The 70734-nt window shown below is 39.3% G+C and overlaps 5 non-coding genes across 5 annotated transcripts; 2 read left to right on the top strand and 3 right to left on the bottom strand.

Moving 5' to 3' along the window:
• Positions 1-13678: 13678 nt before the first annotated feature.
• Positions 13679-13782, bottom strand: LOC130952209 (small nucleolar RNA R71). The gene has a single exon (XR_009074390.1). It is a non-coding gene; the product is annotated as a small nucleolar RNA R71 (small nucleolar RNA).
• A 7225-nt stretch (positions 13783-21007) lies between these two features.
• Positions 21008-21114, top strand: LOC130953665 (small nucleolar RNA R71). The gene has a single exon (XR_009075826.1). It is a non-coding gene; the product is annotated as a small nucleolar RNA R71 (small nucleolar RNA).
• Positions 21115-27558: 6444 nt separating this feature from the next.
• On the bottom strand, positions 27559-27666 carry LOC130952590 (small nucleolar RNA R71). Its single transcript, XR_009074769.1, has one exon. It is a non-coding gene; the product is annotated as a small nucleolar RNA R71 (small nucleolar RNA).
• Positions 27667-36617: 8951 nt separating this feature from the next.
• Positions 36618-36721, top strand: LOC130952844 (small nucleolar RNA R71). The gene has a single exon (XR_009075019.1). It is a non-coding gene; the product is annotated as a small nucleolar RNA R71 (small nucleolar RNA).
• A 19178-nt stretch (positions 36722-55899) lies between these two features.
• On the bottom strand, positions 55900-56007 carry LOC130952027 (small nucleolar RNA R71). Its single transcript, XR_009074208.1, has one exon. It is a non-coding gene; the product is annotated as a small nucleolar RNA R71 (small nucleolar RNA).
• Positions 56008-70734: the final 14727 nt, after the last annotated feature.

Here is a 70734-nt window from a genome sequence, read left to right as displayed (position 1 = left end):
GCACTTCCCAGTCTCTAGGACTATGAAATCAGTAGGGATGTAATGGTTCAACCTTAACCAGAACATCTCTACAAGTCATAGGCTTGTTTTCTTGAGTTGTCTGCCATCTCTAGTGAGATTTTTGCAGCTTGCACCTCAAAGATCCCTAATTTCCATTACAGAGAGGGGCATGAGGTTCACACTTGACCCTAAGTCACACAAGGCCTTCTTGAAGGTCATGGTGCCTATGGTACAAGGTATAGAAAACTTCCCAGGATCCTGCCTCTTTTGAGGCAGTTTCTGCCTAGACAAGTTATCCAGTTCTTGGTGAGCAAGGGAGGTTCATCTTCCCAAGTCTCATTTCCAAATAACTTGTCATTTAGCTCCATGATTGCTCCAAGGTATTTAGCAACTTGCTCTTCAGTGACATACTCATCTTCAGAGGAAGAATACTCATCAGAGCTCATGAAAGGCAGTAGTAAGTCCAAGGGAATCTCTATGGTCTCAGTTTGAGCCTCAGATTCCCAAGGTTCCTCATTGGGGAACTCACTGGAGGCCAGTGCACGCCCATTGAGGTCTTCCTTAGTGGCGTTCATGCCTCTTCTTCCTCCCAGAATTCGGCCATATTGATGGCTTTGCACTCCTTTTGGATTTTCTTCAGTGTTACTTGGAGAGTGCTTGGAGGAAGTTCAGTAATTTTTCTTGCTCAGCTGACCCACTTGTCCTTCCAAGTTTCTAATGGAGGATCTTGTTTCATTCATGAAACTTTGAGTGGTCTTTATTAGATCAGAGACCATGGTTGCTAAGTCAGAATTATTCTGCTTAGAACTCTGTTGTTGCTGAGAAGATGATGGAAAAGGCTTGCTATTGCTAAGCCTGTTTCTTCCACCATTATTATTGAAACCTTGTTGAGGTCTCTCTTGATTCTTCCATGAGAGGTTTGGGTGATTTCTCCATGAAGAATTATAGGTATTACCATAGGGTTCTCCTAGGTAATTCACCTCTTCCATGGAAGGGTTCTCAGGATCATAGGCTTCTTCCTCAGATGAAGCATCCTTAGTACTGTTTGGTGCATTTTGCATTCCAGACAGACTTTGAGAAATCAAATTGACTTGTTGAGTCAATATTTTGTTCTGAGCCAATATGGCATTCAGAGCATCTCAAGAACTCCTTTCTTCTGACCAGCCCATTGTTCACAGGATTCTCTCAGAAGTGTACATGAATTGGTTATTTGCAACCATTTCAATCAGTTCTTGAGCTTCTGCAGGCGTCTTCTTCAATGAAGAGATCCTCTGCAGAGCTATCCAAAGACATCTTGGATAGTTCAGAGAGACCATCATAGAAAATACCTATGATGCTCCATTCAGAAAGCATGTCAGATGGACATCTTCTGATTAATTGTTTGTATCTTTCCCAAGCTTCATAGAGGGATTCTCCATTTGTCTGAAGGTTTGGACTTCCACTCTAAGCTTACTCCATCTTTGTGGAGGAAAGAACTTTGCCAAGAAGGCATGACTAGCTTTTCCCAAGAGTCCAGGCTTTCTTTAGGTTGAGAGTCCAACCATATTCTAGCTCTGTCTCTCACAGCAAAAGGAATAGCATCAGTCTATAGACCTCAAGGTTAACCCCATTAGTCTTGACTGTGTCACAGATTTGCAAGAACTCAGCTAAAAATGATGAGGATCTCCATTGGAAGTCCATGAAACTTGCAATTCTGTTACATTAGAGAAACTAATGAGGCTTAAGCTCAAAGTTGTTTGCTCCAATGGCAGGGATTGAGATGCTTCTCCCATAGAAATCAGGAGTAGGTGCAGTAAAGTCACCAAGCACCTTCCTTGCATTGTTGGCATTGTTGTTGTTTTCGGCTGCCATGTCTCCCTTGAAGAATTCGGTCAAGCCCTCTAAAGAGAGTTGTGCTTGGCTTCTCTTAGCTTTCTCTTCAAGGTCCTTTCAGGTTCAGGATCAGCTTCAACAAGAATGCCTTTGTCTCTGCTTTGCTCTCATAAGAAATAGAAAAAGAAGAAGAGAATGTGGAATCCTCTATGTCATAGTATAGAGATTCCTTGAAATGTCAGAGGAAAAGAGAAATAGTAAGAAGAAGGAGAAGGAGAATTCGAATTTTAATAGATAAAATTCGAATTGTGCATTTAGAAGGAGTAGTACTCCATAAATAGAAGGATGTGGGAAGGAGGGAAGAAATTTTCGAAAATTCAATTAAAAAATTTGAAACATTTTGAAAAATGTCAATGATTTTCGAAATCAAAGTGGAAAAGAGATAAAGTGATTTTTGAAAAAGATTTTGAAATTAGAAATTAAAAAGATTTGATTGAGAACTATTTTAAAAAAGATGTTAAAAAGATTTAATTGAAAAGTTATGGTTTAACAAAGATGTGATTGAGAAGATATGATTTGAAAACATTTTTAAAAAATATGATTTGAAAACAATTTGAAAAGATATGATTTTGAAAATTGATGACTTGCCTAACAAGAAAAGATATGATTGAACATTTAAACCTCTCTCAACAGAAAAGGCAACAATCTTGTGATGTTCAATCAAATCATTAATTGTTGGTAAGTATCTTTTTAAAAGGAAAGAAATTGAATTTGAAAACATTTGATTGAAAAGATTTGATTTGAAAAAGATTTGATTTGAAAAAGAAAAATTGATTTGAAAACAAAATCTTCCCCTGGCACCATCCTGGGTTAACGCCCAGAATGGTATACATTCTGGCGTTTAACGCCCAAAATGCACCCCTTTTGGGCGTTAAACGCCCCAACCAGGTGCCTGGTGGCGTTTTAAACGCCAGTCTGCCTTCTTCACTGGGCATTTTGAATGCTCAGCTTTTTCTGTATATTCCTCTGCAGTTGGTTTGAATCTTCAATTCCTTGTATCATTGACTTGAAAAGACTCAAATTAAAAATATTTTTTGGATTTTTCTATTAATCAAAATGCAACAAGAATCAAATAACAATGCATGCAAGACACCAAACTTAGCGTTTGTGCACTACTGACACTAACAATATGAGAATGCATATGAGACACAAAATACTTCAAGTCATAGAATTCAAAGATCAAAACAAGAAATATATGCATGAATTCGAAAATTATAACAAAAACATGCATTTGACACTAAACTTAAGATGAGACTCTAGACTCAAACAAGAAATATAAAATCTTTTTGGTCTTTTATGGTTTTATAAATTTTTTTGTGTTTTCGAAAATTAAGTGGAAAAAGGCATCAAATTCTTAATGAGAATTCCAGGAATCAGTGCAATGCTAGTCTAAGACTCCGGTCCAGGAATTAGACATGGCTTCACAGCCAGCCAAGCTTCCAAGGAAAGCTTCGGTCCAAAACACTAGACATGACCAAAGGTCAGCCAAATCTTAGCAAATCACTGCTCCAAGAGCAAGATTGATACGAAATCAACAAGCTCTTGTGGTGATAAGTTGAAACCTCGGTCCAATCAGATTAGACATGGCTTCTCAGCCAGCCAGATTTCAACAAATCATCATGAAACTCTAGAATTCACCTTCAAGAATTTCGAAAAAAAATACCTAATCTAAGCACAAGATGAACAGTCAGTTGTCCAGCCTAAACAATCCCGGGCAATAACACCAAGAACTTGATGTTGTTGCCGGATCTTGGCATCTGATGTTACCACAAGCTTGCTCAAAACATGAACAATCCCCGGCAACGGCGCCAAAAACTTGGTGTTGTTGCCGGATCAAAACTTGGCACTATTATTGCAGAGAACAAATGCGAAAACCGTAGTTAGGACATTTAATTCCCGGCAACGGCGCCAAAACTTGGTGCGCGAAATTGTGAAAATACTTTTTCACAACTCAAATAATCCCCGGTAATGGCTCCAAGAACTTGGTGCGCCTAATACCATGGCATTACCAAACTTCGCACAACTAACCAGCAAGTGTACTGGGGCGTCCAAGTAATAAACCTTACGTGAGTAAAGGTCGATCCACGGAGATTGTTAGTATTGAAGCAAGCTATGGTCATCTTGTAAATCTTAGTCAGGCAGACTCAAATGTATATGATGATGATGAACGAAAAATAACAGAAAGGTAAAGATAGATACTTATGTATATCATTGGTGTATGAGCTTCAGACAAGTGTATGAAGATGCCTTCCCTTCCGTCTCTCTGCTTTCCTACAGTCTTCATCCAATCCTTCTTACTCCTTTCCATGGCAAACTTGTGTAGGGTCTCACTGTTGTCAGCAGCTACCTCCCATCCGCACAGTGAAAGCTAATGCAGAGCACTCTGTCACAGTGCCGCCAATCACCGGTTTGGTTCCCTCCCCTACCGGAATAGAATCACTCTTTTGCGTCTGTCACTAACGCCCAGTAGGTTACAGGTTTGAAGCACGTCACAGTCATTCAGTCATTGAATCCTACTCAGAACACCACAGACAAGGTTAGACCTTCCGGATTCTCTTGAATGCCGCCATCAGTTCTTGCCTATACCACGAAGACTCCGATCTCATGGAATGGCTGGCTCGTTTGTCAACGAGCACTCGGTTGTCAGGCGATCAACCATGCATCATGCAACAGAAATCCAAGAGATATTCACTAAAGCCTTGAATGCTTGTAGAACAAGAATGGTTGTCAGTCATCTTGTTCATAGGTTGAAGAACAAGTGATATCTTAGATAAAGAACAAGCGGAGTTGAATGGAAGAAATAGTAATTGCATTAATACTCGAGGTACAGCAGAGCTCCACACCCTTAATCTATGGTGTGTAGAAACTCCACCGTTGAAAATACATAAGAACAAAGGTTAGGCATGGCCGATGGCCATCCTCCCAAAGGTCTAAGATAGCATAAACAAAGATAGCTACTCAGATGTCGTCTCTTCGACTCCCTCATACAATAGTAAAAGGTCCTACTTATAGAAAACTATTACATAGATGAGTAAATGACATAAAAATCCACTTCCGGGCCCACTTGGTGTGTGCTTGGGCTGAGCATCAAGGAAATTCGTGTAGAGACGTTTTTCTGGAGTTAAACGCCACTCCATGCCAGTTTGGGCGTTTAACTCCAACTTTTAATCCTGTTCCGGCGTTTAACGCTGGAATTTCTGAGGCCGGATTGCTTCGCGGGTTTGGCCATCAAATCTTGGATAAAGTATGGACTATTATATATTCTGGAAAGCCCTGGATGTCTACTTTCCAACGCGTGAGAGCGCGCCAATTGGGCTTCTGTAGCTCCAGAAAATCCACTTCGAGTGCAGGGAGGTCAGAATCCAACAGCATCTGCAGTCCTTTTTGGTCTCTGAATCAGATTTTTGCTCAAGTCCCTCAATTTCAGCCAGAAAATACCTGAAATCACAGAAAAACACACAAACTCATAGTAAAGTCCAGAAAAGTGAATTTTAAATAAAAACTAATAAAAATATACTAAAATCTAACTAAAAGATATCAAAAACATACTAAAAACAATGCCAAAAAGTATACAAATTATCCGCTCATCAACAGTAAGAAAAGTTAATCCAGAAAGAATACGCATCTCCGAAGCTGGTACACAAAATCGTGAGTTCACACTTTTCTCACAACTCCGCGCAGCTGACCAGCAAGCGCACTGGTTCGTCCAAGTAATACCTTATGTGAGTAAAGGTCGATTCCACAGAGATTGTAGGCTTGAAGCAAGCTATGGTCATCTTGTAAATCTCAGTCAGGCAGATTCAAATGGTTATAAAGTTTTGATAATTAAAAGAGAAATAAAACATAAAATAGGATAAAGATACTTATGCAATTCATTGGTGGGAATTTCAGGTAAGCGTATGGAGATGCTTTGTTCTCTCTGAGCCTCTGCTTTCCTATTGTCCTTATCTATCCAATCATGCGTACACCCTTCCATGGCAAGCTGTATGTTGGTGGATCACCGTTGTCAATGGCTACCATCCGTCTTCTCAGTGAAAACATATCCGCTACGGTTTCCCGCATGGCTAATCAGCTGTCAGTTATCGATCGTGTCGGAATAAGATCCATTGATTCTTTTGCACACTGTCACTGCGTCCAACAGTCATGAGTTTGAAGCTCATCACAATCATCCCATCCCAGATCCTACTCGAAATACCACAGACAAGGTTTAAACTTTTCGGATCTCAAGAATGCTGCCAATTGATTCTAGCTTATACCACGAAGACTCTGATCTCACGGAATGGAAGGCTCTGTTGTCAGGAGAGGCAACTATGCGTCGTGAACCAGGAGGCCAAGAGATACATACTCAAGCTCTTGCAGGTAGAACGGGGGTGGTTGTCAGGCACGCGTTCATAAGGGAGGATGATGATGAGTGTAACGGATCATCACATCCATCAGGTTGAAGTACGAGTGAATATCTTAGAACAAAAATAAGCGTGAATTGAATAGAAAAACCATAGTACATTGCATTAATTCATGAGGAACAGCAGAGCTCCACACCTTAATCTATGAGGTATAGAAACTCCACCGTTGAAAATACATAAGTGATGAAGGTCTAGGCATGGCCGAATGGCCAGCCCCCAAAACGTGATCAAGAGATCAAAAGTGATCCGAAGGTAGTCTCAAAAATGATCTAAAGATATGAATACAATAGTAAAAGGTGCTATTTATACTAAACTAGTAAACTGGGTTTACAGAAAATGAGTAACTAAGTGTAGATAGTGCAGAAATCCACTTCTGGGGCCCACTTGGTGTGTGTTTAGGCTGAGCATTCAAGCTTTCACGTGTATAGGCTCTTTTTGGAGTTTAAACGCCAGTTTTGGTGCCAGTTTGGGTGTTTAACTCTAGCTTTGGTGCCAGTTCTGGCATTTTACGCCAGAAAATGGTCTCTGGTGAGCATTTAGACGCCAATTTGGGCCATCAAATCTCAGGCAAAATATAGACTATTATCCATTGCTGGAAAGTCCAAGATGTATACTTTCCAACATAATTGAGAGCGTGCCAATTGAGCTTCTGTAGCTCCAGAAAATTCACTTCGAGTGCAGGGAGGTCAGAATCCAACAGCACCTTTAGTCCTTTCTCAGCCTCTGAATCAGATTTTTGCTCAGGTCCCTCAATTTCAGCCAGAAAATACCTGAAATCACAAAAAAACACACAAACTCATAGTAAAGTCCAGAAATGTGATTTTTGCATAAAGACTAATCAAAAGATACTAAAAAGTAACTAAAACATATTAAAAACTATGTAAAAATAATGCCAAAAAGCGTATAAATTATCCGCTCATCACAACACCAAACTTAAATTGTTGCTTGTCCCCAAGCAACTGAAAACAAAATAGGATAAAAAGAAGAGAATATACTATAATCCCAAAGTATCACAGAAGCTTAGTTCAAATTAGATGAGCAGGGCTGGTAGCTTTTTGCTTCTGAACAGTTTTGGCATCTCACTTTATCCTTTGAAGTTCAGAATGATTGGCATCTATAGAAACTCAGAATTCAGATAGTGTTATTGATTCTCCTAGTTCAGTATGTTGATTCTTGAACATAGCTACTTTATGAGTCTTGGACGTGACCCTAAGCATCTTGTTTTTTAGTATTACCGCCAGATACCTAAATGCCACAGACACATAACTGGGTGAACCTTTTCAGATTGTGACTCAACTTTGCTAGAATCCCCAGTTAGAGGTGTCTAGAGTTCTTAAGCACACTCTTTTGCTTTGGATCACGACTTTAACCACTCAGTCTCAAGCTTTTCACTTGGACTTTCATGACACAAGCACATGGTTAGGGACAGCTTGATTTAGCCGCTTAGGCTAGGATTTTATTCCTTTGGGCCCTCCTATCCGTTAATGCTCAAAGCCTTGGATCCTCTTTACCCTTGCCTTTTAGTTTAAAGGGCTATTGGCTTTTTCTGCTTGCTTTTTTTCTTTTTCTTTCTTTTAATTTTTGCCACTTTTTTTTCTTTTCGCAAGCTTTGTTATTCACTACTTTTTCTTGCTTCAAGAATCAATTTTATGATTTTTCATATCATCAATAACATTTCTCTTTTTTTTATTATTCTTTCAAGAGCCAATAATTTTAACATTCATAAACTTCACTATAAAAAATATGCATTGTTCAAGCATTCATTCAGAAAACAAAAAGTATTGCCACCACATCAAAATAATTAAACTAATTTCAAGATAAAAATTGAAATTCATGTACTTCTTGTTCTTTTGTAATTAGGAACATTTTTCATTTAAGAAAGGTGAAGGATTCATAGAATTATTCATAGCTTTAAGACATAGACACTAGACACTAATGATCATGTAATGAAGCTAAAACATAGTCAAATATAAAGCATAAAAATAAAAAAACAGAAAAATAAGAACAAGGAAATTAAAGAATGGGTCCACCTTAGTGATGGTGGCTAGTTTTTCCTCTTGAAGATCTTATGGAGTGCTTGAGTTCTTTAATGTCTCTTCCTTACCTTTGTTGCTCCTCCCTCATGGCTCTTTGGTCCTCTCTAATTTCATGGAGGATAATGGAATGCTCTTGGTGCTCCATCCTTAGTTGCTCCATGTTGGAACTCAAATCTCCTAAGGAGGTGTTGAGTTTCTCCCAATAGTTGTGTGGAGAAAAATGCATCCCTTGAGGTATCTCAGGAATTTCTTGATGAGGAACTTCTTCATGCGCTTGTTGAGGTCCATGAGTGGGCTCTCTTGTTTGCTCCATCCTCTTTTTGGTGATGGGCTTGTCCTCTTCAATGAGGGTATCTTCCTCTATGACAATTCCAGCTAAATTGCATAGGTGACAAATGAGATGAGGGAAGGCTAACCTTGCTAAAGTGGAAGGTTTGTCAGCAACCTTGTATAGTTCTAGAAGTATGATCTCATGAACTTCCACTTCTCTCCAATCATGATACTATGGATTATGATAGCCCGATCCACAGTTACTTCGGACCAATTGCTAGTAGGAATGATAGAGCATTGGATGAACTCCAACCATCCTCTAGCCACAGGTTTAAGGTCAAGCCTTCTTACTTGAACCGGCTTGCCTTTGGAGTCTCTCTTCTATTGAGCTCCTTCTACAGATATGTCCATGAGGACTTGGTCTAACCTTTGATCAAAGTTGACCCTTCTAGTGTAGGGGCGTGCATCTCCTTGCATCATTGGCAAGTTGAATACCAACCTTACATTTTTCGGACTGAAATCTAAGTATTTCCCCCAAACCATTGTGAGCCAATTCTTTGGGTTTGAGTTCATACTTTGATCATGGTTCTTGGTGATCCATGCATTAGCATAGAACTCTTGAACCATTAAGATTTCGAATTGTTGAATGGGATTGGTGAGAGCTTCCCATCCTCTTCTCCTAATCTCATGTCGGATCTCCAGATATTCACTCTTTTTGAGCTTGAAAGGGACCTCGGGGATCACCTTCTTCTTGGCCACAACTTCATAGAAGTGGTCTTGATGGACCTTTGAGATGAATCTTTCCATCTCCCATGACTCAGAGGTGGAAGCAATTGCCTTACCTTTCCTCTTCCTTGAGATTTCTCCAGCCTTAGGTGCCATTAATGGTTATGGAAAATTAAAAAGAAAGGCTTTTTCCACACCAAACTTAAGAGGTTTGCTCGTCCTCGAGCAAGAGAAGAAAGAAGAGAGTAGCAGACGAAGAAAAGTGGGAGATGGAGGATAGAGAGGTTTCGACCAAGGGGGTTTTAAGTGTATGTGATGTGTGAAAATGAAGGAGTAAGAAGGGGTATTTATAGGGAAGAGAGGGAGTTGGTTCGTGTGAGAAGGGGTGGGTCTGGGAGGGAAATGGTTTAAATTTGAGTGGGTGGGGGTAGGTGGGTTGTATGATGGGTTTATGGGAATTAGGGAATGGATGTGAGTGTTGAAGACAATATGGGGAAGAGGGTAAGATTTGATAAGTGAGTGGTGTTTTGGGTAGAGTGTTGTGGAAAGGTGTGAAGAGGAGAGAGAGTGTGAGGTGGGGTAGGTGGAGATCCTGTGGAGTCCATAGATCCTGAGGTGCCAAGGATTTTGTATCCCTGTACTCTGCTGGTGATGAGCGGATAATTTGTACGCTTTTTGGCATTGTTTTTAGTATGTTTTTAGTATCTTTTAGTTAGTTTTTATTATATTTTTATTAGTTTTTAGTTAAAATTCACTTTTCTGGACTTTGCTATGATTTTGTGTGTTTCTCTGTGATTTCAGGTATTTTCTGGCTGAAATTGAGGGATCTGAGCAAAAATCTGATCCAGAGACTCAAAAGGACTGCAGATGCTGTTGGATTCTGACCTCCCTGCACTCGAAGTGGATTTTCTGGAGCTACAGAAGCCTAATTGGCGCGCTCTCAACGGCGTTGGAAATTAGACATCCTGGGCTTTCCAGAAATATATGATAGTCCATACTTTGCCCAAGATTTGATGGCCCAAACCGGCGTTCAAAGTCACCTCAAGAAATTCCAGCGTTAAACGCCGGAACTGGCACCTAATTGGGAGTTAAACGCCCAAACTGGCATAAAAGCTGGCGTTTAACTCCAAAGAAGAGTCTCTACACGAAAATGCTTCATTGCTCAGCCCAAGCACACACCAAGTGGGCCCGGAAGTGGATTTTTATGTCATTTACTCATCTCTGTACACCTTAGGCTACTAGTTTTCTATATATAGGACCTTTTACTATTGTATTATCATCTTGGTTCTTCTGGTTCCCTCTCTGGGGCCGAAACCAATGATCACTCTTGTTCTTATGTTTTCAACGGTGGAGTTCTACACACCATAGATTAAGGTGTGGAGCTCTGCTGTACCTCGAGTATTAATGCAATTACTATTGTTCTTCTATTCAATTCCGCTTGTTCTTTGTCCAAGATATCACTTGTTCTTCAACTTGATGAATGTGATGATCCGTGACACTTATCATCATTCTCACTCATGAACAAGGTGACTGACAACCACTTCTGTTCTACAAGCAATCAAGGCTCTAGTGTTTATCTCTTGGATTCCTGATACACGATGCATGGTTGATCGCCTGACAACCGAGTGCTCGCCTGACAAACGAGCCAGCCATTCCGTGAGATCAGAGTCCTCGTGGTATAGGCGAGAACTGATGGCGGCATTCAAGAGAATCCGGAAGGTCTAACCTTGTCTGTGGTATTCTGAGTAGGATTCAATGATTGAATGACTGTGACGTGCTTCAAACTCCTAGCAGGCGGGGCGTTAGTGACAGACGCAAAAGAATCAATGGATTTTATTCTGGCCTGACCGAGAACCGACAGCTGATTAGCCATATGCTGTGACAAAGCATGGGAACATTTTCACTGAGAGGATGGGAGGTAGCCACTGACAACGGTGAAACCCTACATGAGCTTGCCATGGAAAGGAGTAAGAAGGATTGGATGAAGACAGTAGGAAAGCAGAGAGACGGAAGGGAAGGCATCTTCATTCGCTTATCTGAAGCTCTCACCAATGATATACATAAGTATCTCTATCTTTATCTTTATGCTTTATTCGTTTATGACTATACCCATTTGAGTCTGCCTGACTGAGATTTACAAGGTGACCATAGCTTGCTTCATACCAACAATCTCCGTGGGATCGACCCTTACTCACGTAAGGTATTACTTGGACGACCCAGTGCACTTGCTGGTTAGTTGTGCAAAGTTGTAGTGATCACAATTTCATGCACCAAGTTTTTGACGCCGTTGCCGGGGATTGTTTTGTGTATGGACAACTGACGGTTCATCTTGTTGCTTAGATTAGGTATTTTTCTTCAGAGTTCTTAAGAATGAATTCTAGTGTTTCAAGGTGATGTTCTTATCATCACCAAAGCTGATTGATCCTCATCAATTTAGCTCTTGAATGCAATGTCCCGCTGAAGCTTGGCTAGCTATGTCTAATTCCTTTAGACTAAAGCTTTAGACTAACATTGCATGATTCCTGGAATTCTCATTAAGAATTTTGATATCTTTATTTCTTTTCCACTTAATTTTCGAAAACTCCAAAAAAAAATTACAAAATCATAAAAACCAAAAATATTTTTTGTTTAAGTCTAGTGTCTCATTTTAAGTTTGGTGTCAATTGCATGTTTCTGTTCTTCTTGCATTTTTCGAATTTATGCATGTGTCTTCATTAATCTTCAAGTTGTTCTTCATGATTTCCTTGTTTTGATCTTTGAATTCTATTGACTTGAGTATTTTGTTGTTTCTCATATGCATTCTCATCTTGTTAGTGTCAATAGTATACAAACTGCTAAGTTTGGTGTCTTGCATGCATTGTTATTTGATTTTAGTTGCATTTTGATTATTCCTCATTATTAAAAATCCAAAAATATTTTTAATTTGTGTCTTTTCAAGTCAATAATACAGAGAATTAAAGATTCAGAACATACTGCAGAGGAATCACACAGAAAAAGCTGGGCATTCAAAAATGCCCAGTGAAGAAGACAGACTGGCGTTTAAACGCCAGCCAGGGTGCCTGGTTGGGCGTTTAACGCCCAAAAGGGTAGAGTTTTGGGCGTTAAACGCCAGAATGTGCACCATTCTGGGCGTTTAACGCCAGGATGGCACAAGGGGGAGGATTTTGTTTTCAAATCAATTTTTTTTCAAGTTTTCAAAGTTTTTCAAAATCAAATCTTTTTCAAATCATATCTTTTCAATCAAATGTTTTTAAAATCAATTTCTTTCTTTTTCCAAAGATACTTACTAACAATTAATGATTTGATTGAACATTTCAATTTTATTGCCTTTTCTGTTGAGAGAGGTTTAAATGTTTGAATCATATCTTTACTTGTTAGGCAAGTCATTAATTTTAAAATCAAATCTTTTTTTTTTAATTTGTTTTCAAATCATATCTTCTCAATCACATTTTTTTTAAAACTAATCACACCTTCTTAACCACATCTTTTTCAAAACAGTTTTCAATCAAATCTTGTTAATTTCTAATTTCAAAATCTTTTTCAAAAATCACTTGATTTCTTTTCCACTTTCATTTTCGAAAATCAATTAGTGTTTTTCAAAAATGTTTTCAAAATCTTTTACTTAATTTTCGAAAATTACTTCCCTTCTTCTCACATCCTTCTATTTATGGACTAACACTACTCCTTAATGCAAAATTCGAACTCCATCTTCTTTGATAAGTTTGAATTTTCTACTTCTGCCTTCTATTTTTTTTCCTCTGACACCTCAAGGAATCTCTATACTGTGACATAGAGGATTCCATATTTTCTTGTTCTCTTCTCTTTCATATGAGCAGGAACAAAGACAAAGGCATTCTTGTTGAAGCTGACCCTGAACCTGAAAGGACCTTGAAGCGAAAGCTAAGAGAAGCTAAGGCACAACTCTCTGTTGAGGACCTGACCGAATTCTTCAAAGAAGAAGAACCCATGGCAGCCGAAAACAACAACAATGCCAACAATGCAAGGAAGGTGCTGGGTGACTTTACTGCACCTACTCCCAACTTCTATGGGAGAAGCATCTCTATCCCTGCCATTGGAGCAAACAACTTTGAGCTTAAGCCTCAATTAGTTTCTTTAATGCAACAGAATTGCAAGTTCCATGGACTTCCATTGGAAGATCCTCATCAGTTCTTAGCTGAATTCTTGCAAATTTGTGACACTGTCAAGACTAATGGGGTTGACCCTGAGGTCTACAGACTTATGCTATTCCCTTTTGCTGTAAGAGACAGAGCTAGAACATGGTTGGACTCACAACCTAAAGAAAGCCTGGACTCATGGGAAAAGCTAGTCAATGCCTTCTTGGCAAAATTCTTTCCACCTCAAAAATTGAGTAAGCTTAGAGTGGAAGTCCAAACCTTCAGACAGAAGGATGGAGAATCCCTCTATGAAGCTTGGGAAAGATACAAACAATTAATCAGAAAATGTCCATCTGACATGCTTTCTGAATGGAGCATCATAGGTATTTTCTATGATGGTCTCTCTGAACTGTCCAAGATGTCTTTGGATAGCTCTGCTGGAGGATCTCTTCATCTGAAGAAGACGCCTACAGAAGCTCAAGAGCTCATTGAAATGGTTGCAAATAACCAATTCATGTACACTTCTGAAAGGAATCCTGTGAACAATGGGACAAGTCAGAAGAAATGAGTTCTTGAGATTGATGCTCTGAATGCCATACTGGCTCAGAACAAGATATTGACTCAACAAGTCAATTTGATTTCTCAAAGTCTGTCTGGAATGCAAAATGCACCAAGCAATACTAAGGATGCTTCATCTGAAGAAGAAGCTTATGATCCTGAGAACCCTTCAATGGAAGAGGTGAATTACCTAGGAGAACCCTATGGAAACACCTATAATTCTTCATGGAGAAATCACCCAAATTTCTCATGGAAGAATCAAGAGAGACCTCAACAAGGTTTCAATAACAATAATGGTGGAAGAAACAGGTTTAGCAATGGCAAGCCTTTTCCATCATCTTCTCAGCAACAGACAGAGAATTCTAAGCAGAACCCCTCTGACTTAGCAACCATGGTCTCTGATCTAATCAAAACCATTCAAAGTTTCATGACTGAAACAAGGTCTTCCATTAGGAATTTGGAAGCACAAGTGGGACAGCTGAGCAAGAAAGTTACTGAACTCCCTCCTAGTACTCTCCCAAGCAATACAGAAGAAAATCCAAAAGGAGAGTGCAAAGCCATAACCATGGCCGAATTTGGAGAGGAAGGAGAGGCAGTGAACGCCACTGAGGAAGGCCTCAATGGGCGTGCACTGACCTCCACAGAGTTCCCTAATGAGGAACCATGGGAATCTGAGGCTCAAAATGAGACCATAGAGATTCCATTGGACTTACTTCTGCCTTTCATGAGCTCTGATGAGTATTCCTCCTCTGAAGAGGATGAGTATGTCACTGAAGAGCAAGTTGCTAAATACCTTGGAGCAATCATGAAGCTAAATGACAAGTTATTTGGAAATGAGGCTTGGGAGAATGAACCTCCTTTGCTCACCAAAGAACTGGATAACTTGTCTAGGCAAAAATTACCTCAAAAGAAACAAGATCCTGGGAAGTTTTCAATACCTTGTACCATAGACACCATGACCTTCAAGAAGGCTCTGTGTGACTTAGGGTCAAGTGTAAACCTCATGCCTCTCTCTGTAATGGAGAAGCTAGGGATCTTTGAGGTACAAGCTGCAAGAATCTCATTAGAGATGGCAGACAACTCAAGAAAACAAGCTTATGGACTTGTAGAGGATGTCTTGGTGAAGATTGAAGACCATTACATCCCTACTGATTTCATAGTCCTAGAGACTGGGAAGTGCATGGATGAATCCATCATCCTTGGCAGACCTTTCCTAGCCACAGCAAAGGCTGTAATTGATGTTGATAGAGGTGAACTGATCATTCAAGTGAATGAAGAATCCTTTGTGTTTAAGGCTCAAGGATATCCCTCTGTCACCATGGAGAGGAAGCATGAAGAGCTTCTCTCAAATCAGAGTCAAACAGAGCCCCCACAGTCAAACTCTAAGTCTGGTGTTGGGAGGCCACAACCAAACTCTAAGTTTGGTGTTGAACCCCCACATTCAAACTCTAAGTTTGGTGTTGGGAGATTCCAACATTGCTCTGAGCATCTGTGAGGCTCCATGAGAGCCCTCTGTCAAGCTACTGACATTAAAGAAGCGCTTGTTGGGAGGCAACCCAATGATTATATTTTATCTATTTTCCTTTGTTATTTTATGTTTTTTTTTTGTAGGTTGATGATCATAAGAAGTCACAAAATCAATTGAAAAAGCAAAAACAGGAAGAAAAATAGCACACCCTGGAGGAAGAACCCACTGGCGTTTAAACGCCAGTGAGGCTAGCAATTGGGCGTTTAACGCCTAGTCTGGCACTATTCTGGGCGTTTAACGCCAGAAAGGGGCACCAGACTGGCGTTAAACGCCAGAAAAGGGCAAGAACCTGGCGTTAAACGCCAGGAATGGGCACCAGCCCGGCGTTTAACGCCAGAAATGGCTCAAAACGTGATTTTGAATGCCACTTGGTGCAGGGATGACTTTTCCTTGACACCTCAGGATCTGTGGACCCCACAGGATCCCCACCTACCCCACCACCCTCTCTCTTCTTCTTCACCCATTCACCAATCACTTCAAACCACTTCTTCCCCCCTTTTTGGCCGAACCATAAGCCACCTCCATCTCCTCCATTTCTTCTTCTTCTACTCTCTTCTTTCTTCTTTTGCTCGAGGACGAGCAAACCTTTTAAGTTTGGTGTGGTAAAAGCGTTGCTTTTTGTTTTTCCATAACCATTTATGGCATCCAAGGCCGGAGAAACCTCTAGAAAGAGGAAAGGGAAGGCAAAAGCTTCCACCTCCGAGTCATGGGAGATGGAGAGATTCATCTCAAGGGTGCATCAAGACCACTTCTATGAAGTTGTGGCCTTGAAGAAGGTGATCCATGAGGTCCCTTTCAAACTCAAAAAGGGTCAACTTTGATCAAAGGTTGGACCAAGTCTTCACAGACATTTGTGAAGAGGGCGCTCAATGGAAGAGAGATTCAAGAAGGGAAGCCGGTTCAACTGAGAAGGCATGACCTCAAGCCCATCACTAAGAAAAGGATGGAGCAAACAAGAGACCCCTCTCATCACAAAATCCCTGAGATACCTCAAGGGATGCACTTTCCTCCACAAGACTACTGGGAGCAAATTAACACCTCCCTAGGAGAATTGAGTTCCAACATGGGACAACTAAGGGTGGAGCACCAAGAACATTCCATCCTCCTCCATGAAATTAGAGAAGATCAAAGAATCATGAGAGAGGAGCAACAAAGACAAGGAAGAGACATTGAGGAGCTCAAGCACTCCATAAGACCTTCAAAAGGAAGAACAAGCCGCCATCACTAAGGTGGACCCGTTCTTTAATCTCCTTGTTCTTTAATTTTCTGTTTTTCGAATTTTAGTGCTTATGTTTATCTATGTTTGTGTCTTATGATCATTAGTGTCTTAGTGTCTATGCCTTAAAGTTATGAATGTCCTATGAATCTATCACCTTTCTTAAAAGAAAACTGTTTTTATCACAAAAGAACAAGAAGTACAGGATTTTAAATTCATCTTTAAAACTAGCTTAATTAGTTTGATGTGGTGACAATACTTTTTGTTTTCTGAATGTATGCCTGAACAGTGCATATGTCTTTTGAATTTGTTGTTCATGAATGTTAAAATTATTGGCTCTTGAAAGAATGATGAAAAAGGAGACATGTTACTGAGGATCTGAAAAATCATAAAAATGATTCTTGAAGCAAGAAAAAGCAGTGAATACAAAAAAAAAGAAAAAAAAGAGAGAACGAAAAAAAAAAAAGAGAAAGAGAAAAAGAAAGAAAAAGAAAGAAATAAAGTTGTGATCCAAGGCAAAAAGAGTGTGCTTAAGAACCCTGGACACCTCTAATTGGGGACTCTAGCAAAGCTGAATCACAATCTGAAAAGGTTCACCCAATTATGTGTCTGTGGCATGTATGTATCCGGTGGTAATACTGGAAGACAGAGTGCTTTGGGCCACGGCCAAGACTCATAAAGTAGCTGTGTTCAAGAATCATCATACTTAACTAGGAGAATCAATAACACTATCTGGATTCTGAGTTCCTAAAGAAGCCAATCATTCTGAATTTCAAAGGATAAAGTGAGATGCCAAAACTGTTTGGAGGCAAAAAGCTACTAGTCCCGCTCATCTAATTTGGAGCTAAGTTTCATTGATAATTTGGAGTCTATAGTATATTCTCTTCTTTTTATCTTATTTGATTTTCAGTTGCTTGGGACAAGCAACAATTTAAGTTTGGTGTTGTGATGAGCGGATAATTTGTACGCTTTTTGGCATTGTTTTTAGTATGTTTTTAGTATCTTTTAGTTAGTTTTTATTATATTTTTATTAGTTTTTAGTTAAAATTCACTTTTCTGGACTTTACTATGATTTTGTGTGTTTTTCTGTGATTTCAGGTATTTTCTGGCTGAAATTGAGGGATCTGAGCAAAAATCTGATCCAGAGACTCAAAAGGACTGCAGATGCTGTTGGATTCTGACCTCCCTGCACTCGAAGTGGATTTTCTGGAGCTACAGAAGCCCAATTGGCGCGCTCTCAACGGCGTTGGAAAGTAGACATCCTGGGCTTTCCAGCAATATATGATAGTCCATACTTTTCCCAAGATTTGATGGCCCAAACCGGCGTTCAAAGTCACCTCAAGAAATTCCAGCGTTAAACGCCGGAACTGGCACCTAATTGGGAGTTAAACGCCCAAACTGGCATAAAAGCTGGCGTTTAACTCCAAAGAAGAGTCTCTACACGAAAATGCTTCATTGCTCAGCCCAAGCACACACCAAGTGGGCCCGGAAGTGGATTTTTATGTCATTTACTCATCTCTGTACACCCTAGGCTACTAGTTTTCTATATATAGGACCTTTTGCTATTGTATTATCATCTTGGTTCTTCTGGTTCCCTCTCTGGGGCCGAAACCAATGATCACTCTTGTTCTTATGTATTTTCAACGGTGGAGTTTCTACACACCATAGATTAAGGTGTGGAGCTCTGCTGTACCTCGAGTATTAATGCAATTACTATTGTTCTTCTATTCAATTCCGCTTGTTCTTTGTCCAAGATATCACTTGTTCTTCAACTTGATGAATGTGATGATCCGTGACACTCATCATCATTCTCACTCATGAACAAGGTGACTGACAACCACTTCTGTTCTACAAGCAATCAAGGCTCTAGTGTTTATCTCTTGGATTCCTGATACACGATGCATGGTTGATCGCCTGACAACCGAGTGCTCGCCTGACAAACGAGCCAGCCATTCCGTGAGATCAGAGTCCTCGTGGTATAGGCGAGAACTGATGGCGGCATTCAAGAGAATCCGGAAGGTCTAACCTTGTCTGTGGTATTCTGAGTAGGATTCAATGATTGAATGACTGTGACGTGCTTCAAACTCCTAGCAGGCGGGGCGTTAGTGACAGACGCAAAAGAATCAATGGATTTTATTCCGGCCTGACCGAGAACCGACAGCTGATTAGCCATATGTTGTGACAGAGCATGGGAACATTTTCACTGAGAGGATGGGAGGTAGCCACTGACAACGGTGAAACCCTACATGAGCTTGCCATGGAAAGGAGTAAGAAGGATTGGATGAAGACAGTAGGAAAGCAGAGAGACGGAAGGGAAGGCATCTTCATTCGCTTATCTGAAGCTCTCACCAATGATATACATAAGTATCTCTATCTTTATCTTTATGCTTTATTCGTTTATGACTATACCCATTTGAGTCTGCCTGACTGAGATTTACAAGGTGACCATAGCTTGCTTCATACCAACAATCTCCGTGGGATCGACCCTTACTCACGTAAGGTATTACTTGGACGACCCAGTGCACTTGCTGGTTAGTTGTGCGAAGTTGTAGTGATCACAATTTCGTGCACCAGCTGGCATTAAACGCCCCTCTGTGTGCCTTTCTGGCGTTTAAACGCCGGGCTGATGCTCTTTTCTGGCATTTCAACGCCAGTTTACTGCTCTTTTCTAGCGTTTAAATGCCAATCTACTGCCCTTTTCTGGCGTTTAAACGCCCAAAAAGGTGCCAGACTGGGCGTTTAAACGCCCATTTTTATACCTTTACTGGCGTTTAAACGCCCAGAATGGTGCCAGGCTGGGCGTTAAACGCCTATTTTGGTATCCTTACTGGCGTTTAAACACCCATTTTTATACCTTTATTGGCGTTTAAACACCCAGAATGGTGCCAGGCTGGGTGTTAAACGCCCATTTTGGTATCCTTACTGGCGTTTAAACGCCAGTAATCTCGTTTTCCATGGTGTGCCATTTTTTATGCTTGTTTTTTATTTTTCTTCAATTTTTGCAGGTGTTTTTGTGACTCCACATGATCATAATCCTAAAGAAAACATAAAATAATAATGAAAAACAAAATAAAAGAGTAATTCATATATATAAATAAAATTGGGTTGCCTCCCAATGAGCGCTTCTTTAATGTCAATAGCTTGACAGGAAGCTCTTACAGAGCTTTACAGATGTTCAGAGCATGATTGTGGCCTCCCAATACCAAACTTCAAGTTTGAGTGTGGGGGCTTTGTTTGACTCTGTACTGAGAGAAGCTTTTCATGCTTCTTCTCCATGTTTACAGAAGAAGATCCTTGAGCCTTAAACACAAGGTAGTCCTCATTCACCTTCAGAGGAAGAATACTGATCAGAACTCATGAATGGTAATAGTAAGTTCAGTGGAATCTCTATGGTCTCTAGATGAGCCTCAGATTCCTGTGGTTCCTCAATAGGGGACTCCTTGTAGTCCAGTGGACATCCCATGAGGTCTTTCTTACTGTGAATCATGTCCTCCTCCTCTTCTATAGGTTCGGCCATTTTAGTTGTATTAATGGCTTTGCACTCTCTTTTTGGATTCTCTTCTGTATTGCTTGGGAGAGTGCTAGGAGGAGCTTCAATAACTCTTTTACTCAGCTGACCCACTTGTGCCTCCAAATTTCTTATGGAGGACCGTGCCTCAGTCATGAAACTGAGGGTGGTCTTAGATAGATCAGAGACTATGTTTGCTAAGCCAGAGAGGTTCTGCTCAGAATTCTCTGTCTGTTGCTGAGAAGATGATGGAAAAGGTTTGCTATTGCCAAACCTATTTCTCCCACAATTATTGTTATTGAAGCCTTGTTGAGGCTTCTATTGATCCTTCCATGAGAAATTTGGGTGATTCCTCCATGAAGGATTATAGGTGTTTTCATAGGATTCTCCCATGTAATTCACCTCTTCCATTGCAGGATTTTCAGGGTCATAAGCTTCTCCTTCAGAGGAGGCTTCTTTAACACTGCCGGATGCAGCTTGCAATCCAGTCAGATTCTGAGAAATCATACTGACTTGCTGAGTCAATATTTTGTTCTGAGATAATATGGCATTCAAAGTGTCAATCTCAAGAACTCCTTTCTTCTGAGTCACCCCATTATTCACAGGATTTCTCTCATAAGTGTACATGAACTGGTTATTTGCAACCATTTCAATGAGTTCCTGGGCTTCTACTGGCATTTTTAGATGAAAGGATCCACCAGCAGAGTGGTCCAATGACATCTTAGATAACTCAGACCGACCATCATAGAATATACATATGATGCTCCATTCTGGAAAGATATTAGAAGGACACCTTTTGGTTAATTGCTTGTATCTTTCTCAAGCTTCATAGAGGGATTCACCTTCCTTCTGTCTGAAGGTTTGGACATCCACTCTGAGCTTACTCATCTTTTGAGGTGGAAAGAATTTGGTCAAGAAAGCATTGACCAGCTTGTCCCAAGAGTTCAAGCTTTTTCTAGGTTGTGAGTCCAACCATGTCCTAGCTCTGTCTCTCACAGCAAAGGGGAAAAGCATAAGTCTGTAGACCTTGGGATCAACTCCATTGGTCTTAACAGTATCATAGATCTGCAAGAATTCATATAAGAACTGATGAGGATCTTCAGATGGAAGTCTATGAAACTTGCATTTCTACTGCATTAGAGAAACTAATTGAGGCTTAAGCTCAAAGTTGTTTGCTCCAATGGCAGAAATTGAGATGCTTCTTCCATAGAAGTTGGAAGTAGGTGCAGTATAATCACCAAGCATCTTTCTTGCATTGTTGTTATTATTTTTGGCTGCCATGTCTTCTTCTTTTTCAAAAATTTATGTCAGGTCCTCTCCAGAGAGTTGTGCTTTAGCTTCTCTTATCTTCCTCTTCAGAGTCCTTTCAGGTTCAGGATCGGCTTCAACAAGAATATCTTTATCCTTGTTCCTGCTCATGTGAAAAAGAAGAGAACAGAAAAGAAGAGGAATCATTTATGTCACAGTATAGAGATTCCTTTATGTGAGTAGAAAAAGAGAAGAAGAGAAGAATGAGGTAGGGAGAAAATAAAGAGAGTTCGAACACAAAGAGGGAGAGAGGGTTCGAATTTTAAGAAGGAGATAAGTGTTAGTAAATAAATAAATAAATAGAAAGAGATGAGAGAGAAGAGAAATTCGAAAATTAAATAAATAAAGAAATAAAATAAAATTAGAATTTAAAACAATTAGTTAATTAAAAAGATTTTTGAAAAAGTGGTTAGTAATTTTCGAAAATTGGAAGCTGAAAAGTGGTTAGGTGGTTTTGAAAAAGATAAGAAATAGTCATTAGTTGAAAACGATTTGAAAATCAATTTTGAAAAGATAGGAAGTTAGAAAAGATTTTGAAATTGAATTTTGAAAAAGATATGATTGAAATCTATTTTGAAAAAATATTTGAGAAAGAAATTTAAAAAGATTTGATTTTGAAAATTGAAGTTGATGACTTGACTAACAAGAAACTAAAAGATATGATTCTAGAATTTAAAGATTGAACCTTTCTTAACAAGAAAGTAACAAACTTGAAATTTTTTGGATAAAATCCTTAATTGTTAGCAAGGTTTTTGAAAATATGAAATAAAAATAAGAAAAATATTTTGAAAATCAAATTTAAAATTTTCGAAAAACATGAAATAAAAATGAAAAAGATTTTATTTTTGAAAAAGTTTTGAAAATATAGGATTTTTAAATTGAAAATTTGACTTGACTCATAAGAAACAACTAAATTTTAAAAAATTTTTGATTGAGTCAATCCAAAATTTCAAAATTTATGAGAGAAATAAGGGAAAGATATTTTTTATTTTTGAATTTTTAATGAGAGAGAAAAACAACAAAATGACTGAAGACATGAAAATTTAAGATCAAACACATAATGCATGCAAGAACACTTTGAATGTCAAGATGAACACCAAGAACACTTTGAAGATCATGATGAACATCAAGAACTTATTTTTGAAAAATTTTTAAGAAAAGAAACACATGCAAGACACCAAACTTAGAAGTTTTTAAACTTTTGACTCAAAAAATTCGAAAACGCATATAAAAAAAGGAAAGACACAAAATAAGAAAATCACAAGATCAAACAAAGACAATCATCAAGAACAACTTGAAGATCAAGAAGAACACAATGCATGAGTTTTTCAAAAAATACTAGAAAAATAAAAACATGCAATTGACACCAAACTTAAAATTTGACACTAGACTCAAACAAGAAACACAAAATAATTTTGATTTTATGATTTTATAAATTTTTTGTAATTTTTTTCGAAAATTATTTTGAAAAAAAAAATAAGAAACTCAAAATTTTTAATAAGAATTCCAGGAATCATGCAATATTAGTCTAAAGCTTCAGTCTAAAAAGATTAGACATGGCTAGCCAAGCTTTAGCAGAGCATTACATACAACAGCCAAATTGATGGGAATCAAAAAGGCTCCTGTGATGATAAAAGCATCATCTGAAACTCTAGAATTCATTCTTAAAAATTCTGAAGAAAAAAGTAAAAAAGAAAAATACCTAATCTAAGCAACAATATGACCCATCAGTTGTCCAAACTCGAACAATCCCTGGCAACGGCGCCAAAAACTTGGTACACAAAATCGTTAGTTCACGCTTTTCTCACAACTCTGCGCAGCTGACCAGCAAGTGCACTGGGTCGTCCAAGTAATACCTTACATGAGTAAGGGTCGATCCCATGGAGATTGTTGGCATGAAGCAAGCTATGGTCATCTTGTAAGTCTCAGACAGGCGGATTCAAATGGTTATGAAGTTTTGATAATTAAAAGAGAATTAAAACATAAAATAGGATAGAGATACTTATGCAATTCATTGGTGGGAATTTTAGATAAGCGTATGGAGATGCTTTGTTCCCTCTGAGCCTCTGCTTTCCTATTGTCCTTATCCAATCATGCGTACTCCCTTCCATGGCAAGCTGTATGTTGGTGGATCACAGTTGTCAATGGCTACTATCTGTCCTCTTAGTGAAAACATATCCGCTACGGTTTTCCACATGGCTAATCAGCTGTCGGTTCTTGATCATGTCGGGATAAGATCCATTGATCCTTTTGCACACTGTCACTATGCCCAACTGATGAGCGGATAATTTATACGCTTTTTGGCATTATTTTTATATAGTTTTTAGTATTATTTAGTTACTTTTTAGTATATTTTTATTAGATTTTAAGCAAAATTCACATTTATGGACTTTACTATGAGTTTGTGTATTTTTCTATGATTTCAGGTATTTTCTGGCTGAAATTGAGGGACCTGAGCAAAAATCTGATTCAGAGGCTGACAAAGGACTGCTGATGCTGTTGGATTCTGACCTCCCTGCACTCAAAATGGATTTTTTGGAGCTATAAACGTCCAAATGGTGCGCTCTCAATTGCGTTGGAAAGTAGACATTCAGGGCTTTCCAGAAATATATGATAGTCTATACTTTGCTCGCGTTTAGACGATGAAAACAGGTGTTTAACGCCAACTTTCTGCCCTATTCTGGCGTTAAACGCCAGAAACAAGTTGCAAAGCAGAGTCAAGCACCAGAAACAAGTTACAAACTGGTGTTTAACTCCAAGGAAGACCTCTACACGTGAAAGCTTCAATGCTCAGCCCAAGCACACACCAAGTGGGCCCAGAAGTGGATTTCTGCATCATTTACTCATTTTTGTAACCCTAGTAACTAGTTTGGTATAAATAGAACTTTTTACTATTGTACTAGAGGTGTTTTTCCCTATTTTTGAATTCATATGCCATTTGGGGAGGCTGGCCATTCGGCCATGACTGGACCTTGTTCTTATGTATTTTCAACAGTGGAGTTTATACACACCATAGATTAAGGTGTGGAGCTCTGCTGTTCCTCGAGTATTAATGCAAAGTACTATTGTTCTTCTATTCAATTCATGCTTATTCTTATTTTAAGATATTCATTCACACACAAGAACATGATGAATGTGATGATTATGTGACACTCATCACCATTCTCACTCATGAACCCGTGATTGACAACTACTTCCATTCTACATGAAAACAAGCTTGAATGTGTATTTCTTAGATTCTTGGTCCATGCATTTGATTGCCTCTCCTGACAACAGAGCCTTCAATTCCTTGCGATCAGAGTCTTCGTGGTATATGCTAGAATCAATTGGCAGCATTCTTGAGATTCGAAAAGTCTAAACCTTGTCTGTGGTATTCCGAGTAGGATCTGGGATGGGATGATTGTGACGAGCTTCAAACTCGCGACTATAGGGTGTGGTGACATACGCAAAAGGATAGTAAATCTTATTCCTATACGATCGAGAACCGACAGATGATTAGCCCTACGTAACTCGTAGCTGGACCATTTTCACTGAGAGGATGGACGGTAGCCATTGACAACGGTGATCCCCCTACATACAGCTTGCCATAGAAAGGAGTCAGAAGGATTAGATGAAGGCAGTAGGAAAGCAGAGATTCAGAAGGAACAACGCATCTCTATACGCTTATCTGAAATTTCCACCAAGGAATTACATAAGTATCTCTATCTTTATTTTACGTTTCATTTATCTTTTAAATATTAAAACCTCATAACCATTTGAATTCGCCTGACTGAGATTTACAAGGTGACCATAGCTTGCTTCAATCCGACAATCTCTTTGGGATCGACCCTTACTCATGTAAGGTTTATTACTTGGACGACCCAGTGCATTTGCTGGTTAGTTGTGCGAAGTTGTGAAAAAGAGTGATATTACAATTGTGTGTACCAAGTTGTTGGCGCCATTGAGATCACAATTTCGTGCACCAAGTTTTTGGCACCGTTGCTGGGGATTGTTCGAGTTTAGACAACTGACGGTTCATCTTGTTGCTCAGATTAGGTAATTTTTATTTTCTTTTCAAAAAGTTTTCAAAAGTTTTTTATTTGTTTTCGTTTTTCCAAAAAGATATTTTCGAAAAAAAACCAAAAAAATTCATAAAATCATAAAAACTCAAAAATATTTCATGGTTCTTATTTGAATCTAGGGCCAAGTTTTAAGTTTGGTGTCAATTGCATGATTTTAATTGTCTTGCAATTTTCGAAACACATGCATTGTGTTCTTGATGATCTTCAAGTCGTTCTTGATGAATTGCCTTGTTTGATCTCTATGATTTATTGATTTGCACTGCATGATGTTCTACATATACATTCTTGCATTCATATGGCCCAAACATGAGAAAGTTCTAAGTTTGGTGTCCTCCATGTTTTCTTTCATTAAGAAAACTGAGTTCTTGATGTTCATTTTGATCTTCAAGGTTGTTTTTGGTGTTCATCTTGACGTTCATAATATTCTTGCATATATCTTGTGTTTTGATCCAAGAATTATATGTTTTGACTCATCTTGTTGTTTTTCAAAATTGAAAACATATCTTCTTGAATAAAGGATTTAGCAAAATGAAGATCCAAGAACATAAAGCAAAGGAATTACAAAGAAAAAAGTTGGGCATTCAAAACGCCCATTGAAGAAGGAAAACTGGCATTTAAACGCTAGCCAGGGGACCTGGCTAGGCGTTTAAACGCCAGCCAGGGTACATGGCTGGGCGTTTAAACGCCCAAACCATGCAGCAATTGAGCATTAAACGCCCAAAACATGCAGCTCCTGGGCGTTTAACGCCAGGATGACATAAGGAGATGAATTTTGTTTTCAAATCAAATCTTTTTCAAATCTTCATATTTTTTCAAAATCAAATCTTTTTCAAATCAAATATTTTCAATCATATCTTTTTCAAATTGTTATCTTTTCAAACATATCTCTTTCAAAAATCAAATCTTTTCGTCATATTTTCAAACATCTTGATTCGAAAATTTCAAGTTTGTTACTTTCTTGTTAAGAGAGATTCAATATTTGGAATTTAGAATCATATCTTTTAGTTTCTTGTTAATCAAGTCATTAACTTTTTAAAAGTCAAATCTTGTTAATTTTATCTTTTCAACCATATCTTTTTAAATCATATCTTTTTCAAATCACATTTTTTTTAAATTCTCATTTCAAAATCTTTTTATAACTTCTTATCTTTTTCAACTTTATTTCTTATCTTTTTCAAAACCACAACCAATTTTTCAAAAATTTATTTTCGAAAATTCTCCCCCTCTCTTATCTTTTTCTATTTAAACACTAACATTCCTCCTCCATTGTCAATTCGAACTCCATCTCTCTTTGTGTGTTCGAATTCTTCCTTACCTACCTCATCCTTCCATTCTTGTTTTCCTCTAACACCTCAAGGAATCTCTAGAGTGTGACATAGAAGATTCTATATTTTCTTTGTTTTCTTCTCTTTCATATGAGCAGGAACATAGATAAAGGCATACTTGTTGAAGCTGATCCTGAACCTGAAAGGACTCTGAAGAGGAAGCTAAGAGTAGCTAAAGCACAAAACTCTGAAGAGGACCTCACTGAAATTTTTGAAAAGGAAGCAGCAAAAGAAACAATTATGGCCGAACCAAACAACAATGTAAGGAAGATGCTTGGTGATTTTACTACACCAACTTCCAACTTCAATGGAAGAAACATCTCAATCCCTGCCATAGAAGCAAACAATTTTGAGCTAAAGTCTCAATTAGTTTGTCTACTGCAACAAAACTTCAAGTTTCATGAACTTCCATCAGAAGACCCTTATCAGTTTTTAACTGAGTTCCTACAGATCTGTGATACTGTTAAGACAATAGAGTTGATCCTGAGGTCTACAAGCTTATGCTTTTCCCTTTTGTTGTAAGGGACAGAGCTAGAACATGGTTGGACTCACAACCTAGAGATAGCCTGGACTCTTGGGATAAGCTGGTCATGGCTTTCTTAGCCAAGTTCTTTCCTCCTCGAAAGCTGAGCAAGCTTAGAGTGGATGTTCAAACCTTCAAACAAAAAGATGGTGAGTCCCTCTATGAAGCTTGGGAAAGATACAAGCAACTGACCAAAAAGTGTCCTTCTGACATGCTTTCAGAATGGACCACATTAGATATATTCTATGATGGTCTGTCTGAATTTTCCAAGATGTCACTGGACCACTCTGTAGGTAGATCCATTCACCTAAAGAAAATGCCTGTAGAAGCTCAGGAACTTATTGAAATAGTTGCAAATAACCAGTTCATGTATACCTCTGAGAGGAATCCTGTGAGTAATGGGACGCCTCAAAAGAGAGGAGTTCTTGAAATTGATGCTCTGAATGTCATACTGGCTCAGAACAAAATATTGACCCAACAAGTCAATATGATCTCTCAGAGTCTGAATGGATTGCAAAATGCATCCAACAGTGCTAAAGAAGCATCTTCTGAAGAAGAAGCTTATGATCATGAGAACCCTGCAATGGCAGAGGTGAATTACATGGGTGAAGCCTTTGGCAACACCTATAATCCTTCATGGAAAAATCATCCAAATTTTTCATGGAAGGATCAACAGAAGCAAGGCTTCAATAATAACAATGGTGGAAGAAACAGGTTTAGCAATAGCAAACATTTTCCATCATCATCTCAGCAACAGACAGAGCATTCTGAGCAGAATCCTTCTAGCTTAGCAAACATAGTCTCTGATCTATCTAAGGTCACTCTTAGTTTCATGACTGAAACAAGATCTTCCATTAGAAATTTGGAGGCACAAGTAGGCCAGCTGAGTAAAAGGGTTACTGAAACTCCCCCTAGCACTCTCCCAAGCAATACAGAAGAGAATCCCAAAGGAGAGTGCAAGGCCATTGATATAATCAACATGGCCGAAACCTTAGAGGAAGAGAAGGATGTGAATCCCAATGAGGAAAATCTCTGGGAATGTCCAGTGGCCAGTAAGGAATACCCTAATGAGGAACCAAAGGAATCTGAGGCTCATACAGAGACCATAGAGATTCCATTGGACCTCCTTTTACCATTCATGAGCTCTGATAACTATTCATCTTCTGAAGAGGATGAAGACATTGTTGAAGGGCAAGTTGCCCAATATTTAAGAGCAATCATGAAGTTGAATGCTAAGCTATTTGGTAATGAGACTTAGGAAGAAGAGCCTCCCTTACTCATCAATGAACTGAATACATTGGTTTAGCAAAATTTACCTCAAAAGAAACAGGATCCTGGTAAATTCTTAATACCCTGTATCATAGGTACCATGACCTTTAAAAAAGCTCTGTGTGACTTGGGATCAGGAATAAACATGATGCCACTCTCTGTAATGGAGAAACTGGGAATCTATGAGGTACAGGCTGCCAAATTCTCATTGGAGATGGCAGATAAATCTATAAAAAAGGCTTATGGACTAGTAGAGGACGTGCTAGTGAAGGTTGAAGGCCTTTACTTTCCTGCTGATTTTATAATCCTAGACACTAGGAGGGATGAGGATGAATCCATCATCCTTAGAAGACCCTTCCTAGCCACAGCAAGAGCTGTGATTGATGTTGACAAAGGAGAGTTGATCCTTCATGTGAATGAAGAATGCCTTGTAGTAAAGACTCAAGGTTCTCCATCTGTAACCATGGAGAGTAAGCATGAAGAGCTTTTCCCAATATAGAGTTACACATTGCCCCCACATTCAAATTCTAAGTTTGGTGTTGGGAGGCCACAACCAAACTCTAAGTTTGGTGTTGAGAGATCTCAACCATACTCTGATCATCTGTGAGACTCCATGAGAGCTCACTGTCAAGCTATTGCATTAAAGAAGCGCTTATTGGGAGGCAACCCAATTTTATTTTAATCTATATTATTTTGTTTTCTTTTAGGTTGATGATCATGTGAAGTCACAAAGACAATTACAAAAATAAAGAAAAAAAAATCAAAAACAGCATTGAAAGCAGCACACCTTGGAGGAAGGACTTACTAGCGTTTAAACGCCAATAAGGGTAGCAAAATGGGCGTTTAAACGCCCAATCTGGCACCTTTCTGGGCATTTAAACGCCAGAATAGGGCACCAGACTGGCGTTTAAATGCCATAACAGGGCAACAAACTGGCGTTTAGACGCCAGAACAGGAAGGAAAACTGGCGTTTAAATGCCAGAACAAGGCAGCAGACTGGCGTTTAAACACCAGAATTGCACTCTAAGGCATTTTGAACGCCCAACTGGAGCAAAGATGAGAATTCCTTGACCCCTCAGGATCTGTGGACTCCACAGGATCCCCAACAACCTCAACTCACTCTCTCTCCTCTTTACACCTTTCTACAACACTCTTCCCCAAATACCCTTCACCAATCACTTCCTTAACTCTTCCCCAAAAACCCTCCACCCACCTTCAAAATTCAGAACCATTTCCCTCCCAAACCCACCCAAACCTTTCGGCCACTCTCCTTCCCTTTTCCTATAAATACCCCTCTCCACTCCTTCATTTTCACACATCATACACACCTTCCCCTCCCCTTGGCCGAAACACAGACACCTTCCATCTCCTCCATTTTCTTCTTCTTCTACATCTTTTCTTCATCTTTTGCTCAAGGACGAGCAAATATTTTAAGTTTGGTATGGTAAAAGCATTACTTTTTATTTTTTCATAACCATTTATGGCACCTAAGGCCAGAGAAATCTCTAGAAAGAGGAAAGGGAAGGCAACTGCCTCCACCTCTGAGTCATGAAAGATGGAGAGATTCATCTCAAAGGTCCATCAAGACCACTTCTATGAAGTTATGGCCAAGAAGAAGGTGATCCCTGAGGTCCTGGTGCGCGAAATTGTGAACAATACTTTTTCACAACTCAAATAATCCCCGGTAATGGCTCCAAGAACTTGGTGCGCCTAATACCATGGCATTACACAACTTCGCACAACTAACCAGCAAGTGTACTGGGTCGTCCAAGTAATAAAACCTTACGTGAGTAAGGGTCGATCCCACGGAGATTGTTAGTATTGAAGCAAGCTATGGTCATCTTGTAAATCTTAGTCAGGCAGACTCAAATGTATATGATGATGATGAACGAAAATAACAGAAAAGGTAAAGATAGAGATACTTATGTATATCATTGGTGTATGAGCTTCAGACAAGTGTATGAAGATGCCTTCCCTTCCGTCTCTCTGCTTTCCTACAGTCTTCATCCAATCCTTCTTACTCCTTTCCATGGCAAACTTGTGTAGGGTCTCACTGTTGTCAGCAGCTACCTCCCATCCGCGCAGTGAAAGCTAATGCAGAGCACTCTGTCACAGTGCCGCCAATCACCGGTTTGGTTCCCTCCCCTACCGGAATAGAATCACTCTTTTGCGTCTGTCACTAACGCCCAGTAGGTTACAGGTTTGAAGCACGTCACAGTCATTCAGTCATTGAATCCTACTCAGAACACCACAGACAAGGTTGGACCTTCCGGATTCTCTTGAATGCCGCCATCAGTTCTTGCCTATACCACGAAGACTCTGATCTCATGGAATGGCTGGCTCGTTTGTCAGACGAGCACTCGGTTGTCAGGCGATCAACCATGCATCATGCAATCAGAAATCCAAGAGATATTCACTAAAGCCTTGAATGCTTGTAGAACAAGAATGGTTGTCAGTCATCTTGTTCATAGGTTGAAGAACAAGTGATATCTTAGATAAAGAACAAGCGGAGTTGAACGGAAGAACAATAGTAATTGCATTAATACTCGAGGTACAGCAGAGCTCCACACCCTTAATCTATGGTGTGTAGAAACTCCACCGTTGAAAATACATAAGAACAAAGGTTAGGCATGGCCGAATGGCCAGCCTCCCAAAGGTCTAAGATAGCATAAAACAAAGATAGCTACTCAGATGTCGTCTCACCGACTCCCTCATACAATAGTAAAAGGTCCTACTTATAGAAAACTATTACATAGATGAGTAAATGACATAAAAATCCACTTCCGGGCCCACTTGGTGTGCTTGGGCTGAGCAATCAAGGAAATTCGTGTAGAGACTTTTTCTGGAGTTAAACGCCAGCTCCCATGCCAGTTTGGGCGTTTAACTCCAACTTTTATTCCTGTTCCGGCGTTTAACGCTGGAATTTCTGAGGCCGGATTGCTTCGCGGGTTTGGGCCATCAAATCTTGGATAAAGTATGGACTATTATATATTGCTGGAAAGCCCTGGATGTCTACTTTCCAACGCCGTTGAGAGCGCGCCAATTGGGCTTCTGTAGCTCCAGAAAATCCACTTCGAGTGCAGGGAGGTCAGAATCCAACAGCATCTGCAGTCCTTTTTGGTCTCTGAATCAGATTTTGCTCAAGTCCCTCAATTTCAGCCAGAAAATACCTGAAATCACAGAAAAACACACAAACTCATAGTAAAGTCCAGAAAAGTGAATTTTAAATAAAAACTAATAAAAATATACTAAAATCTAACTAAAAGATATCAAAAACATACTAAAAACAATGCCAAAAAGTATACAAATTATCCGCTCATCACAACACCAAACTTAAATTGTTGCTTGTCCTCAAGCAACTGAAAATCAAATAAGATAAAAAGAAGAGAATATGCAATGAATTCCAAAAACATCTGTGAAGATCAGTATTAATTAGATGAGCGGGGCTTTTAACTTTTTGCTTCTGAACAGTTTTGGCATCTCAATCTCTCCTTTGAAATCCAGAATGGTTGGCTTCTTTAGGAACTCAGAGTCCAGATAGTGTTAATGATTCTCCTAGTGAAGTATGATGATTCTTGAACATAGCTATTTATTGAGTCTTGGCTGTGGCCCAAAGCACTCTGTCTTCCAGTATTACCACCGGATACATACATGCCACAGACACATAATTGGGTGAACCTTTTCAGATTGTGACTCAGCTTTGCTAAAGTCCCCAATTAGAGGTGTCCAGGGTTCTTAAGCACACTCTTATTTACCTTGGATCACAACTCTTATTCTTTTTTTTTTTTTTTTTTTTTTCGAATTTTTTTTTTTTTTTTTTTTTTGAATAGCTTTTTCTTGCTTCAAGAATCATTTTATTGATTTTTCAGATCCTCAGTAACATGTCTCCTTTTTCATCATTCTTTCAAGAGCCAACATTCATGAACCACAAATTCAAGATACATATGCACTGTTTAAGCATACATTCAAAGAACAAAAATATTGCCACCACTTCATCATAATTAAACTATTATAAAATTCAAAATTCATGCAATTCTTCCTTTTTCAATTAAGCACATTTTTATTCAAGAAAGGTGATGGATTCATAGGACATTCATAACTTTAAGGCATAGACACTAAGACACTAATGATCATAAGACACAAACATGGATAACATAAAGCATAGAATTCGAAAAACAGAGAGATAAAGAACAAGGAAATCAAGGAATGGGTCCACCTTAGTGATGGCGGCTCTTCCTTGCTTTTGAAGGTCCTATGGAGTGCTTGAGCTCCTCAATGTCTCTTCCTTGTCTTTGTTGCTCCTCCCTCATGATTCTTTGATCTTCTCTAATCTCATGAAGGATGATGGAGTGTTCTTGGTGCTCCACCCTTAGTTGTCCCATGTTGGAACTCAACTCTCCTAGGGAGGTGTTTAGTTGCTCCCAATAGTGGTGTGGAGGAAAGTGCATCCCTTGAGGTATCTCAGGGATCTCATGGTGAGAAGGCTCTCTTGTGTACTCCATCCTTTGTTTAGTGATGGGCTTGTCCTCATCAATGGGGGTGTCTCCCTCTATGTCAACTCCTACTGAATAACAGAGGTGACAAATGAGGTGAGGAAAGGCTAATCTTGCCAAAGTGGAGGTCTTGTCCGCCACTTTATAGAGTTCTTGAGCTATAACCTCATGAACTTCTATTTCTTCTCTAATCATGATACTATGGATCATGATGGCCCGGTCTATGGTCACTTCGGACCGGTTGCTAGTGGGAATGATTGAGCACTGTATGAACTCTAACCATCCTCTAGCTACGGGCTTGAGGTCATGCCTTCTTAATTGAACCGGCTTTCCTCTTGAGTCTTGCCTCCATTGTGCGCCCTCTTCACATATGACTGTGAGGACTTGGTCCACCTTTGATCAAAGTTGACCCTTCTAGTGTAAGGATGCTCATCTCCTTGCATCATGGGCAAGTTGAACGCCATCCTCACACTCTCCGGACTGAAATCCAAGTATTTCCCCCGAACCATAGTAAGATAATTCTTTGGATTCGGGTTCACACTTTGGTCATGGTTCTTGGTGATCCATGCATTGGCATAGAACTCTTGAACCATCAAGATTCCGACTTGTTGAATGGGGTTGGTAAGTACTTCCCAACCTCTTCTTCGGATCTCATGGCGGATCTCCGGATATTCACCCTTTTTGAGTGAAAAAGGGACTTCGGGGATCACCTTCTTCAAGGCCACAACTTCATAGAAGTGGTCTTGATGCACCTTTGAGAGGAACCTATCCATCTCCCATGACTCGGAGGTGGAAGCCTTTGCCTTCCCTTTCCTCTTTTTAGAGGTTTCTCCGGCCTTGGATGCCATAATGGTTATGGAAAAACGAAAAAGCAACGCTTTTACCACACCAAACTTAAAATGTTTGCTCGTCCTCGAGCAAAAGAAGAAAGAAGGAAGTAGAAGAAGAAGAAATGAGGAAGAGGGAGATGGAGGTGTATTCGGCCAAAGGTGGAAGAAGTGGTGTTTAGGTTGTGTGGAAATGAAGGGTGTAAAGAGGGGTTTATATAGGAGAGAGGGGGATGAAAGTTCGGTCATTTGAGGGTGGGTTTGGGAGGGAAAGTGGTTTGAATTTGAAGTGTGAGGTTGGTGGGGTTTTATGAAGGATGGATGTGAGTGGTGAAGAGAAAGATGGGATTTGATAGGTGAGGGGTTTTTTGGGGAAGAGGTGTTGAGGTGATTGGTGAATGGGGGAAGAAGAGAGAGAGTGATGGTAAGGTCCTGTGGGGTCCACAGATCCTGTAGTGTCAAGGAAAAGGCATCCCTGCACCAATTGGCACCAAAATCCACGTTTTGGGCCAATTCTGGCGTTAAACGCCGGGCTGGTGCCCATTCCTGGCGTTAACGCCAGGTTTTATACCTTTACTGGCGTTTAACGCCAGTTGGTGCCCCTTTCTGGCGTTAAACGCCCAGAAAGGTGCCAGACTGGGCGTTAAACGCCCATCTGCTAGGCTGACTGGCGTTTGAACGCCAGCAGCATCTTCCTCCAGGGTGTGCTGTTTTTCTTCCTGTTTTTCATTCTGTTTTTGCTTTTTTTTCATTATTTTTATGACTTCTTATGATCATCAACCTACAAAAAAGATAAATAACAAAAGAAAATAATTAATTATAAATCATTGGGTTGCCTCCCAACAAGCGCTTCTTTACTGTCACTAGCTTGACAGAGGTCTCTCATGGAGCCTCAGAAATGCTCAGAACCGTGTTGGACCTTCCCAACACCAAACTTAGAGTTTGAATGTGGGGGTTCAACACCAAACTTAGAGTTTGGTTGTGGCCTCCCAACACCAAACTTAGAGTTTGACTGTGGGGGCTCTGCTTGGCTCTGTTTTGAGAGAAGCTCTTCATGCTTCTTCTCCATGATGATAGAGGGATATCCTTGGGCCTTAAACACCATGGATTCTTCATTCACTTGAATGATCAACTCTCCTCCATCAACATCAATCACAGCCTTTGCTGTGGCTAGGAATGGTCTGCCAAGGATGATGGATTCATCCATGCACTTCCCAGTCTCTAGGACTATGAAATCAGTAGGGATGTAATGGTCTTCAACCTTAACCAGAACATCCTCTACAAGTCCATAGGCTTGTTTTCTTGAGTTGTCTGCCATCTCTAGTGAGATTTTTGCAGCTTGCACCTCAAAGATCCCTAATTTCTCCATTACAGAGAGGGGCATGAGGTTCACACTTGACCCTAAGTCACAAGGCCTTCTTGAAGGTCATGGTGCCTATGGTACAAGGTATAGAAAACTTCCCAGGATCCTGCCTCTTTTGAGGCAGTTTCTGCCTAGACAAGTTATCCAGTTCTTTGGTGAGCAAGGGAGGTTCATCTTCCCAAGTCTCATTTCCAAATAACTTGTCATTTAGCTCCATGATTGCTCCAAGGTATTTAGCAACTTGCTCTTCAGTGACATACTCATCCTCTTCAGAGGAAGAATACTCATCAGAGCTCATGAAAGGCAGTAGTAAGTCCAAGGGAATCTCTATGGTCTCAGTTTGAGCCTCAGATTCCCAAGGTTCCTCATTGGGGAACTCACTGGAGGCCAGTGCACGCCCATTGAGGTCTTCCTTAGTGGCGTTCACTGCCTCTTCTTCCTCCCAGAATTCGGCCATATTGATGGCTTTGCACTCTCCTTTTGGATTTTCTTCAGTGTTACTTGGGAGAGTGCTTGGAGGAAGTTCAGTAATTTTCTTGCTCAGCTGACCCACTTGTCCTTCCAAGTTTCTAATGGAGGATCTTGTTTCATTCATGAAACTTTGAGTGGTCTTTATTAGATCAGAGACCATGGTTGCTAAGTCAGAATTATTCTGCTTAGAACTCTCTGTCTGTTGCTGAGAAGATGATGGAAAAGGCTTGCTATTGCTAAGCCTGTTCTTCCACCATTATTATTGAAACCTTGTTGAGGTCTCTCTTGATTCTTCCATGAGAGGTTTGGGTGATTTCTCCATGAAGAATTATAGGTATTACCATAGGGTTCTCCTAGGTAATTCACCTCTTCCATGGAAGGGTTCTCAGGATCATAGGCTTCTTCCTCAGATGAAGCATCCTTAGTACTGTTTGGTGCATTTTGCATTCCAGACAGACTTTGAGAAATCAAATTGACTTGTTGAGTCAATATTTTGTTCTGAGCCAATATGGCATTCAGAGCATCAATCTCAAGAACTCCTTTCTTCTGACCAGTCCCATTGTTCACAGGATTCCTCTCAGAAGTGTACATGAATTGGTTATTTGCAACCATTTCAATCAGTTCTTGAGCTTCTGCAGGCGTCTTCTTCAAATGAAGAGATCCTCCTGCAGAGCTATCCAAAGACATCTTGGATAGTTCAGAGAGACCATCATAGAAAATACCTATGATGCTCCATTCAGAAAGCATGTCAGATGGACATCTTCTGATTAATTGTTTGTATCTTTCCCAAGCTTCATAGAGGGATTCTCCATCCTTCTGTCTGAAGGTTTGGACTTCCACTCTAAGCTTACTCCATCTTTGTGGAGGAAAGAACTTTGCCAAGAAGGCATTGACTAGCTTTTCCCAAGAGTCCAGGCTTTCTTTAGGTTGAGAGTCCAACCATATTCTAGCTCTGTCTCTCACAGCAAAAGGAAATAGCATCAGTCTATAGACCTCAGGGTTAACCCCATTAGTCTTGACTGTGTCACAGATTTGCAAGAACTCAGCTAAAAACTGATGAGGATCTTCCATTGGAAGTCCATGAAACTTGCAATTCTGTTGCATTAGAGAAACTAATTGAGGCTTAAGCTCAAAGTTGTTTGCTCCAATGGCAGGGATTGAGATGCTTCTCCCATAGAAATCAGGAGTAGGTGCAGTAAAGTCACCAAGCACCTTCCTTGCATTGTTGGCATTGTTGTTGTTTTCGGCTGCCATGTCTTCTCCCTTGAAGAATTCGGTCAAGCCCTCTAAAGAGAGTTGTGCTTTGGCTTCTCTTAGCTTTCTCTTCAAGGTCCTTTCAGGTTCAGGATCAGCTTCAACAAGAATGCCTTTGTCTCTGCTTCTGCTCATAAGAAATAGAAAAAGAAGAAGAGAATGTGGAATCCTCTATGTCACAGTATAGAGATTCCTTGAAATGTCAGAGGAAAAGAGAAATAGTAAGAAGAAGGAGAAGGAGAATTCGAATTTTAATAGATAAAATTCGAATTGTGCATTTAGAAGGAGTAGTACTCCATAAATAGAAGGATGTGGGAAGGAGGGAAGAGAATTTTCGAAAATTCAATTAAAAAAATTTGAAAACATTTTGAAAAATGTTAATTGATTTTCGAAAATCAAAGTGGAAAAGAGATAAAGTGATTTTTGAAAAAGATTTTGAAATTAGAAATTAAAAAGATTTGATTGAGAACTATTTTGAAAAAGATGTGGTTAAAAAGATTTAATTAAAAAGTTATGGGTTTAAAAAGATGTGATTGAGAAGATATGATTTGAAAACATTTTTAAAAGATATGATTTTGAAAATTGATGACTTGCCTAACAAGAAAAGATATGATTGAAACATTTAAACCTCTCTCAACAGAAAAGGCAACAATCTTGTGATGTTCAATCAAATCATTAATTGTTGGTAAGTATCTTTTTAAAAGGAAAGAAATTGAATTTGAAAACATTTGATTGAAAAGATTTGATTTGAAAAAGATTTGATTTGAAAAACTAAGAAAAATTGATTTTGAAAACAAAATCTTCCCCCTGGCACCATCCTGGCGTTAAACGCCCAGAATGGTATACATTCTGGCGTTTAACGCCCAAAATGCACCCCTTTTGGGCGTTAAACGCCCAACCAGGTGCCCTGGCTGGCGTTTAAACGCCAGTCTGCCTTCTTCACTGGGCATTTTTGAATGCTCAGCTTTTTCTGTATAATTCCTCTGCAGTTGGTTCTGAATCTTCAATTCCTTGTATCATTGACTCGAAAAGACTCAAATTAAAATATTTTTGGATTTTTCTATTAATCAAAATGCAACAAGAATCAAATAACAATGCATGCAAGACACCAAACTTAGCAGTTTGTGCACTACTGACACTAACAATATGAGAATGCATATGAGACACACAAATACTTCAAGTCAATAGAATTCAAAGATCAAACAAGAATATATGCATGAATTCGAAAATTATAACAAAAACATGCATTTGACACTAAACTTAAGATGAGACTCTAGACTCAAACAAGAAACATAAAATCTTTTTGGTCTTTTTATGGTTTTATAAATTTTTTTTTTGTGTTTTTCGAAAATTAAGTGGAAAAAAGCATCAAAGTTCTTAATGAGAATTCCAGGAATCAGTGCAATGCTAGTCTAAGACTCCGGTCCAGGAATTAGACATGGCTTCACAGCCAGCCAAGCTTCCAAGGAAAGCTTCGGTCCAAAACACTAGACATGACCAAAGGTCAGCCAAATCTTAGCAAATCACTGCTCCAAGAGCAAGATTGATACGAAATCAACAAGCTCTTGTGGTGATAAGTTGAAACCTCGGTCCAATCAGATTAGACATGGCTTCTCAGCCAGCCAGATTTCAACAAATCATCATGAAACTCTAGAATTCACCTTCAAGAATTTCGAAAAAAAATACCTAATCTAAGCAACAAGATGAACCGTCAGTTGTCCAGCCTAAACAATCCCGGGCAATAACACCAAGAACTTGATGTTGTTGCCGGATCTTGGCATCTGATGTTACCACAAGCTTGCTCAAAACATGAACAATCCCCGGCAACGGCGCCAAAAACTTGGTGCGCGAAATTGTGAACAATACTTTTTCACAACTCAAATAATCCCCGGTAATGGCTCCAAGAACTTGGTGCGCCTAATACCATGGCATTACACAACTTCGCACAACTAACCAGCAAGTGTACTGGGTCGTCCAAGTAATAAAACCTTACGTGAGTAAGGGTCGATCCCACGGAGATTGTTAGTATTGAAGCAAGCTATGGTCATCTTGTAAATCTTAGTCAGGCAGACTCAAATGTATATGATGATGATGAACGAAAATAACAGAAAAGGTAAAGATAGAGATACTTATGTATATCATTGGTGTATGAGCTTCAGACAAGTGTATGAAGATGCCTTCCCTTCCGTCTCTCTGCTTTCCTACAGTCTTCATCCAATCCTTCTTACTCCTTTCCATGGCAAACTTGTGTAGGGTCTCACTGTTGTCAGCAGCTACCTCCCATCCGCGCAGTGAAAGCTAATGCAGAGCACTCTGTCACAGTGCCGCCAATCACCGGTTTGGTTCCCTCCCCTACCGGAATAGAATCACTCTTTTGCGTCTGTCACTAACGCCCAGTAGGTTACAGGTTTGAAGCACGTCACAGTCATTCAGTCATTGAATCCTACTCAGAACACCACAGACAAGGTTGGACCTTCCGGATTCTCTTGAATGCCGCCATCAGTTCTTGCCTATACCACGAAGACTCTGATCTCATGGAATGGCTGGCTCGTTTGTCAGACGAGCACTCGGTTGTCAGGCGATCAACCATGCATCATGCAATCAGAAATCCAAGAGATATTCACTAAAGCCTTGAATGCTTGTAGAACAAGAATGGTTGTCAGTCATCTTGTTCATAGGTTGAAGAACAAGTGATATCTTAGATAAAGAACAAGCGGAGTTGAACGGAAGAACAATAGTAATTGCATTAATACTCGAGGTACAGCAGAGCTCCACACCCTTAATCTATGGTGTGTAGAAACTCCACCGTTGAAAATACATAAGAACAAAGGTTAGGCATGGCCGAATGGCCAGCCTCCCAAAGGTCTAAGATAGCATAAAACAAAGATAGCTACTCAGATGTCGTCTCACCGACTCCCTCATACAATAGTAAAAGGTCCTACTTATAGAAAACTATTACATAGATGAGTAAATGACATAAAAATCCACTTCCGGGCCCACTTGGTGTGTGCTTGGGCTGAGCAATCAAGGAAATTCGTGTAGAGACTTTTTCTGGAGTTAAACGCCAGCTCCCATGCCAGTTTGGGCGTTTAACTCCAACTTTTATTCCTGTTCCGGCGTTTAACGCTGGAATTTCTGAGGCCGGATTGCTTCGCGGGTTTGGGCCATCAAATCTTGGATAAAGTATGGACTATTATATATTGCTGGAAAGCCCTGGATGTCTACTTTCCAACGCCGTTGAGAGCGCGCCAATTGGGCTTCTGTAGCTCCAGAAAATCCACTTCGAGTGCAGGGAGGTCAGAATCCAACAGCATCTGCAGTCCTTTTTGGTCTCTGAATCAGATTTTTGCTCAAGTCCCTCAATTTCAGCCAGAAAATACCTGAAATCACAGAAAAACACACAAACTCATAGTAAAGTCCAGAAAAGTGAATTTTAAATAAAAACTAATAAAAATATACTAAAATCTAACTAAAAGATATCAAAAACATACTAAAAACAATGCCAAAAAGTATACAAATTATCCGCTCATCAGGTCCCTTTTAGGCTCAAAAAGGGCGAATATCCGGAGATCCAACAAAAGATCGGAAGAAGAGGTTGGGAAGTTCTTGCCAACCCCATTCAACAAGTCGGAATCTTAATGGTTCAAGAGTTCTATGCAAATGCATGGATCACAAGGAACCATGATCAAGGTATGAACCCAAACCCAAAGAATTGGCTTACAATGGTTCGGGGGAAATACTTAGATTTCAGTCCGAAAAATGTGAGGCTAGCGTTCAACTTGCCAATGATGGAAGAAAACACATGCCCCTACACCAGAAGGGTCAACTTTGATCAAAGATTGGACCAAGTCCTCATGGACATATGTGTAGAAGGAGCTCAATGGAAAAGAGACTCAAGAGGCAACCCGGTTCAATTGAGAAGACTGGATCTTAAGCCTGTGGCTAGAGGATGGTTGGAGTTCATCCAACGCTCTATTATTCCTACTAGCAACTGATCTAAGGTAACTGTGGATCGGGCCATCATGATCCATAGTATCATGATTGGAGAGGAAGTAAAAGTTCATAAAATCATACCTCTAGAACTCTACAAGGTGGCTGACAAGCCCTCACCTTTGGCAAGATTAGCCTTTCCTCATCTCATATGTCACCTTTGCTATTCAGCTGGGATTGTCATAGAGGGAGACATCCTTATTAAAGAGGACAAGCCCATCACTAAGAAAAGGATAGAGCAAACTAGAGAGCCCATTCATGGCACTCAACAAGAGCATGAGGAATTCCCTCATCAAGAAATCCCTGAGATGCTTCAAGGGATGCAATTTTCTCCATACAATTATTGGGAGCAACTCAACACTTTTTTGGAAAGCTTGAGTTACAACATGGACCAATTAAGGGTGGAACACCAAGAGCACTCCATCATTCTCCATGAGATTAGAGATGATCAAAGAGCTATGAGGGAGGAGCAACAAAGGCAAGGAAGAGACATAAAGGAGCTCAAGAGCACCATTGGTTCTTCAAGAGGAGGAAGACGCCACCTTCACTAAGGTGGACTCATTCCTTAATCTCCTTGTCTATTTATTTTTCTGTTTTTCGGCTTTATGCTGTATATTCTATCTATGTTTGTGTCTTCACTACATGATCATTAGTGTCTAGTATCTATGTCTTAAAGCTATGAATATTTCCATGAATCCTTCACCTCTCTTAAATGAAAAATGTTTTAAAAACAAAAGAACAAGAAGTACATGAGTTTCAAAATTTGTCCTTGAAATTAGTTTAATTATATTGATGTGGTGACAATACTTTTTGTTTTCTGAATGAATGCTTGAACAGTGCATATTTTTTATCTTGTTGTTTATGAATGTTAAAATTGTTGGCTCTTGAAAGAATAAGAAAAAAGGAGAAATGTTATTGATAATCTGAAAAAAATCATAAAAATTGATTCTTGAAGCAAGAAAAAGCAGTGAAAAAAAAGAGAGCGTAGGAAAAAATGGCAAAAAAAAGGGGAGAAAAGAAAAAGAAAAAGCAAGCAGAAAAAGCCAATAGCCCTTTAAACCAAAAGGCAAGGGTAAAAAGGGTCCAAGGCTTTGAGCATTAATGGATAGGAGGGCCTAAAGGAATAAAATCCAGGCCCAAGTGGCTAAATCAAGTTGTCCCTAACCATGTGCTTGTGTCATGAAGGTCCAAGTGAAAAGCTTGAGACTGAGTGGTTAAAGTCGTGATCCAAAGCAAAAAGAGTGTGCTTAAGAACTCTGGACAACTCTAATTGGGGACTTTAGCAAAGCTAAGTCACAATCTGAAAAGGTTCACCCAGTTATGTGTCTGTGGCATTTATGTATCCGGTGGTAATACTGAAAAATAAAGTGCTTACGGCCACGGCCAAGACTCATAAAGTAGCTGTGTTCAAGAATCAACATACTGAAATAGGAGAATCAATAACGCTATCTGAATTCTGAGTTCCTATAGATGCCAGTCATGCTAAACTTCAAAGGAAAAAGTGAGATGCCAAAACTGTTCAGAAGCAAAAAGCAACAAGTCCCGCTCATCTAATTAGAACTAAGCTTCATTGATATTTTGGGATTTATAGTATATTCTCTTTTTTTTATCCTATTTGTTTTCAGTTGCTTGGGGACAAGCAACAATTTAAGTTTGGTGTTGTGATGAGCGGATAATTTATACGCTTTTTGGTATTATTTTTACGTAGTTTTTAGTATGATTTAGTTACTTTTTAGTATATTTTTATTAGATTTTAAGCAAAATTCACATTTCTAGACTTTACTATGAGTTTGTGTGTTTTTCTGTGATTTCAGGTATTTTCTGGCTGAAATTGAGGGACCTGAGCAAAAATCTTATTCAGAGGCTGACAAAGGACTGCTGATACTATTGGATTCTGACCTCCTTGCACTTGAAATGGATTTTTTGCAGCTACAGAAGTCCAAATGGCGCGCTGTCAATTGCATTGGAAATTAGACATCCAGGGCTTTTCATTAATATATGATAGTCCATACTTTGCCCGAGTTTAGATGACACAAACTGGTGTTTAAAGCCAGCTTTCTGTCCTATTCTGGCGTTAAACGCCAGAAACAAGTTGCAAAGCAGATTCAAACGCCAGAAACAAGTTACAAACTGGTGTTTAACTCCAAGGAAGACCTCTACATGTGAAAGCTTAAATGCTCAGCCCAAGCACACACCAAGTGGGTCCAGAAGTGGATTTCTGCATCATTTACTCATTTCTGTAACCCTAGTAACTAGTTTAGTATAAATAGAACTTTTTACTATTGTACTAGGGGTCGTTTTCCCTATTTTCAAATTCATCTACCATTTAGGGAGGCTGGCCATTCGGCCATGCCTAGACCTTGTTCTTATGTATTTTCAACGGTGGAGTATCTACACACCATAGTTTAAGGTGTGGAGCTCTGCTGTTCCTTGAGTATTAATGCAAAGTACTATTGTTCTTCTATTCAATTCATGCTTATTCTTATTCTAAGATATTCATTCACACACAAGAACATGATGAATGTGATGATTATGTGACACTCAACACCATTCTCACTCATGAACGCTTGATTGACAACCACTTCCGTTCTACATGAAAATAAGCTTGAATGTGTATCTCTTGGATTCTTGGTCCAAGCGTTTGATTGCCTCTCCTGACAACAGAGCCTTCAATTCCTTGCGATCAGAGTCTTCTTGGTATAAGCTAGAATCAATTGGCAGCATTCTTGAGATCCGAAAAGCCTAAACCTTGTCTATGGTATTCCGAGTAGGATCTGGGATGGGATGATTGTGACGATCTTCAAACTCGTGACTGTAGGGCATGGTGACAGACGCAAAAGGATAGTAAATCCTATTCCTACACGATCGAGAACCGATAGATGATTAGCCCTACGTAACTCGTAGCTGGACCATTTTCACTGAGAGGATGGACGGTAGCCATTGACAACGGTGATCCCCCTACATACAGCTTGCCATAGAAAGGAGTCAGAAGGATTGGATGAAGGCAGTAGGAAAGCAGAGATTCAGAAGGAACAACGCATCTCCATACGCTTATCTGAAATTCCCACCAAGGAATTACGTAAGTATCTCTATCTTTATTTTACGTTTCATTTATCTTTTAAATATTAAAACCTCATAACCATTTGAATTCGCCTGACTGAGATTTACAAGGTGACCATAGCTTGCTTCAAGCCGACAATCTCCGTGGGATCGACCCTTAATGAGGTTTATTACTTGGACGACCCAGTGCACTTGCTGGTTAGTTGTGCGAAGTTGTGAAAAAGAGTGATATTACACTTGTGCGTACCAAGTTGTTGGCGCCATTGAGATCACAATTTCGTGCACCACCAACAGTCACGAGTTTAAAGCTCGTCGCAGTCATCCCATCCCATATCCTACTCGGAATACCATAGACAAGGTTTAGACTTTCCGGATCTCAAGAATGATGCTAATTAATTCTAGCTTTCACCACGAAGACTCTGATCTCACAGAATGGAAGGCTCTGTTGTCAGGAGAGGCAACCATGCATCGTGAACCAGGAGGCCAAGAGATACACACTCATGCTCTTGCAAGTAGAACGGGGGTGGTTGTCAGGCACGCATTCATAAGGGAGGATGATGATGAGTGTCACAGATCATCACATCCATCAGGTTGAAGTTTGAGTGAATATCTTAGAACAAGAATTATCGTGAATTAAATAGAAAAACCATAGTATGTTGCATTAATTCATGAGGAACAGCAGAGCTCCACACCTTAATCTATGAGGTGTAGAAACTCCACCATTGAAAATACATAAGTGATGAAGGTCCAGGCATGGCTGAATGGCCAGCCCCCAAAACGTGATCAAGAGATCAAAAGTGATCCAAAGATAGTCTCAAAAATGATCTAAAGATATGAATACAATAGTAAAAGGTGCTTTTATACTAAACAAGTAAACTAGGTTTACAGAAAATGAGTAACTAAGTGTAGATAGTGCAAAAATCTACTTCCGGGGCCCACTTGATGTGTGTTTGGGCTGAGCATTGAAGCTTTCACGTGCATAGGCTCTCCTTGGAGTTTAAACGCCAATTTTGGTGCCAGTTTGGGCGTTTAACTCCAGCTTTGGTGCCAGTTCTGGCATTTTACGCCAGAAAAGGGTCTCTGTTGGGTGTTTGGATGCCAGTTTGGGCCATCAAATCTCGGGCAAAGTATGTACTATGATCCATTTCTGGAAAGACCAAGATGTCTACTTTCCAACACAATTTAGAGCGCACCAATTGAGCTTCTGTAGCTCCAGAAAATCCACTTTGAGTGCAGGGGGGTCAGAATCCAACAACACCTTCAGTCCTTTCGCAGCCTCTGAATCAGATTTTTGCTCAGGTCCCTCAATTTTAGCCAGAAAATATCTAAAATCACAGAAAAATACACAAACTCATAGTAAAGTCCAAAAATATGATTTTTGCATAAAAACTAAAAAAAATATACTAAAAAGTAACTAAAACATATTAAAAACTATGTAAAAACAATGCCAAAAGCGTATAAATTATCCGCTCATCAGAAGCCTTAACTAATTATCCATCACTGCTTTTATACTAATTTGGTATTTCATTCTTTATTATTTCATTTATGATTTGAACAAACAACCATCTTTTCTAATCATCTGACTAAAATTTACAAGATAGCCATTGTTTGCTCAATCCGACAATTTCTGTGGTATTCGACCCTCACTCACCTGAGGTATTACTTGGACGACCTAGTGCACTTGTCAGTTTAGTTGTGCGGAGTTCAATTTCGCGCACCAAGTTTTTGGCGCCGTTGCCCGGGATTGTTCGAGTTTGACAAACTATCAGACTATCTTGTTGCTTAGATTAGGTATTCTTTAAGGTTTATTTACTCTTTTAATTGTATCTTTTCTTTTCTTTTGCAAAAAGTTGTTCAAAACCTTTTCTTTTTTTAGTGATCTTTGTCTTTTGTTTGAGTCTTGTGTCAGTTTTTAAGTTTTGTGTCCCCCTTATTTTCTTAAAACTTTCGAAAATTGTTCTTGAGTGTTCTTCATTGTGTTCAAATTGTTCTTGGTCATTTTTCTTGTTTGATTTCAAAAATTTTAAGTTTGGTGTCTTTTGGTGTTTTTCTTTCAAATTTTTGAAATTTGGTATCCTTGGATCTTCAATTTTTAAGTTTGGTGTCTCTTAGTTGTTTTTCTTTTTCCTTAAACTTCGAAAATAAAAAAAAATTCTTTTATCTTTCTTTAATTTTTCAAAAATCTTGACTAACTTTCCTATCTTGATTTAAAAATTTTAAGTTTAGTGTTTTCTTGTTAGTAAAGTTTAAATTTTGAATTTTGAATCTTTATCTTATCTTTTTATCTTTCTTTAAATTTCAAAAATCCTATCTTATCTTACTGTAATTTCAAATTTTAAAATTCAATTTCAAAACTCAAAATTTCAAATTCAAATTTCAAATTTGAAAATCAAATCTTTTATTTTCAATTCTTGTTTATTAGTTAGTTACTTGTTTTACCTTATTCTCTTTCTATTTTCTTTCTCTTTCTTTTTTTTTAAAAAAAAACTTCCTAACTACTTTCTTTCTCACCTATTTTGAAAACCACAATTAATTTTCAAATTTTCCTAGTCAATTAGTTATCTTAGTTTCTAACTTCCTTCCTTCTTTTGAAATTATTTAAATAAATAAATTAAAAATAAAAATATTTTAATTCTAGTTTTTCTTTTTACTTCTAATTTTGAATTCCACTTCTCTCTACCTCCATTCTTCTTGTCTTCTCAAGATATCACACTGGAAGTGCTCTATATCATGATATAGAGACACCTACCTTTCCATTCCCTTATTTCTTGCCTGAGTGTACAGGAACATGAAGAGTTCACCATGGACCCAAATGGGAATGAACAGTACAAAAGAACTTTGGAATCCTATACAGCCCCACTCCTGACTTCTATGGAATAAGTATCAGTATACCCCCTATCAGAGCAAGTAATTTTGAGCTAAACCCTCAATTAATCACTCCGGTGCAGTAAAACTACCAGTATTCTGGACTCCCGCTAGAAGAACCTACTGAATTTCTGGAAAATTTTTTATAGATTGCTGACACAGTGCACACTGAAAAGGTGGATCAGGATGTCTACAAATTGATGCTCTTTCCCTTTGCTGTGAGAGGCCATGCAAAGAGGTGGTTGGACAACCAGCCCAAATCTAGTTTGAAAACTTGGAAGGAACCAGTAGACAAGTTTTTGAATCAATACTTCCCTCCAAGGAAGTTAACCCAGCTAAGCCTAGACGGGGGAGGTACAGAATGATGTTACGGAAATGCCCCACTAAAATATTTTCAGAATGGGTACAATTAGACATCTTCTATTACGGACTCCCAAACGAGGCTAAGATGTCTCTAAACCACTCTGCTGGTGGTTCTATATACATGAGAAAAATAATTGAAGAGGCTCATGAGCTCATTGAGATAGTTGCCACCAACCAACATCTGTACTCAGTTGGTGAGACTTCTATGAAAGGAGAGGTAAAAACAATATCTACTAAATCTAAACCTCCAGAACAAAATGGCCCATTGACTCAGCAACTACACGCCCTTGCACAGTAGTTGTTGGAATTGCAAGAGGCTTTACAAGAAACTCAGACTTCCAACAGGAATATAGAGACACAATTGAGTCAAACTAGGCAGCAATTATCTAAACAGACAAAAGAAGAATGTCAGGCTATCCAACTAAGGAGTGAAAATACCTTAAACACCCAGCCTCAGAATAAGAGAAGACAAGGGGATGAAAGATTGATAGAAGATAAGCAAACGGCAATCCAAGGCACCTCTGAGAGCGTTGAACGCCTAGGGAAGAATGCCATTGGCGTTCAACACCCAGAAAGGGGCAGTATTCTTGACGTTGAATGCTAAGGAGGGGGCAGTACTCTTGGAGTTGAACGCCAGGAAGGGGGCAGCAAGGGCGTTGAACGCCTAAGCAAGGGTGATCAAACACATGCAAGTGCTGATAACACCTCTCCGATAACCCCCTTTCCAGTACTGTAGGCACTCAACCTACATCAACTAAGGTTGATGAGTACAAAACCAAGATGTCATTTCCCCAGAAGCTTCATCAAGCAGAAAAGATAAATAGTTCGCCCGCTTTGCAGAATATCTCAAGACATTAGAAATCAAGATCCCTTTTTCAGAAGCTCTTTAACAGATACCTTCTTATGCTAGGTTCATGAAAGACATATTAAGTCACAACAAGGATTGAAGAGAGGTAGAAACAGTCCTCCTCATTGAAGAATGCAGTGCAGTAATCTAGAAGAACTTACTAAAGAAACTTTAGGATCCTATGAGCTTCATGATACCATGCACCCTAGGGGACGCCTGCATAAGGACGACCCTATGTGATCTTGGAACAAGCATTAACCTAATGCCTGCATCATTAATAAAGCAGCTCTGCTTGACTCAAGAAGTCAAGCCAACCCGCATATGCCTTCAGTTGGCTAATGGCTCTATCAAGTTTTCACTAGGTGTGGTGGAAGACATGATTGTCAAGGTTGGACCTTTTGCTTTCCCCACAGACTTCGTGGTTCTAGAAATGGATGAGCACAAAAGTGCATCCCTCATTTTAGGAAGACCCTTCCTAGACGCGGGACGGACACTTATTGACATTCAAAAAGGAGAATTGACCCAAAGAGTCAATGAGGATGAATTCGTGCTGAATGCTGTTAAAGCTATGCAGCATGCAGACACTCCAAAGGAATGCATGAGCATTGATATCATTGATTCCCTAGTGGAAGAAGTGAATATAGTCGAGAGACTCGAAGAAAAATTGAAGGACATCCTTTATGATGCCGAGCCTGATTTAGAGGCGCTAGAAGAAAAGAAGGAGACCTTAAGGGCTCCTAAAGAAGTAGGGGAGCCTCCTAAACTCGAGCTCAAATCATTACCATCATCCTTGAAATATGCATTTCTAGGAGATGGGGACACTTATCCTGTGATTATAAGCTCTGCTTTAGAACCACAGGAAGAAGAATTACTGATCCAAGTGCTAAAGGCGCACAGGATAGCTCTTGGGTGAAAAATAAGTAACCTCAAAGGCATTAGTCCAACCCGATGCATGCACAAAATCTGGCTGGAAGATGATCCAAAACTGTGGTGCAACCACAAAGGTGATTGAATCCAGCTATGAAGTAAGTAGTGCAAAAAGAAGTCACAAAACTCTGGGAGGCTGGGATTATTTATCCTATTTCAGACAACCCCAGGGTTAGCCCTGTCCAAGTTGTACCCAAGAAGGGAGGAATGACAGTGGTTCACAATGAAAAAAATGAACTGATTCCCACGCGAACAGTCACAGGGTGGCATATGTGTATTGATTATAGGAGACTCAATAACGCCACAAGAAAGGATCATTTTCCTTTACCATTCATAGATTAGATGCTAGAGAGGCTAGTAGAGCATGCATTATATAATTTATTGGGTGGTTATTCCGGTTACAATCAAATTGTAGTGGATTTATAAGATCAAGAGTATACAGCATTTAAATGCCCATATGAAGTGTTTGCTTACAGAAGAATGCCATTTGGCTTATGCAATGCTCCTGCCACCTTTCAAAAGTGTATGCTATCCATTTTTTCTGATATGGTGGAGAAGTTCCTTGAAGTATTCATGGATGAGTTCTCTGTCTTTGGAGATTCATTTGAATCTTGCCTTGACCATCTAGCCCTAGTTCTGAAACGTTGCCAAGAAACAAACTTGGTTTTAAACTGGGAAAAATGTCACTTCATGGTAACTGAAGAAATTATTCTTGGACATCGAATTTCAAACAAAGGGATAGAGGTTGATCAAGCTAAGGTGAAAGTAATTGAGCGATTACCAACACCTACTATTGTAAAGGCAATCAGAAGTTTCTTGGGACATGTAGGGTTTTACAGGAGGTTCATAAAGGATTTTTCAAAAATTACAAAGCCCCTGTGTAACTTGTTGACCACTGACACTCCATTTGTTTTTGACAAGGAGTGCCTGCATGCCTTTGAAACTCTGGAAGCCAAGCTTATCACTGCACCCATTATTTCTGCACCCAACTGGTACTTGCCATTTGAACTGATGTGTGATGCCAGTGACCATGCAATTGGCGCAGTCTTAGGGCAGAGACATGATAAGCTCCTACAGGTCATTTATTACGTTATTCATGTTCTAAATGACGAACAGAAGAACTATACTACCATAGAGAATGAACTACTCGCAGTGGTTTATGCCATTGACAAGTTCAGATCTTATTTAATAGGGTTTAAGTGGTATACACTGACCATGCTGCTCTCAAGTATCTTCTCACCAGTAGGATTCTAAGCCAAGGCTGATAAGATGGGTACTACTCTTGCAAGAGTTTGATATAGAAATCAGAGATAGAAAAGGGTCAGAGAACCAAGTGGCAGACCACTTATCTCGGATTGAGCCAGTAATAGGGACTGCGCTTCCCTCTACTGAGATATCTGAAACATTTTTGAATGAGCAACTCTTTGCAATTCGGATAGCCCCTTGATTTGCAGACATTAAAAACTACAAAGCCATAAGATTCATCCCCAAGGAATACAGTAGACAGCAAGCTCAAAAACTCATGCATGACACAAAGTACTACTTATGGGATGAACCGTACCTCTTCAAAAGATGCTCGGATGGTATAATCTGCCGGTGTGTGTCTGAAGAGGAAGCACGAAAGATCCTATGGCATTGCCACAACTTAGAATATGGTCACTTTGGAGGTGACCGAACAGCCACCAAGGTCCTCCAGAGTGGCTTTTACTGGCCAACGATCTTTAAGAACGACCGAAAGTTTGTCTGTAACTGTGATAGTTGCCAACGGGCTGGCAATCTTCCTCACAGTCATGACATGCCTCAACAAGAGATTCTGGAGATTGAGTTGTTTGATGTATGGGGAATAGATTTCATGGGACCTTTCCCACCTTCGTTTTCGAATACCTATATTATTATGGCAGTGGACTACATGTCTAAGTGGGTTGAGGCAGTTGCATCACCCACCAATGATGCAAGAGTGGTGATGAAGTTCCTCCAAAAATAGATCTTCAGTAGGTTTGGTGTCCCGAGAACACTGATCAGTGATGGAGGCACTCACTTCTGTAATAGACAACTTGATTCCCTTCTGCACCGTTGTAGCGTCTGCCATAGAGTGGCCACACCATATCATCCACAGACAAATGGTCAAGCTGAGGTCTCCAACAGAGAACTAAAGAGAATCCTGGAAAGAACCGTGAGCACCTCCAGAAAAGATTGGTCAATGAAACTTGATGATGCTCTCTGACACACAGGACAGCTTTCAAGCCCTTATAGGAACATCACCATATAAATTGGTGTACGGGGAGGCATGTCATTTACTAGTGGAACTGGAACACACAAGGCCTACTGGACAACCAGATTCCTCAACCTTGATGCTAAGGTAGCAGGAGAAAAGAGGTTACTCCAACTAAATGAGTTGGATGAGTTCTGACTTGCTGCATTCGAGAACGCAAAAATCTATAAGGAGAAAACCAAAAGGTGGCATGACAGGAAGATATCTTCCAGAGTCTTTGAACCAGGCCAGAAGGTCCTGCTCTTCAACTCTAGACTCAAGCTATTCCCTGGAAAGCTCAAGTAATGATGGATAGGGCCCTTCATGGTCACTAATGTGTCACCCTATGGACACATAGAACTCCAAGGTAAAAACCCCGACAAAAGGCTTACTGTTAATGGACAGAGAGTTAAACATTATCTTGGGGACAACGTTGAGCAAGAAAGTTCTACACTACTTCTAAGTTGAGTAAAGTGAAGTCTAGCTAATAACAGTAAAGAAGCGCTTATTGGGAGGTGATGAGCGGATGATTTATACGCTTTTTGGCATTGTTTTTAGATAGTTTTTAGTAGGATCTAGCCATTTTTTAGTATATTTTATTAGTTTTAAAACAAAATTCACATTTCTGAACTTTACTATAAGTTTGTGTGTTTTTCTGTGATTTCAGGTATTTTCTGTCTGAAATTGAAGTACCTGAGCAAAAATCTGATTTAGAGGCTGAAAAAGGACTGCTGATGCTGTTGGATTCTGACCTCCCTGCACTCGAAATCGATGTTTTGGAGCTACAAAAGCCCAAATCACGCGCTCTTAATTGCGTTATAAAGTAGACATCCAAGGCTTTCCAGTAATATATAATAGTTTATACTTTGCTCGAGTTTTGATGAAGCAAACTGGCGTTCAAACACAAACTTCCTGCCATATCTGGCGTTAAACGCCAGAAACATGATAGAAGCTGTAGTTAAATGCCCAAACTGGCATAAATACTGGCGTTTAACTCCAAGAAAAGTCTCTACACATGAAAGCTTCAATGCTCAGCCCAAGCACACACCAAGTGGGCCCGGAAGTTGATTTCTGCATCATTTACCTATTTCTTTAAACCCTAGTAACTAGTCTAGTATAAATAGGACTTTTTACTATTGTATTATACATCTTTTGATCATCCTTGATCCTGGGATCAGGTCTATGAACCCTTTTTCGATTGTTTCAAGTTATTTGGGAGGCATGGCCATTCGGCCATGTCTGGACCTTCATCACTTATGTATTTTCAACGGTGGAGTTTTTACACACCACAAATTAAGGTGTGGAGCTCTGCTGTTCCTCGAGTATTAATGCAAAGTACTATTGTTCTTCTATTCAATTCAAGCTTATTTTTATTCTAAGATATCCATTCGCACACAAGAACATGATGAATGTGATGATTATGTGACGCTTATCACCATTCTCAATTTATGAACGCGTTCCTGACAAACACTCCCGTTCTACATGCAAACAAGCTTGAATGTATATCTCTTATGTTTCTAATCAATGATTCACATCGACTCCCCTCTGACAATGGGGAATCTAAATCCGAGATTAGAATTTTCGTGGTATAGGCTAGAATCCATCGGTAGCATTCCTGAGATCTGAAAAGTCTAAACCTTGTCTGTGGTATTCTGAGTAGGATCTGGGATGGGATGACTGTGACGAGCTTCAATCACGCGACCATAGGGCGTAGTGACAGACGTAAAAGGATAGTAAATCCTATTCCTACACGATCTAGAACCAACAGCTGATTAGCCATACGATATCTGTGCATGGTATTTTTCATCCGAAACGAGAAATCCGATAATTGATTAGCCGTACAGAAACCGTAGAAGACCATTTTCACTGAGAGGACGGAAAGTAGCCATTGACAAGGGTGACACCCAACATACAGCTTGCCATAGAAAGGAGTATGAAGGATTGGATGAAGGCAATAGGAAAGCAGAGATTCAGAAGGAACAACGCATCTCCATATGCTTATCTGAAATTCTCACCAATGAATCACATAAGTATCTCTATCTTTATTTTATGTTTTATTTATCTTTTAATTATCAAAACTCTATAACCATTTGAATCTGCCTGACTGAGATTTACAGGATGACCATAGCTTGCTTCAAGACGACAATCTCCGTGGGATCGACCCTTACTCACGTAAGGTTTATTACTTGGACGACCCATTGCACTTGCTGGTTAGTTGTGTGAAGTTGTGAAAAAGAGTTGAGATTACAATTGTGCGTATCAATTTGTTGGCACCATTGAGATCACAATTTCGTGCACCAAGTTTTTGGCACTATTGCCGGGGATTGTTCGAGTTTGGACAACTGATGATTCATCTTGTTGCTTCTTGTTTTAACCATTCTTTTATTTTCAAAAAGTTTTCAAAAATCTTTCAAAAAATTTTCTTGTTCTTTTTCGTTCTTCCAAAATTAATTTTCGAAAAAAAAATCCAAAAATTTTTTTTATAAAATCATAAAAATAAAAAATATTTTGTGTTTCTTATTTGAGTCTAGTGTCAATTTTTAAGTTTGGTGTCAATTGCATATTTTTAAAATTTGTGCATTTTTCGAAAAATTCATGCATTGCATTCTTCATGATCTACAAGTTGTTCTTGATAAGTCTTCTTGTTTGATCTTCATATTTTCTTGTTTTGTGTCTTACCTTGTTTTTTATATGCATTTTTAGTTTGTCAGTGTGTAAATATGAAAATTTCTAAGTTTGGTGTCTTGCATTTGTTTCTTTTCTTAAAAAATTTTTCAAAAATAAGTTCTTGATGTTCATCATGATCTTCAAAGTGTTCTTGGTGTTCATCTTGACATTCATAGTGTTCTTGCGTGCATCATTTGTTTTAATCCAAAACTTTTATGTGTTGAGTCATTTTGTTGTTTTTCTCTTTCCTCATTAAATTCAAAAATATAAAAAAATATCTTTCCCATATTTCTCTCATAAATTTCCAAATCTTGGGTTGACTTAGTCAAAAAATTTTAAAATAAGTTGTTTCTTGTTAGTCAAGTCAAGATTTCAATTTCAAAAATCCTATCTTTTCAAAACATTTTCAAAAATCAAATCTTTTTCATTTTTTTATTTTTCGAAAATTGTAAACATTGATTTTCAAAATCTTTTTCTTAATTTTATTTCATAATTTTTGAAAACTTTACTAACAATTAATGTGATTGATTTAAAAATTTGAAGTTTGTTACTTTCTTGTTAAGAAATGTTCAATCTTTAAATTCTAGAATCATATCTTTCAGTTTCTTGTTAGTCAAGTAATCAATTTTAATTTTCAAAATCAAATCTTTCTAAATTTCTTTTTCAAATCTTTTTCAAAATAAATTTCAATCATATATTTTTAATCATATCTTTTCAATCATATTTTTTCAAACATATCTTTTTCAAATTATATCTTTTTCAAAATCAATTTCAAAATCTTTTCTAACTTCTAATCTTTCCAAAATTGATTTTCAAATCTTTTTCAATTAACTACTTAACTTTTTGTTTGATTTTAAAATTCTTATCTTTTTCAAAACCACCTAACTACTTTTCTCTCTCTAATTTTCGAAAATCATTAACTTCTTTTTCAAAATTCTTTTTAATTAACTAATTGTTTTAAATTTTAATTTTATTCTATTTCTTCTCTTAATTTTCGAATTCTAACTATATTTTAAAATAAAAACAAAAATATTTTCCTTTTCTTCCTAATTATTTTTGAAAACTCCTCTCTCTCATCTCTTTCTATTTATTTATTCATTTACTAACACTTCTCTTCATCTTAAAATTCGAACCCTCTCTTCCTCTCTGTGTTCGAATTTTTCTCTTCTCCTTCTTCTATTCTTTTCTTCTCTTCTACTCATATAAAAAAATCTCTATACTATGACATAGAGGATTCTATACTTTCTTTGTTTTCTTCTCTCTCATATGAGCAGGAACAAGGAAAAAGGCATTCTTGTTGAAACTGATCCTGAACCTGAAAGGACCTTGAAGAGCAAGCTAAGAGTAACTAAAGCACAGAACTCTGAAGAGGACCTAACTAAAATTTTCGAACAGGAAAATGATATGGCAGCCAAACCCAACAACAACAATGCAAGGAAGATGCTTGGTGACTTCACTGCACCAAATTCCAATTTCCATGGAAGAAGCATCTCAATCCCTGCCATTGGAGCAAACAACTTTGAGCTAAAGCCTTAATTAGTTTCTCTGATGCAATAGAACTGTAAGTTTCATGAACTTCCATTAGAAGTTCCTTTTCAGTTCTTAACTGAATTCTTGCAGATCTGTGATACTGTTAAGACCAATGGAGTTGATCCCTAGGTCTATAAGCTTATTCTTTTCCCTTTTGCTGTAAGAGACAGAGCTAGAATATGGTTGGACTCTCAGCCTAAAGATAGCCTAAACTCTTGGGATAAGCTGGTCACGACTTTCTTATCCAAGTTCTTTCCTCCTCAAAAGTTGAGCAAGCTTAGAGTGGATGTTCAAACCTTCAGGCAGAAAGAAGGTGAATCCTTTTATGAAGCTTGGGAGAGATACAAAAAACTGACCAAAAAGTGTCCTTCTAACATGCTTTCAGAATGGACCATCCTGTATATATTCTATGATGGTCTGTCTGAATAATTGTCTAAGATGTCATTCGACCATTCTGCAGGTGGATCTATTCACCTGAAGAAAATACATGTAGAAGCTCAGGAACTCATTAAAATGGTTGCAAATAACCAGATCATGTACACCTCTGAAAGAAATCCTGTGAATAACGGGACGCCTCAGAAGAAGGGAGTTCTTGAAATTGATGCTCTGAACACCATATTGGCTCAGAACAAAATATTGACTCAGGAAGTCAATATAATTTCTCAGAGTCTGAATGGATTGTAAAATGCATCCAACAGTACTAAAGAAGCATCTTCTGAAGAAGAAGCTTATGATCCTGAGAATCATGCAATGGTAGAGGTGAATTACATGGGTGAAGCCTATGGAAACACCTATAATCCATCATGGAGAAATCATCCAAATTTCTCATGGAAGGATCAACAAAAGCCACAACAAGGCTTTAATAATGGTAGAAGAAACAAGTTTAGCAATAGCAAGCCTTTTCCATCATCCACTCAGCAACAGACAGATAATTTATACGCTTTTTTGGCATTATTTTTAGATAGTTTTTAGTAGGATCTAGCCACTTTTTAGTATATTTTTATTAGTTTTTAAGCAAAATTCACATTTCTGGACTTTACTATGAGTTTGTGTGTTTTTCTGTAATTTCAAGTATTTTCTGGCTGAAATTGAGGGACCTGAGCAAAAATCTAATTCAGAGGTTGAAAAAGGACTGCTGATGTTGTTGGATTCTGACCTCCCTGCACTCGAAATGGATGTTTTGGAGCTATAGAAGCCCAAATGGCACACTCTCAATTGCGTTGGAAAGTAGACATTCAGGGATTTCCAGCAATATATAATAGTCCATACTTTGCCCGAGTTTTAACGATGCAAACTGGCGTTTAAACGCCAACTTCCTGCGCTATTCTGGCGTTAAACGCCAGAAACAGGATAGAAGCTGCAGTTAAACGCCCAAACTGGCATAAAAACTGGCGTTTAACTCCAAGAAAAGTGTCTACACATGAAAGCTTCAATGCTCAGCCCAAACACACACCAAGTGGGCCCGGAAGTGGATTTCTGCATCATTTACCTATTTCTGTAAACCCTAGTAACTAGTCTACTATAAATAGGACTTTTTACTATTGTATTAGACATCTTTTGATCATCCTTGATCTTGGGATCAGGTCTTTGAACCCTTTTTTGATTGTTTCATGTTATTTGGGAGGCATGGCCATTCGGCCATGTCTAGACCTTTATCACTTATGTATTTTCAACGGTGGAGTTTCTACACACCACAGATTAAGGTGTGGAGCTCTGCTGTTCCTCGAGTATTAATGTAAAGTACTATTGTTCTTCTATTCAATTCAAGCTTATTCTTATTCTAAGATATCTATTCGCACACAAGAACATGATGAATGAGATGATTATGTGTCGCTCATCACCATTCTCAATTTATGAACGCGTGCCTGACAAACACTCTCGTTCTACATGCAAACAAGCTTGAATGTATATCTCTTGGGTTTCTAATCAAGGATTCATATCGACTCCCCTCTGACAATGGGGCATCTAAATCCGAGATTAGAATCTTCGTGGTATAGGCTAGAATCTATTGGCAGCATTCCTGAGATCCAGAAAGTCTAAACCTTGTCTGTGGTATTCCGAGTAGGATCTGGAATGGGATGACTGTGACGGGCTTCAAACTCGCGACTGTAGGGTGTAGTGACAGACGCAAAAGGATAGTAAATCCTATTCCTACACGATCGAGAACCAACAGCTAATTAGCCATACGATATTTGTACATGGTATTTTTCATCTGAGACGAGAAATCTGACAATTAATTAGTCGTACAGAAACCGTAGAGGACCATTTTCACTGAGAGGACGGGAAGTATCCATTGACAACGGTGACACCCAACATACAGCTTGCCATAGAAAGGAGTATGAAAGATTGGATGAAGGCAATAGGAAAGCAGAGATTCAGAAGGAACAACGCATCTCCATATGCTTATCTGAAATTCCCACCAATGAATTACATAAGTATCTCTATCTTTATTTTATGTTTTATTTATCTTTTAATTATCAAAACTCTATAACCATTTGAATTCTCCTCACTGAGATTTACAAGATGACTGGTGCACGAAATTGTGATCACTACTTTTCACAACTCAAATAATCCCTAGTAATGGCCCCAAAGACTTGGTGCTCAATACCATGGCATAAACACAACTTCGCACAACTAACCAGCAAGTGCACTGGGTCGTCCAAGTAATAAACCTTACGCGAGTAAGGGTCGATCCCACGGAGATTGTTGGTATGAAGCAAGCTATGGTCACCTTGTAAATCTCAGTCAGGCAGACTCAAATGGTTATAGATGATATATGAATAAAACATAAAGATAAAGATAGAGATACTTATGCAATTCATTGGTGAGAATTTCAGATAAGCGAATGGAGATGCTTTGTCCCTTCCGTCTCTCTGCTTTCCTACTGTCTTCATCCAATCCTTCTTACTCCTTTCCATGGCAAGCATTATGCAAGGGTTTCACCGTTGTCAGTGGCTACCTCCCATCCTCTCAGTGGAAATGTTCAACACACCCTGTCACGGCACGGCTATCCAGCTGTCGGTTCTCGATCATGTCGGAATAGAATCCAGTGATTCTTTTGCATCTGTCACTAACGCCCCACAATCGCGAGTTTGAAGCACGTCACAGTCATTCAATCATTGAATCCTACTCAGAATACCACAGACAAGGTTTAGACCTTCCGGATTCTCTTGAATGCCGCCATCAGTTCTAGCCTATACCACGAAGACTCTGATCTCACGGAATGGCTGGCTCTGTTGTCAGGCGAGCGCTCGGTTGTCAGGCGATCAACCATGCGTCGTGTATCAGGAATCCAAGAGATATTCACCCAATCTAAGGTAGAACGGAGGTGGTTGTCAGTCACACGTTCATAGGTGAGAATGATGATGAGTGTCACGGATCATCACATTCATCAAGTTGAAGAGCAAGTGATATCTTGTAATAAGAACAAGCTGAATTGAATAGAAGAACAATAGTAATTGCATTAATACTCGAGGTACAGCAGAGCTCCACACCTTAATCTATGGTGTGTAGAAACTCCACCGTTGAAAATACATAAGAACAAGGTCTAGGCATGGCCATGAGGCCAGCCCCATGATCTAAGATAGCATAAGACTAAAGATAGCTACCAAGATTCCAAGACATCAAATACAATAGCAAAAGATCCTATTTATAGGGAACTAGTAGCTTAAGAATTACAAAGATGAGTAAATGACATAAAAATCCACTTCCGGGCCCACTTGGTGTGTGCTTGGGCTGAGCATTGAAGCATTTTCGTGTAGAGACTCTTCTTGGAGTTAAACGCCAGCTTTTATGCCAGTTTGGGCGTTTAACTCCCACTTTGGTGCCAGTTCCGGCGTTTAACGCTGGGAAATCTGAAGGTGACTTTGAATGCCGGTTTGGGCCATCAAATCTTGGACAAAGTATGGACTATCATATATTGCTGGAAAGCCCAGGATGTCTACTTTGCAACGCCGTTGAGAGCACGCCAATTAGGCTTCTGTAGCTCCAGAAAATCCACTTCGAGTGCAGGGAGGTCAGAATCCAACAGCATCTGCAGTCCTTTTCAGTCTCTGAATCAGATTTTTGCTCAGGTCCCTCAATTTCAGCCAGAAAATACCTGAAATCACAGAAAAACACACAAACTCATAGTAAAGTCCAAAAAAGTGAATTTTAACTAAAAACTAATAAAAATATACTAAAAACTCAACTAAATATACTAAAAACATACTAAAAACAATGCCAAAAAGCGTATAAATTATCCGCTCATCACAACACCAAACTTAAATTGTTGCTTGTCCCCAAGCAACAGAAAATCAAATAAGATAAAAAGAAGAGAATATGCAATGAATTCCAAAAATATCTATGAAGATCAGTATTAATTAGATGAGCGGGGCTTTTAGCTTTTTTGCCTCTGAACAGTTTTGGCATCTCACTTTATCCTTTGAAATTCAAAATGATTGGCTTCTTTAGGAACTCAGAATCCAGATAGTGTTATTGATTCTCCTAGTTAAGTATGATGATTCTTGAACACAGCTACTTTATGAGTCTTGGCCGTGGCCCAAAGCACTCTGTCTTCCAGTATTACCACCGGATATATACATGCCACAGACACATAATTGGGTGAACCTTTTCAGATTGTGACTCAGCTTTGCTAGAGTCCCCAATTAGAGGTGTCCAGGGTTCTTAAGCACACTCTTTTGCCTTGGATCACAACTTTATTTCTACCCTTGCCTTTTGGTTTAAAAGGCTATTGGCTTTTTCTGCTTACTTTTTCTTTTTCTCTTCTATTTTTTTTCGTTTTTCTCCTTCTTTTTTTTTCGTATTCACTGCTTTTTCTTGCTTCAAGAATCATTTTTGTGATTTTTCAGATCCTCAGTAACATGTCTCCTTTTTCATCATTCTTTCAAGAGCCAACAACTTTAACATTCATGAACCACAAATTCAAAAGACATATGCACTGTTTAAGCATACATTCAGAGACAAAAGTATTGCCACCACATCAAAATAATTAATCTGTTATAAAATCTGAAAGTCATGCAATTCTTCTCTTTTTCAATTAAGAACATTTTTCATTTAAGAAAGGTGATGGATTCATAGGACATTCATAACTTTAAGGCATAGACACTAATGATCATAAGGCACAAACATGGATAAACATAAAGCATAATTTTTGAAAAACAGAAAAATAAAGAATAAGGAGATTAAAGAACGGGTCCACCTTAGTGATGGCGGCTTGTTCTTCCTCTTGAAGGTCTTATGGAGTGCTTGAGCTCCTCAATGTCTCTTCCTTGTCTTTGTTGCTCCTCTCTCATGATTCTTTGATCTTCTCTAATTTCATGGAGGAGAATGGAATGTTCTTGGTGCTCCACCCTTAGTTGTCCCATGTTGGAACTCAATTCTCCTAGGGAGGTGTTGATTTGCTCCCAATAGTTTTGTGGAGGAAAGTGCATCCCTTGAGGTATCTCAGGGATTTCATGATGAGTGGGGTCTCTTGTTTGCTCCATCCTTTTCTTAGTGATGGGCTTGTCCTCATCAATGAGGATGTCTCCTTCTATGTCCACTCCAACTGAATAACAGAGGTGACAAATGAGATGAGGAAAGGCTAACCTTGCCAAGGTAGAGGACTTGTCCGCCACCTTATAGAGTTCTTGGGCTATAACCTCATGAACTTCCACTTCCTCTCCAATCATGATACTATGAATCATGATGGCCCGGTCTATAGTAACTTCGGACCGGTTGCTAGTGAGAATGATTGAGCGTTGGATAAACTCCAGCCATCCCCTAGCCACGGGCTTGAGGTCATGCCTTCTCAATTGAACCGGCTTCCCTCTTGAATCTCTCTTCCATTGGGCGCCCTCTTCACAAATGTCTGTGAGGACTTGGTCCAACCTTTGATCAAAGTTGACCCTTCTAGTGTAAGGATGTTCATCTCCTTGCATCATAGGCAAGTTGAATGCCAACCTTACATTTTCCGGACTAAAATCTAAGTATTTCCCCCGAACCATTGTAAGCCAATTCTTTGGATCCGGGTTCACACTTTGATCATGGTTCTTGGTGATCCATGCATTGGCATAGAACTCTTGAACCATTAAGATTCCGACTTGTTGAATGGGGTTGGTAAGAACTTCCCAACCTCTTCTTCGAATCTCATGTCGGATCTCCGGATATTCACTCTTTTTGAGTTTGAAAGGGACCTCGGAGATCACCTTCTTCAAGGCCACAACTTCATAGAAGTGGTCTTGATGCACCCTTGAGATGAATCTCTCCATCTCCCATGACTCGAAAGTGGAAGCTTTTGCCTTCCCTTTCCTCTTTCTAGAGGTTTCTCCGGCCTTGGATGCCATAAATGGTTATGGAAAAATAAAAAGCAATGCTTTTACCACACCAAACTTAAAAGGTTTGCTCGTCCTCGAGCAAAAGAAGAAAGAAGAGAGTAGAAGAAGAAGAAATGGAGGAGAGGGAGATGGCTTTGTGGTTCGGCCAAAAGGGGAAGAAGTAGTGTTTAGGGTGTGTGAAAATGAAGGAGTGAAGATGGGTTTATATAGGGGTGAAGAGAGGGGTAGGGTTCGGCCATTATGGCTGGATTTGGGAGGGAAAGTGGTTTGAATTTGAATGGTGAGGTAGGTGGGGTTTTATGAAGGATGGATGTGAGTGGTGAAGAGGATAGCGGGATTTGATAGGTGAGGGGTTTTTGGGAAAGAGGTGTTGAGGTGATTGGTGAATGGGTGAAGAAGAGAGAGGGTGGTGGGGTAGGTGGGGATCCTGTGGGGTCCACAGATCCTGAGGTGTCAAGGAAAAGTCATCCCTGCACTAAGTGGCGTGAAAAAATGCACTTTGTGCCAATTCTGGTGTTAAACACCGGGCTGGTGCCCATTTCTAGCGTTTAACGCCAGCTTCTTGCCCTTTTCTGGTGTTTAACGCCAGTCTGGTGCCCTTTTCTGGCGTTAAACGCCCAGAATGGTGCCAGACTGGGCGTTAAATGCCCAACTGCTATCCTTACTGGCGTTTAAACGCCAGCAAGGCCTTCCTCCAGGGTGTGCTGTTTTTCATTCTGTTTTTGCTTTTCTAATTGATTTTGTGACTTCTCATGATCATCAACCTACAAAAAATATAAAATAACAAAGGGAAATAGATAAAATATAACATTGGGTTACCTCCCAACAAGCGCTTCTTTAATGTCAGTAGCTTGACAGAGGGCTCTCGTGGAGCCTCACAGATACTCAGAGCAATGCTGGAACCTCCCAACACCAAACTTTGAGTTTGAATGCGGGGGTTCAACACCAAACTTAGAGTTTGGTTGTGGCCTCCCAACACCAAACTTAGAGTTTGACTGTGGGGGCTCTGTTTGGCTCTGATTTGAGAGAAGCTCTTCATGCTTCCTCTCCATGGTGACAGAGGGATATCCTTGAGCCTTAAACACAAAGGATTCTTCATTCACTTGAATGATTAATTCACCTCTGTCAACATCAATCACAGCCTTTGCTGTGGCTAGGAAGGGTCTGCCAAGGATGATGGATTCATCCATGCACTTCCCAGTCTCTAGGACTATGAAATCAGTAGGGATGTAATGGTCTTCAACCTTTACCAGAACACTCTTTACAAGTCCATAAGCTTGTTTCTTTGAATTGTCTGCCATCTCTAGTGAGATTCTTGCAGCTTGTACCTCAAAGATCCCTAGCTTCTCCATTACAGAGAGAGGCATGAGGTTTACACTTGACCCGAAGTCACACAGAGCCTTCTTGAAGGTCATGATGCCTATGGTACAAGGTAGTGAAAACTTCCCAGGATCTTGTCTCTTTTGAGGTAATTTCTGCTTAGACAAGTCATCCAGTTCTTTGGTGAGCAAAGGAGGTTCGTTCTCCCAAGTCTCATTACCAAATAACTTGTCATTTAGCTTCATGATTGCTCCAAGGTATTTAGCAACTTGCTCTTCAGTGACATACTCATCCTCTTCAGAGGAAGAATACTCATCAGAGCTCATGAATGGCAGAAGTAAATCAAATGGAATCTCTATAGTCTCAGTGTGATCCTCAGATTCCCATGGTTCCTCATTAGGGAACTCATTGGAGGCCAGTGGACGCCCATTGAGGTCTTCCTCAGTGGCATTCACTGCCTCTCCTTCCTCTCCAAATTCGGCCATGTTGATGGCCTTGCACTATCCTTTTGGATTTTCTTCTGTATTGCTTGGAAGAGTACTAGGAGGGAGTTCAGTAATTTTCTTGCTCAGCTGTCCCACTTGTGCCTCCAAATTCCTAATGGAGGACCTTGTTTCAGTCATGAAACTTTGAGTGGTTTTGATTAGATCAGAGACCATGGTTGCTAAGTCAGAGTGGCTCTGCTTAGAATTCTCTGTCTGTTGCTGAGAAGATGATGGAAAAGGCTTGCCATTGCTAAACCTGTTTCTTCCACCATTATTGTTATTGAAACCTTGTTGAGGTCTCTGTTGATCCTTCCATGAGAAATTTGGATGATTTCTTCATGAAGAATTATAGGTGTTTCCATAGGGTTCTCCCATGTAATTCACCTCTTCCATTGAAGGGTTCTCAGGATCATAAGCTTCTTCTTCAGATGAAGCGTCCTTAGTACTGCCTGGTGCATTTTGCATTCCAGACAGACTTTGAGAAATCAAATTGACTTGCTGATTCAATATCTTGTTCTGAGCCAATATGGCATTCAGAGTATCAATCTCAAGAACTCCTCTCTTCTGATTCGTCCCATTGTTCACAGGATTCCTTTCAGAAGTGTACATGAATTGGTTATTTGCAACTATTTCAATTAGTTCTTGAGCTTCTGTAGGCGTCTTCTTCAGATGAAGAGATCCTCCAGCAGAGCTATCCAATGACATCTTGGACAGTTCAGAGAGACCATCATAGAAAATACCTATGATGCTCCATTCAGAAAGCATGTCAGAAGGACATTTTCTGATCAATTGTTTGTATCTTTCCCAAGCTTCATAGAGGGATTCTGCTTCCTTCTGTCTGAAGGTTTGGACTTCCACTCTAAGCTTACTCAATTTTTGAGGTGGAAAGAACTTTGCCAAGAAAGCATTGACTAGCTTTTCCCAAGAGTTCAGGCTGTCTTTAGGTTGTAAGTCCAACCATATCCTAGCTCTGTCTCTTACAGCAAAAGGGAATAGCATAAGTCTGTAGACCTCAGGGTCAACCCCATTAGTCTTGACAGTGTCACAGATTTGCAAGAATTCAGCCAAAAACTGATGAGGATATTCCAATGGAAGTCCATGGAACTTGCAATTCTGTTGCATTAGAGAAACTAATTGAGGCTTAAGCTCAAAGTTGTTTGCTCCAATGGCAGGGATAGAGATGCTTCTCCCATAGAAGTTGGGAGTAGGTGCAGTAAAGTCACCCAGCACCTTCCTTGCATTGTTGGCATTGTTGTTGTTTTTGGCTGCCATGTCTTCTTCTTCTCTGAAGATTTCTATTAGGTCCTCGGAGAGTTGTGCCTTAGCTTCTCTTAGCTTTCGCTTCAAGGTCCTTTCAGGTTCAGGGTCAGCCTCAACAAGAATGCCTTTGTCTTTGTTCCTGCTCATATGAAAGAGAAGAGAACAAGAAAATGTGAAATCCTCTATGTCACAGTATAGAGATTCCTTGAGGTGTCAGAGGAACAGAAAAATAGAAGAAAGAGGTAGAAGAATTCGAACTTAGTGAGATAGAGTTCGAATTGTGCATTGAGGAGGAGTGATACTCCATAAATAGAAGGATGTTAGAAGAGGGGAAGAGATTTTTCGAAAATTAATTAAAAAGATTTTAAAAATATTTTGAAAAAGATTTTGAAGAAGATATGATTGAAAACTTTTTTTTTTTTGAAAAAGATGTGATTAAAAAGATATGATTGAAAAGTTATGGTTTTAAAAAGATATGATTAAAAAGATATGATTTGAAAAACAATTTAAAAAGATTTGATTTTAAAAATTAATGACTTGCCTAACAAGAAAAGATATGATTCAAACATTAAACCTTTCTCAACAGAACAGGCAACATACTTGAATTGTTCAATCAAATCATTAATTGTTAGCAAGTATCTTTGAAAAAGGAAAGAAATTGATTTTGAAAAAGATTTGATTGAAAAGATTTGATTTGAAAAAGATTTGATTTTGAAAAACTTTGAAAACTTAAAAAAAATTTGCATTAAAAACAGAATCTTCCCTCTTGTGCCATCCTGGCGTTAAACGCCCAGAATGGTGCACATTCTGGCGTTTAACGCCCAATGCTCTACCTTTTTGGGCGTTAAACGCCCAACAAGGCACCCTGGCTGGCGTTTAAACGCCAGTCTGTCCTTCTTCACTGGGCGTTTTGAACGCCCAGCTTTTTCTGTGTAATTCCTCTGCTGCATGTTCTGAATCTTCAGTTCCCTGTACTATTGACTTGAAAATAGAACCAAGATCAAATAAACAATGCATGCAAGACACCAAACTTAAAATGAGACATTAGACTTGACAAGAAACATAAAATATTTTTGGTTTTTATGATTTTTATAATTTTTTTGATTTTTTTTTTCGAAAATTAAGTGGAAAAGAAAATAAAGGTATCAAAATTCTTAATGAGAATTCCAAGAATCATGCAATGTTAGTCTAAAGCTTCAGTCTAAAGGAATTAGACATGGATAGTCAAGCTTCAGCAGGACATTGCATTCAAGAGCTAAATTGATGAGACTCAATCAGCTTTGGTGATGATAAGATCATCACCTTGAAACACTAGAATTCATTCTTAAGAACTCTTAAAAATACCTAATCTAAGCAACAAGATGAACCGTCAGTTGTCCATACTCGAAACAATCCCCGGCAACGGCGCCAAAAACTTGGTGCACGAAATTGTGATCACTACTTTTCACAACTCAAATAATCCCTAGTAATGGCCCCAAAGACATGGTGCTCAATACCATGGCATAAACACAACTTCGCACAACTAACCAGCAAGTGCACTGGGTCGTCCAAGTAATAAACCTTACGCGAGTAAGGGTCGATCCCACGGAGATTGTTGGTATGAAGCAAGCTATGGTCACCTTGTAAATCTAAGTCAGGCAGAATCAAATGGTTATAGATGATATATGAATAAAACATAAAGATAAAGATAGAGATACTTATGCAATTCATTGGTGAGAATTTCAGATAAGCGAATAGAGATGCTTTGTCCCTTCCGTCTCTCTGCTTTCCTACTGTCTTCATCCAATCCTTCTTACTCCTTTCCATGGCAAGCATTATGCAATGGTTTCACCGTTGTCAGTGGCTACCTCCCATCCTCTCAGTGGAAATGTTCAACGCACCCTGTCACGGCACGGCTATCCAGCTGTCGGTTCTCGATCATGTCGGAATAGAATCCAGTGATTCTTTTGCGTCTGTCACTAACGCCCCACAATCGCGAGTTTGAAGCACGTCACAGTCATTCAATCATTGAATCCTACTCAGAATACCACAGACAAGGTTTAGACCTTCCGGATTCTCTTGAATGCCGCCATCAGTTCTAGCCTATACCATGAAGACTCTGATCTCACGGAATGGCTGGCTCGGTTGTCAGGCAAGCGCTCGGTTGTCAGGCGATCAACCATGCGTCGTGTATCAGGAATCCAAGAGATATTCACCCAATCTAAGGTAGAACGGAGGTGGTTGTCAGTCACACGTTCATAGGTGAGAATGATGATGAGTGTCACGGATCATCACATTCATCAAGTTGAAGAGCAAGTGATATCTTGGAATAAGAACAAGCTGAATTTAATAGAAGAACAATAGTAATTGCATTAATACTTGAGGTACAGCAGAGCTCCACACCTTAATCTATGGTGTGTAGAAACTCCACCGTTGAAAATACATAAGAACAAGGTCTAGGCATGGCCGTGAGGCCAGCCCCATGATCTAAGATAGCATAAGACTAAAGATAGCTACCAAGATTCCAAGACATCAAATACAATAGCAAAAGGTCCTATTTATAGGGAACTAGTAGCTTAAGAATTACAAAGATGAGTAAATGACATAAAAATCCACTTCCGGGCCCACCTGGTGTGTGCTTGGGCTGAGCATTGAAGCATTTTTGTGTAGAGACTCTTCTTGGAGTTAAACGCCAGCTTTTATGCCAGTTTGGGCGTTTAACTCCCACTTTGGTGCCAGTTCCGGCGTTTAACGCTGGGAAATCTGAAGGTGACTTTGAACGCCGGTTTGGGCAATCAAATCTTAGGCAAAGTATGGACTATCATATATTTCTGGAAAGCCCAGGATGTCTACTTTGCAATGCCGTTGAGAGCGCGCCAATTAGCCTTCTGTAGCTCCAGAAAATCCACCTCGAGTGCAGGGAGGTCAGAATCCAACAGCATCTGCAGTCCTTTTCATTCTCTGAATCAGATTTTTGCTCAGGTCCCTCAATTTCAGCCAGAAAATACCTGAAATTACAGAAAAACACACAAACTCATAGTAAAGTTCAGAAAAGTGAATTTTGACTAAAAACTAATAAAAATATACTAAAAACTCAACTAAATATACTAAAAATATACTAAAAACAATGCCAAAAAGCGTATAAATTATCCGCTCATCAATGACCATAGCTTGCTTCAAGTCGACAATCTCCATGGGATCGACCCTTACTCAGGTAAGGTTTATTACTTGGATGACCCAGTGTACTTGCTGGTTAGTTGTGCAAAGTTGTGAAAAAGAGTTGAGATTACAATTGTGCGTACCAAGTTGTTGGCACCATAGAGATCACAATTTCGTGCACCAGGAGCCAACCCAATGATTAATAGTATATTATCATTTTATGTTGCTCTATTTATTCTCATTTGATTTAATTTCCCTTCAATTTCAATTTTTTCACAGCTACTTTGCTTTCTAATATTTCTGATCATGTGTACTTCTTAGAACACAGACAAAAATGTTCAGAACTAAAAACAAAGCACCCTGGGAAAGCCCCTTGCTGGCGTTGAAGGCCAGACAAGGGGAAGGATGGGCTTTTAATACCCTGAAGAGGATGCCAAGTTGGTGTTAAACGCCAGCCAGGGAGCACTGCCTAGGCATTCAACGCCCTAAAGAGGATGCCAAGATGGCGTTAAACTCCAGCCAGGGAGCATTGGTTGGGCATTCAATGGCCTAAAGAGGATGCCAAGTTGGTGTTAAATGCCAGCCAGGGAGCACTGGTTGGGCGTTCAAGGCCCATGTGGAGCAGGATCTTGGCGTTGAACGCCAGAATAGGGGCATTCTGTGCGTTCAACGCCTAACAAGGGTAGGGAAGTTTTGATTTTCTTAACCCATATCTTTTCCAAATCTTATCTTTTTAATCATATCTTTTAAAGAAGAATTTTTCAACCATCATCCTTCAATTTCAAATTCTTTTAAAATCTAAATTTTTTTCAAATCTTTCTCAATTTTTTTCCATCTCTTTTTCAATTTTTCATATCTTTTTCAATTATTTTTCAAATTCTTTATTAAACTTTTAAATCTTTTCCATATCTTTAATAACTTATATCTTACCTTTCTTAATCTTTTTTCATATCTTTAATGCTCTAACAATTTTAAAACTTATCTTTCTTATATTTTACCAAAGTTTGAATCATATCTTTACTATCTTTTTATCTAACTAATTTTCGAAACCCACCCTAACCCTCCCTATTTATACCATCCGCACTATACACCTACTTCACCATCTTCCATTTGAATTCTTCTCCTCATTTTTCGCCTTCTTTCTCTTCTTTTTTTTTTGCTCCGGAACGAGCAAAATTTTTAAGTTTAGTGTGGAAAGAGCCTTGCTCTCTCATTCATTCAAACTCTGTGGCTCCAAAAAGTGGAAGATCCACTCCAAGAAGTAAGAAAGAAGATGACCTACCAACACCAATAGCTATTTTCAAACCTTTTAGATTCTACACCATGAAGCATGAAGAACATTATTACAAAACAATGTGCAAAAGGACAGTGATCTCGGAGGCAAGATTCGAATTAAAAGAAGATGAGTACCCGGAGATCCAAGAGTATATTCAAAAGAGAGGATGGGAAACTCTGGCCAACCCTGTGAGTCTGTGACCAATGTTGGAATAGTAATGATCCATGAATTCTATACAAAATTGTGGATGATAGATAAGCAAAAGAAAAAGGGACAAGGGTTCCATACTTTTCGGACCATGGTCCGAGGAAGGACTCTCTATTTTCATCTTGACAAAGTGAGAGAGATCTTTAAATTACCCCCCACAAAGAGATGATTCAGAATCCTTTAATAGAAAGGTACAAGCCTATCCAAAGCTGCATCAGGTCCTACAGAACATATGTCTGCCTTGAGCTCAATGGATCAATGACACAAAAGGCAAACCAAACCAACTGAGAAGAGTGGACCTCAAACTAGTTGCTAGGGGTTGGCTGGACTTAATTGGGCACTCCATACTCCCCACTAGGAATCGATCTGAGGTCACTATTAAAAGAGCTATCATAATTCACTGCATCATAATGGGGAATGAGGTGGAAGTTCACCAATTGATTCCCATTGAACTGGACAAGTTTGCAAACAGGATGTCAACTCAAACCAGATTGGCCTTTCCAAACCTTATCTCTCGCCTCTGTAACGAGGCTGAAGTCCTGATTAACAGAGACTCATGTATTCCCACAAACAACCCAATTACCAAGGAAGTGATAGAAAGCTCCAAAATACCAGACGATCATCCCAAGAGGAAGACACCTGAGCCTAAGCAAGAATAGAATAATCCCCCAATTCAATATTGGACTAAGCTGGAGGCATCTGTTGCACAATTGTAATCCACTTTGGATCAATTGAAAAAGGAGCAAAAGGACCAAACTTGCATGCCTTGCAAATTGGTTAAGGAACAAGAGAAGCAGGGGGTGAACTAGAAGAGCTAAAGCGTCAGAAATTATCCCTTAAAGAGAATAATGACCACCATGACTAAGGTGGTTGAGTTTCATTTTATCTAAGTCTTATTTTAGTATTTTATTTTTCTGTCTTTTAATTTGAGAACCGCATCATCACTATTAGGATTCTAGATTTAGTATCTCCCTTCTGTCAATTAGGTATAAAATATTCCTCTTATCATTCCGTTGAGCTTGAATAAAATTTCAAATTTTTTAAGAAGGTACATAATCTCGAGTTATATAATAAGAATAGTCTAATTAATTGATGTGGTGGCATT

This window comes from Arachis stenosperma, chromosome 9 (genome assembly GCF_014773155.1).
Source record: "Arachis stenosperma cultivar V10309 chromosome 9, arast.V10309.gnm1.PFL2, whole genome shotgun sequence".
Classification (NCBI taxonomy): Eukaryota; Viridiplantae; Streptophyta; class Magnoliopsida; order Fabales; family Fabaceae; genus Arachis; species Arachis stenosperma.
The sequence above is the reverse complement of the archived record's forward strand: the minus strand, read 5'-3'. Positions and strand labels throughout refer to the sequence as shown.